The sequence below is a fragment of the Lampris incognitus genome, chromosome 8, assembly GCF_029633865.1.
Source record: "Lampris incognitus isolate fLamInc1 chromosome 8, fLamInc1.hap2, whole genome shotgun sequence".
Classification (NCBI taxonomy): Eukaryota; Metazoa; Chordata; class Actinopteri; order Lampriformes; family Lampridae; genus Lampris; species Lampris incognitus.
In genome coordinates this window covers 6,608,663-6,666,978 of record NC_079218.1, presented here as the reverse complement: position 1 = coordinate 6,666,978, position 58,316 = coordinate 6,608,663, and the positions used below count along the sequence as shown (strand labels likewise).

At 45.4% G+C, this 58,316-nt stretch overlaps 1 protein-coding gene across 1 annotated transcript; it reads left to right on the top strand.

Moving 5' to 3' along the window:
- The first annotated feature begins 4,513 nt into the window (after positions 1–4,513).
- On the top strand, positions 4,514–49,338 carry map6a (microtubule-associated protein 6a). The gene is made up of 5 exons (XM_056285517.1): positions 4,514–5,241; positions 34,290–34,506; positions 41,121–41,335; positions 44,691–44,801; positions 49,188–49,338. The coding sequence occupies exons 1-5, from the start codon at positions 4,514–4,516 to the stop codon at positions 49,336–49,338; spliced, it is 1,422 nt and encodes a 473-aa protein (XP_056141492.1).
- Positions 49,339–58,316: the final 8,978 nt, after the last annotated feature.

Sequence of the window (58,316 nt, the reverse complement as noted above, 5' to 3'; positions counted from 1 at the left end):
AACCCTAACCCTCACCCTAACCTAACCCTTACCCTAACCCTTACCCTAACCTTAACCTAACCTTAATTGTAACCTTAACCCTAAAACCAAGTCCGAACCCTAAAATAGACCATGTTACTTGTGGGGCCTCATATAATGGCCCCACAAGTTAGGTGGTTTCTGGTTTTTCTATCCTAATGGGGACATTTGGTCCCCATTAGGATAGTTAAACGTGGTACACACACACACACACACACACACACACACACACACACAATGCTCATAATGGCAAACAGAAATACTGAATCTAATAGAAGGATTAAAGATTGAAGATTTAGATTACCCAGTTTATCCAATTAAGACTCACCCAAGCTTCCCTCGGGGATTAATAAAGTATTTATGAATCTCATTCTGAAGTACTGATGTAATTATTATTGCATTAATAAAAGTAAGGAAATATAGTCAGTAGTTTTCAGTTTTTGTTTTTTTTATCATTTGCCGTAGTATTATCACTGGGTTTTTAAAGACATCTTGCAAACTGGGGGGCCCTGGCCAGAACTTAATGCTATTCGGGGGCCTCGGCATGGACAAGTTAGGGAGCCCCTGATGACGACACACCCGTGTACATGACATGCACTCTTGGCTAGGATATGATTATTACTACGTCGAGAATGAATTACTGCATATAGCGCCACTGTGTGATTAGTGTGTAGCAAATGTACTACTTCTATGACTTCATATAGTAGCCTAAATGTGCTGTGCAAATGTGCTACTACTAGTTACTATATTATCACTTTGTAGTAAATGTACCACTACTGCTACTTAATATAGTACCACTATGATATGACTGCTATATAGCAAAACTACTAGGCCCTCTGCTACTTGGTATAATACCACTATCACCATGTAGGAAATTACTTTATAACGTTCTCCTATACTGTGATTACTATGTAGCAAATGTGCTCTGAACACTGTTTCATAGAGTTCTACTATGTAGCTCTATGTTATATAGCAAAACTACTAGGCCTTCTGCTACTTTGTATAGCACCACTATCACCATATAGGAAATAATTACTTTATATATCTATTATACTGTGATTACTATGTAGCAAATGTGCTCTGAACACTGTTTCATAGAGTGCTACTATGTAGCTCTATGTTATATAGCAAAACTACTAGGCCTTCTGCTACTTTGTATAGTACCACTATCACCATATAAGAAATTATTATTTTATAACGTTCTCCTATACTGTGATTGCTATGTAGCAAATGCATTACTACCACTGCATATAGCACCACTGTGTGATTAGTGCGTAGCAAATGTACTACTTCTGTGACTTGATATAGTAGCCTAAAGGTGCTGCGCAAATGTGCTACTACTAGTTACTATATTATCACTTTGTAGTAAATGTAACACTACAGCTATGTAATATAGTACCACTATGATATGACTGCTATATAGCAAAACTACTAGGCCCTCTGCTACTTGGTATAGCACCACTATCACCATATAGGAAATTACTTTATAAAGTTCTACTATACTGTGATTACTATGTAGCAAATGTGCTCAAGACAGATACAAAAGATTTCAAAAGGGGAAGAAAAGCAGACATCATAAATCACATAAGTCACAGAGGAAAGCAAGTCTGAAGAGTTGAGTCCTGATTAATGACCTGAATGTGGGCAGATCGCAGCAGTGTCTGATGTGCTTGGAGAGGGAGTTTCAAGAGGAGGGGGCAGCAGGTCGAGTGCTCGGTCTTTAGTCTGCCTCAGATTAGGGGTGGATGAGAGGACGGGGGTGGGGGGGCATGAGAAGGCAATGGAGAAGAGGTGTGTTTTGAGACGGCGTTGGAAGAGTGGGAGGGATTCTGAGTCTCTAATGATTTGGGGGAGTGAGCTTCAGAGCCTGGGAGCTGCCCTGGAGGAGGCTCGGTCACCAAAGCGGCAGAGGTTGGACCTGGGGGTAGAGAGAAGGGAGGCTGAGGTGGATCTGAGGGACCGAGAGGGTTGGTAGGGGGAGAGGAGGTTGGTGAGGTACGGGGGAGTCAGTTTGTGAAGAGCTTTATATGTAAGAACCAGGATTTTGTAATTGATCCGGTGGGAGACAGGTAGCCAGTTGAGGCTAAAATTTACTACTTTGTAGTAAATGTACCACTACTGGTACGTAGTATAGTACCACTATGATATGACTGTTATATAGCAAAACTACTAGGCCTTCTACTACTTTGTATAGTACCACTATCACCATATAGGAAATGATTACTTTATAACGTTCTCCTATACTGTGATACTATGTAGCAAATGCATTACTACCACTGCATATAGCACCACTGTGTGATTACTGCATAGCAAATGTACTACTTCTATGACTTCATATAGTAGCCTAAAGGTGCTTCGCAAATATGGTCCTACTAGTTACTATATTATCACTTTGTAGTAAATGTACCACTACTGCTACTTAATATAGTACCACTATGATATGACTGCTATATAGCAAAACTACTAGGCATTCTGCTACTTTGTATAGTACCACTATCACCATATAGGAAATTATTACTTTATAACGTTCTCCTATACTGTGATTACTATGTAGCAAATGCATTACTACCACTGCATATAGCACCACTGTGTGATTAGTGTGTAGCAAATGTACTACTTCTGTGACTTCATATAGTAGCCTAAAGGTGCTGTGCAAATATGGTACTACTAGTTACTATATTATCACTTTGTAGTAAATGTAACACTACAGCTATGTAATATAGTACCACTATGATATGACTGCTATATAGCAAAACTACTAGGCCTTCTGCTACTTTGTACAGCACCACTATCACCATATAGGAAATGATTACTTTATATATCTATTATACTGTGGTTACTATGTAGCGAATATGCTCTGAACACTGTTTCATAGAGTGCTACTATGTAGCTCTATCTTATATAGCAAACCTACTAGGCCTGCTACTTTGTATAGCACCACTATCACCATCTAGGAAATGATTACTTTATAACGTTCTCCTATACTGTGGTTACTATGTAGCAAATATGCTCTGAACACTGTTTCAGAGTACTGCTGTGTAGCTCCATGATGCCGGCTGGTACCACTGGAATCCGCCTGTTAATGGCTCACTCCCTTCTAAGTGATTTCGGTTAAAAGCCCCTCCAAATGGGTAAATTTGAACGTCCATCCATCCGTTATCCGAACCGCCCATCCTGCTCTCAGGGTGGCGGGGATGCTGGAGCCTGTCCCCGCAGTCAGTTGGGCGGCAGGCGGGGAGACACCCTGGACAGGCCGCCATGCAGGCCGTCACACAGGGCAACATAAAGCTCATGTCTTAATGTAACACAATATAGTGTAACGTGCATGGATGAGAAGACACGCTGGCCGATGGCTCGCGGGTCTGACCCTTTAGTCTAGCGGTTAGCAGCGATGCCTTCTGCGGTGCGGGCGATACGGGTTCGCGTCCCGGCCGCGGCACTTCCTGTGGTTGCGTTGTCCCCCGAATTCGCTACAATAGTAACAGCTGTACGATATAATCCGCATGTCTCTATGTATTTACCCGTGGTTTTCTTGCTTGTGTCGGAGCTGCCTCAACACTCAGCCACTCCTGACGGGAGACCTGGCTGGAAGTCTCTCCGCCTGATGGTGGGAGAGGTTCCCAGGGCATTGCCCTGCCATCCAGGCAGCCAGCCCGGATCAGGGGCGGAGAAGGCATATGGAGGAGGGGCAGCTAGAGAGCGATAAGAGAGATGGATTCTTGACCATGAGGACATTTAGGTACCCGGGACACATACAAAACCCCAATACACACAACAAGAATAAAAACACAGCAGCCGTGACGTCACCGGAGCATATGCTAATGATGGCAGCGCAAACGTTAGGTGATTAAAAAGTGAACACGGCGCACAATTATCAATGCGGATAATATGAAGTGCTAATTAGAGATAAATATATGTGGGTTAATATAACGTAAATAAGCATCCCCCCCGCCCCGCCCCGCCCCGCCCCCCCACACACAGCGCACGTCACGTGCGTGAGGACTGCGTCCGTGCAGGTTCTGCGTGCTGGTCCTGTCCCGTGGTCCTGAGCGAGCGGGCGGGGCACTCTTCTCCCTGCAGCCTCCCTGCCGCGCGCTCAGACGAGGCTGCGTGACGGACGAGGAGGACGACGAGGAGGAGGAGGAGGAGGAGAGACAGCGGGCAAGCTCGGTGTTTGTTTACTGGATCGCACGCTTATTTTCTCCCATTTCACGCGCGTCGTCCCGTTTAGCGCGAGGAGCACGGGACGCGCATCGACGCAGCCGCGCGGCAACCTCCGCTCGCCTCTCGTGTTATCAGCGCAACCGAGGCCTTCCAGGAACTGCGGGGGGGGGGAGGAAGAGGGGGGGAGGGGAGGGCGGACGGGCAGATAAATAGGCCTATTCTTTCCGCCGGTCCGCTCCGAGGCAAAGCTAACCCGTAAGAAAAAACAAAAAAAAACCGAAGGAGGGGGCGGAGGAGGTGGTGGTGGTGGTGGGTGGACAACAGCGTTATCATGGCGTGGCCCTGCATCACCAGGGCGTGCTGCATGGCGCGCTTCTGGAACCAGCTGGACAAGGCGGACATCGCGGTGCCTTTGGTTTTCGTCAAGTATGCCGACGCCTCCGAGATGCAGCACATCCAGCCGCAGCATCCGCAGCATCCGCAGCATCCGCACGAGAAACAGCCGCAGCATCCGCAGGCCCGGGTCGCCATAGAAACGCAGCCGTCCCGGGCGCCGCGGAGGAGCGTCTCCGAGGAGCGCGTGTGCAGCTCCGTGATGCGCCAGGACTTCAAGCACTGGAGAGTCCGACCCGAACCCAGCTGTAAGCCCAAAAACGAGTACCACGGCCCCGAGACCCCGTTCAACACGGAGACCCAGTACCAGAAAGACTTCAAACCGTGGCCTCTCCCGAAGAGGTGCGACCACCCGTGGATCCCCAAACCCTGTCCCTCCGCCTCCGCCGGAGATGACCGCGCGACGGACAGACCCAGACAGCCCGAGCGCGCGCCGGCGGGGACGGAGAGCGGCGTGGAAAAGAGCGCCGTCGCCGACAAAGTGCAGGAGAAGGACACCCTGCACGGCGAGAGGAGACGGAGACCCACCCAGAAAGTAGAGGGGGAGAAGAAAGTTGTCGTCAAGGTGGAGGGAGGAGGGCCGGCGGCGGAGGGCAGAGGGAGGGCGGCGGTGGATGCCCTGAACAGGCAGATTAAGGAGGAGGTCACAGCTGGCAGCTCGTACAGGTAGGAGTCCTCGCAGTCACTGCACGTGATGCTGGGCGAATGAGAAAACACCGTCACCGCTGTGACGACAATCTGAGGAGGTTTTGTGCACGATATCGATTTCGACGTGCGTATCACAAATCCGGTTATGTGTGCAAAACTAGCATGCGGAAGAATCCAACTGAGGTTCATCACCTTGTTGCACTGTCTGGTCATATAAAGTGTAATATCGAACCAAAATTAGATTTCAAAATATTTCAGATTTCCTTCTGTGAGGATTTTTTTTAAGGTGGTCAGTTCTTGTTGTGCTAGAGTAGATAACAACATCATGTCTCGTAACACAATATCCGAATTTCATCCTGATATGATACCGTTGAAAGACGGTGTATAATAATATTGAACTATTGCCCAGTCCTACGTGTAGGCCTGTTGCCTACATCTTATCTTAGGTCCCATGTTTGCGTCACCATCCCCACACTGAGGACATGGAGGGTGAATCATTTACATGAATGAATGAATGAATGAATGAATGAATGAATGAATGAATGAATGAATGAATGAAATCCATGCAGCTGAGGGGGATGAGGCATCTAACAATGCACGTCAAATCAAATAGCGCGATCAACTTCTCCCTTTCCAGAGAATTTGGTTTATGTGACTAAGAGGAGAAAGTGAGGTGGAATTTCTGCTGAATGCTGTTATCAGGTCCCACGGATTAGCTTCTGGCCCGTTATGTAATGTCCATGAGTGATGGTGGGTGGAGGTCAGCCGTCCCGTGCTGGTCCCGTACCGTGCATTCACTAGGGGTACTCCTCTTGATGCGGGTGTGTCGTTACTATGTGATCGTGCCCTGCCAAGAGCAGCAACTTCTTGTGAAAGGAAACGAAGTGCTGGGTCGGTGTCAACATTTTGACTGATGAGCCAGCTCTTTATTGCAGCGTGGAGTTCGAGTTGGGGCTGAGTTGGGGCCGAGTTGGGGCGGAGATGGGGCTGAATTGGGGCTAAAATGTGGCCGAGTTGGGGCGGAGATAGGGCTGAAGTAAGGCTGAGTTGGATCTGAGTTGGGGCCAAGTTGGGGCTAAGATGGGGCCGAGTTGGGGCGGAGATGGGGCTGAATTGGGGCTGAGTTGGGTCTGAGTTGGGGCTGAGATAGGGCTGAGTTGCGGCTGAGATGGGGCTAAGATGGGGCCGAATTGGGGCTGAGTTGGGGCTAAGATGGGGCCGAGATAAGGCGGGGATAGGGCTGAGTTAGGGCTGAGTTGGGGCTGAGTTGGGTCTGAGTTGGGGCTGAGATAGGGCTGAGTTGCGGCTGAGATGGGGCTAAGATGGGGCCGAGTTGGGGCGGAGATGGGGCGGAGATGGGGCTGAGTTGGGGCTGAGATGGGGCTGAGTTGGGGCTGAGATGGGGCTGAGTTGGGGCTGAGTTGGGGCTGAGATGGGGCTGAGTTGGGGCGGAGATGGGGCTGAGTTGGGGCTGAGTTGCAGCTGTGCGGTATGACCAACATATCATACCCCCAATAACGATAAGTATGACGAAAAAGCACGTTTTCTGTAAATTAAACGAACAAATAGTTTCTGGTCCATGCCCCCCACCCATCCACCCCACCCCCCACACGTGCACACACTGCGCTTGCGTGTGGGGGACAGCCCGGCCTCGTGGAACGCAGAGGAGCAGAGAGTAGCGCGACCAGAAAAGAGGGGGGGGAAAGGGGGAACAGCGTGATCCTCCCGCGCGCTACGTCCCCCCGGTGAAACTCCTCACCGTCAGGTGAAAAGAAGCGGCTGGCGACTCCACATATATGGGAGGAGGCATGTGGTAGTCTGCAGCCCTCCCCGGCTCGGCAGAGAGGGTGGAGCAGCGACCGGGGCGGCTCGGAAGAGTGGGGTAACGGGGCAGCGTCCATGAGCTATTTTTAGCCCTTCCCGAGCGGAAGCGGAAGCTTCGCAGCAAACGGAAGTCAGACATCGGATGCACCGGACTACATTAGAAGCAAGCAGTCTGTTGTCATTTTCTGCGTAATTTAATATTATTGGATATGCGGCATGCTGTACTGTCTAACGCAGTGGTTCTCCACCTTTTTGGGGTCCTGGACCCCCTGCGTATTTTTGATCTACCCTGGGGACCCCTCCACCTGATCTTGGGGGAGGGGGGGTTGCAATTTGATAGAAACAGTAGAAACTGCATTTTAAATTGCATTATAGCATTTATTCACTCTTTGGGGCAAAAATAAGAGCTTTCAGTTGTAACTTAGATATAGTTAACAAAACAGAATTCTTATGCAGTAACTTTCAGATATATGTAACAAAACAGAATATGTATTCAGTAACTTTCAGATATATGTAACAAAACAGAATATGTATTCAGTAACTTTCAGATATATGTAACAAAACAGAATATGTATTCAGTAACTTTCAGATATATGTAACAAAACAGAATATGTATTCAGTAACTTTCAGATATATGTAACAAAACAGAATATGTATTCAGTAACTTTCAGATATATGTAACAAAACAGAATATGTATTCAGTAACTTTCAGATATATGTAACAAAACAGAATATGTATTCAGTAACTTTCAGATATATGTAACAAAACAGAATATGTATTCAGTAACTTTCAGATATATGTTACAACAGAATTTTTATGCAGTAACTTTTAACAATGCAAACGGGAGCGAGATCTCTTATTAAAATACAATAAATTACACTTGTGAAACAGATGTAATTAGAGAAAAAAGTCCCGTTACCCTTTATAGTTTAGGTAGATAAAGGTCTCAGTCACATTTGAGTAAAATAATCCTATTTCTATAAATGCCATAGGATCTTTTTTTTAAAAGATATTTTATTTTCACGGACCCCTTGCAATTACACCACGGACCACTAGGGGTCCGCGGACCCCCGGTTGAGAAACACTAGTCTAACGTGCTCCGCATGTCTGACTTCCTGTGACTCGTCCACGGCGACAGCGGTGCTGTGACATCACTCGGACGCTGCCCCATTGGCCGGGTACAACTGGGGAGAAAAGGGGGAGGGTTTCAACAACAACAACAACAACAAAACAAAGAAAAAGAAACGCATTCTTGGTTTTGGTTTGCACAGTTTCGGGGGGGAGAATAAAGGAATGCAGATTCGGGCTCAAACGGGCTAGCGCGTGGTTCGGATGCTGTGTCGGTGTTGGAGCGGGTCAGAGCTCCCCCCGTCTTGCCCGTGTCGCCGAACAGCCGGCTGGGAGGCAGCCCAGAGCGTTGACCCCTCACGTGGCATGACATGGCCGCGCTGTGACACACACAGGCTGCCAGTCAAGCCCGCCTGTCTTCCTGCCAATGAAGACTCACAGCAGGTCAGCTGTGGGTTAATAGCGGCAACTGCACACACACACACACACACACACACACACACACCCACACACACACACACACACACACACACCGTATCGATTGATAGAAAACCGTTGAAATTGCGCCATAAAAGTGTGAAATTTAGCTTTCCAGTTCGTGTCCTTAACAAAAATAAATGAATAAATGTAACCGGTTATTTTGTTGCCCGGTGCGGGATTCGATACGGGGTGTGCTGTACCACAAGTCGACGTCACTAACCGCTCGGCTAAAGGGTCAGATCCGGGTCTTATTAGTAGTTTACAATAGTCACCCTCCCCGGAAGCGCGCCCTCGCGCTTTGTTATTCCCGCGCTCCGAAGAGACTTCTGAGGATCTGCACACTTCCGGATCCCACCGCTGCCACCAATGTAACCGGTTATTTTGTTTCCCGGTGCGGGATTCGAGACGAGGTGCACTGCATCACAAGGCGACGTCACTAACTGCTCGGCTAAAGGGTCGCGTCCTTTAGCAAGGGACTAACGTGTCTCATAAGTAGTTTACATACATAAATGAATAAATAAATATTAGGACCCCAAACCACATGCGAGCAATAAACCAAGCTTGAGGCAGCCGGGTCACATCCTACGCCCTGCTTACTCCGCCTTACTCAGACCAGCAGAAAACACCACAGCCAAGCAGCAAATCCACCAGCACGCTGTGAATGAGACGCGCCTTTGTAAACAACCAGGAGGCGAGTTCTCGTCCGTACGGCCGTGTGGGGCGGTATAGCCTGGGTGGGCCGCCGGAAGTCGATTTTGCGCCGTCTATTCCCCTGAGAGTTTGTCCCTCACAGCAGTGTTTCTCAACCGGGGGTCCGCGGACCCCTAGTGGTCCGTGGTGTAATTGCAAGGGGTCCGTGAAAATAAAATATCTTTAAAAAAAAGATCCTATGACATTTATAGAAATAGGATTATTTTACTCAAATGTGACTGAGACCTTTATCTACCTAAACTATAAAGGGTAACAGGACTTGTTTCTCTAATTACATCTGTTTCACAAGTGTCATTTGTTGTATTTTAATAAGAGATCTCGCTCCCGTTTGCATTGTTAAAAGTTACTGCATAAAAATTCTGTGTTGTTACATATATCTGAAAGTTACTGAATACATATTCTGTTTTGTTACATATATCTGAAAGTTACTGAATACATATTCTGTGTTGTTACATATATCTGAAAGTTACTGAATACATATTCTGTTTTGTTACATATATCTGAAAGTTACTGAATACATATTCTGTTTTGTTACATATATCTGAAAGTTACTGAATACATATTCTGTTTTGTTACATATATCTGAAAGTTACTGCATAAGAATTCTGTTTTGTTAACTATATCTAAGTTACAACTGAAAGCTCTTATTTTTGCCCCAAAGAGTGAATACATGCTATAATGCAATTTAAAATGCAGTTTCTACTGTTTCTATCAAATTGCAACCCCCCTCCCCCAAGATCAGGTGGAGGGGTCCTCAGGGTAGATCAAAAATACGCAGGGGGTCCAGGACCCCAAAAAGGTGGAGAACCACTGCACTACAGGACACCGTATACTGATAGGTCGAGGCCAGTTCCCATCGACGCAGAGAACGGAAATGGAGCAGAGAACGGTCAACTGAGCATGCGCGAAATGCCTCCACACGCCCCGCGTAGCGCCCAGGCGCTAGGATTCTAGGAAAACCCGCCCCTACTCTGCGTCCGATTAGCTAACTTTAACCCTAACCCCGCCCTAACCCTACCCTTAACCTACCCAAACACCGGAGGCGACGAGTACTTGCGCATGCTCAGTTGACCGTTCTCTGCATCGACGGGAACTAGCCTCTACCCTATACTGATAGGCGTTGCGTGTGGGACGCCATCTTCCTTTGGTGCGTTTGACTACCTCGCAAGGTAAGCGTGGCGGCTCGCAGCAGCCCTAAAATATTTAAATTAAAAACACCCATCCGGTCCACCTGTTCAGCTGGTTTGTTAACTTAGATGTCGAACTACATTTTGGTGTGATTTTGAGAAGTGGGCGCCTGGGATTTCTGTGTAAATATTGGCCGTAATGTTTGCTAGCTTGAAGTGTACAATGTTTGCTAGCTTGCAGCGTACCGGTGTAGCGCCCGCTCGGTGGACATGGTGCAGGGTGACGCGTTAGCTCATCCGTTGTCTGTTATCTTGTCTTGCGTCATTTAATTTAATTTTTTCACTAGATCATATGAATGTCTTATTTAATTTAAACGTGCAGCCATTTGTTGTTTTCAATGGCGACAGGCACGGGCGCAAGTCCGTGAACACTGGGGTGGCATCCAGCGCTTTACCTGTGGGTAGAGGCCAGTTCCCATCGATGCAGAGGACGGAAATGGAGTAGAGAACGGTCAACTGAGCATGCGCGAAATGCCTCTACCACGCCCCGCGTAGCATCCAGGCGCTAGGATTCTAGGAAGACCCGCCCCTACTCTGCATCTGATTAGCTAACTTTAACCCTAACCCCGCCCTAACCTACCCAAACAACGGAGGCGACGAGTACTTGCGCATGCTCAGTTGACCGTTCTCTGCATCGATGGGAACTAGCCTCTACCTTTACCTGTGCCCCCCCCCCCGGCCGTGTAAGGGAGGGCGTCCGACGTAACATTTTGCCAGATCAGTGCGTACTGACAAAGACCACCGTCGGCGCTGTGCCCGCCCAGGGTACCGATGGAAACCATCAAATCCGGTGTGGCGACCCCTGGGGAACAGGGAACGAGCAGAAAGAAGAAGAAGAGTGATTTGTTGCTTTCAGCGTTAGATTATTTTGCACCATGTGCTTTTGCAATGGAGCGTGTTTTCTAAACCTTTCGTTTGACTGCCTCTGAAGCATCAGCAGCCCTTGTGAGCAAATCAAGCGCCACTCGGTCGCAACACCCCACTACGCACGACGCAGAGTCCCAGGGTGTGTAGCGAGGCTGCAGCACCAGTGGGTTATAGTTGCGTCAGGGTTTCTACCTCGGCGGTTTTAAAGACTCCCTGTGAAGGCGAGGGACAGGCTCCTGGTAGCCTCGCTCCTTCACACGGAGTCAGCCTCCCGTTTTTATATGTTTCTGTACAGAGACTGTGGCGAGAGACCGCTGCCATTAGGGAACCCCATTCACTGTCCAGTCGGGGCCAAGACGCCGCCTCCACCGTTGTGTTGGCTTGCGTTGGTCCAGCTGGAGATGAGCCACAATGTTCATCAGCTCCGTTTCTGTCGACAAGGCGGTTGGAAGTCGAACCACTTTGCCTTTTTAGATCGGCGCGACTCACGAACGTGGCTTCTGACTCACTTACGCACACGTGTATTTTTGAAAATGGAGCTTTTCCTTTGCGTTTTCGGCCTCTCGTCCACATGCAAACTGCGTTTTAGGTCGCTGAAAACGGACCTTTTGGAACGCTCCTTCCAGGATGAAGATTTTCAGAAACTCCGTTTTCAGCGTTGACCTGTAGACAGGGAAAACGGAGACCTTGGCTTTTTTTTCCCCCCGGCTTCTGATTGGCCAGCATGACTTTAGGTTTGTATCGCCCCCTGTTGGTTTGGCATGCTCTTGACAGCACAGTCATTGTGTTGTGTAGCATGTTTTTACGTGTTCATTTGGACGGACATTAAAAAAAACAGTTCGTGAGGAGACAAGCTTTTTTTAAGGAGGAAAAACCTCACCATGTGGACTAAGCGTTAGCCTCATCTGTGCAGATTCAGTGGTGGGGGGGGGGTTGCAACTCCTCCAGAAATATTTGTGGGGGAGTGCATCAGAAAATGTATGCGTTTGTAAGACATGAAAGATTTTGAATTTTAAAACGCTCATTGGTAAGAAAATTGGCAAAATATAGGTCTATTTTTTCTGTACCCTGACCACTATCCTCTCTTAGCCCCCCCCCCCATATTCTTTCACTTGGTATTGTCCATGTGGTTTCGTTCAGGTAGGATTTAACAGAAACGCCATCAGTGGAACACGTAAGATAGATGTTTCTATCACATTTAACCTGCTCAAACAAACCAATGGTAACCCTATAATTTCCAGGCCGTTAATTACGAAGTATAACTGTGAAGAAATAACAGTAAAGGGAAATCAGTAAAATCAATATAATGACAAGCTGTAGTAGTAGAATTGAAGTATTGAGTAATTATAGAGTAAAATTAAAGCAGAAAAAAGCGGTTTGGTCGGTAATTATATGGGAATTAATTGCTATAGCGAGTAGTATAGCCCATATAGAGACAGGGTAAGACAGGTGGGTCGTTTCTTCACATTACTCACTACACGATTTCTTAGCAATTTCTTCACAGTTTCTACACAATTAACAGTCTGTAAATTATAGGATTACCAAATAATAATTTTTTTTACCCCTTTTTCAATTTCAATTGTACCTGGCCAATTACCCTATTTTCCTGAGCCATCCCGGTCTTTGCTCCACCCCCTCTGGCGAGCTGGGGACGGCTGCAGACTACCACATGCTTCCTCCAATACATGTGGAGGATCACGCGCTACGTCCCCCTCGCGAAACTCCTCACTGTCAGGTGAAAAGAAGCGGGGGAGAGGGGGACACCCCCCCCCCCCGTTCCCCCTCTCCCCCGAACAGGTGCCCAGACTGGCCAGAGGAGGCGCTAGTGCAGCGACCAGGACACATACCCACATCCAGAGACATGGCCAACTGTGTCTGCAGGGACGCCCAGCCAAGCTGGAGGTAACACAGGGATTCGAACCAGCGATCCCCGTGTTTGTAGGCAGCGGAATAGACCACTATGCTACCCGGACGCCCTCATTTGCATTTTTTGGACCAGGGTATCATTTTCTTTTCTTTTCTTTTTTTAGACCTGAATGAACCCAACTGCTCTTTTTACTGAAGGGGCACGCGATTCATGAGGATTCTCACGCGACACTTGTGACCTGCTAACCCAGGCGGAGCAGCTGAGTGTTTTGGTGCCTTGCTCAAGGGCACTTTGGCAGTCGGTGTGCATGGAGAGGAATGGGAATGAGTAAAACTAGCATTTGTTATGTATTTCATCCTGATTTTCCAAGGCAGTGTAGGGAATTGAACTGACAAGTGGGATTAATAGGGACGGTTTACCTGTGCCCCCCCCCATCAGTCCCACTTGTCTATCTATCAGGCTGTAACTCCTACACAGCCAATTGTCGTACTTTTTTAAAATGTCATTTGCTACACTGCATACCTGTTGGTGCGCCAGTGAGCTCTTTTACCGCCACATGCCCCATCACGGCGGTGAGAAAAACACCCTTCATCTCGTCAGTTTGTCTGTTCCCTCATTTCATCGCTGAGATCTAATAAAGGGACATTCGGTGCAGGAAAGAACCAGTTGCGCAACACGCAGCACAGCAACAAGAGTGGTGAATGACGGGCGTGTGAGTGGCGTGTCCGTCTACCCGTTGCCTACCAACACGGGGATCGCTGGTTGGAATCCCCGTGTTACCTCTGGCTTAGTCGGGCGTCCCTACAGACACAATTGGCCGTGTCTGCGGGTGGGAGGCCGGCTGTGGGTATGTGTCCTGGTCGCTGCACTAGCGCCTCCTCTGGTTGGTGCCTGTTCAGGGGGCGGGAGGGGAATAGCGTGCTCCTCCCATGTGCTACGTCCCCCTGGCGAAACTCCTCACTGTCAGGTGAAAAGAAGCGGCTGGCGACTCCACATGTATGGGAGGAGACGTGTTAGTCTGCAGCCCTCCCTGGCTGGGCAGAGGGGGTGGAGCAGTGACTAGGATGGCTCGGAAGAGTGGGGTAGTTGGCCAAATACAATTGGGGAGAAAAAAGAGGGGGGGGGGGAAGAATGGTGAATGACAGTGCACTGAGTTGCAGGGATTAACGTGACCGTAAAGCAGCTAGTTTAGGTTCAGTGGAGTCAGGAACAGACAGAAGAGACATTCGTCTTTTATTATTCCAAATTTTACATGCCACAGATCAGCTTGTTCGACTGCAGCACGACCTCATCCCCCCCTTTCTATTTCCCTCTTCCTCGTGTGCTTCAAGGATGGGGAAATGTCGACGCGGCGTCGATTTGCCAAACAAGATTGTTCAAAATCCCACTCTACACATACCCGTCTTGCATTTTCACGTTCACCCTCACAAAAACTGTGCCTTGTACCACTGGAGTGCTTCTGGTGGTTCAAGACAGACTATACAGACTGCGCTACCAGAGTCCAGGAAAGAGGCCAACAGATTCTGGAGGATTTAGAAATGATCCTCTTAGAAAAGGTCCACAAAGCCCTGTGTTTCCACTGACAAGCAGTGCCTGCAGAAACACCCGTTCTGCACACACTCCCAGGTCTGTATGGACAGCCTACTTGCTGTACATTTTCTAAATATTGTCCAGTCACCTTTCAAACAGGGCTGAGACTGTATCGCTCCCTCTAGATGAAAATGGGGATTTACAGTTGTTCGGTATTCCCAGATGATGTTGCCAGTGTTTTATGTCCAGTTTTTAATCCTAAAACCAGGCAGATGTGCAGTTTTCAAATGTTGCATCGATGCGGAGCTCTGCCGGCTAAAGCTCCATTGTTACGCAATACAGTGTAATCTGATTTCATCATATCTGATTACAGATTACTGCTGATTTACAAGGAACCTTTTTCAGTGATGATTCTAACAATAAATGACCTATGTAGGATAACTCTAATACATATCATTGTGATTTATCAGCATTATAATATTTAATAATGCTGTAATTGATATATATATATATATATATATATATATATATATATATATATATGTATACACGATGATGATGATGTTGAATAGATATAGCATTTGAGAATCTGGGAGAGAAAAAAAAGCTTTCACGTTTAACCAGTAGGTCTGAGAATCGACATTACAATATTTCACTGCAGATTTGATACCTATCGGGATGTTTCAAATATCACAATATCATAAATATGATTCAGTATTGCGGTTTTTAAAGGCTCACCCCCTCCTGTCTTTGGCCAAATGCGAAAACTGCAATAAACCAAAGAAATGCAACAAGAGAATGCCTTTATTTTTAAGGCTCGTGCGTTACAAAAAGCCTCACACGAGTCTGCCTCCCTGAGTAACACATTAACACAATTCAAATTCAAACGGTCAGCGATGTAGAAATCGTTACATTAAATCTCCTCGCTGCCGTTCATTGTGCTTCAACATTTCAGTTCATTCAGGAGAAAAGCCGTGATATTACAATCATCACAATTTAGTGTCATGATTTTGAAAGGAATCGACCGCGCCCCCCCCCCACCACCACCACCACCTCTATTAACCAACTTTCTGGTTTCTTTACCTGGATTATTGAGCATGCATCAAGTCTTTCTGAGTCTCACCCAACATTCCCAAAGACGGGGCGTCCGAGTAGCGTGGTGGTCTGTTCCGTTGCCTACCAACATGGATCGGCGGGATGTTACCTCCGGCTTGGTCGGGCGTCCCTACAGACACAATTGACCGCGTCTGCGGGTGGGAAGCCAGATATGGGCAATGTATCCTGATCGCTGCACTAGCGCCTCCTCTGGTCGGTTCGGGGGGGGGGTAGTGTGATCCTCCCATGCGCTACGTCCCCCTGGCGAAACTCCTCACATGGATCGGAGGAGGCATGTGGTAGTCTGCAGCCCTCCCTGGATTGGTAGAGGGGGTGGAGTAGGGATCGGGAAGAGTGGGGTAATTGGCCAAGTACCATTGTACAATTGGGAGAAAAAGGGGGAAAAACACCGTTCACAAAGACGGTGAAATTCTATGGTAGCCATCAGATGTTGACGATGTGATGTTAACCAGGGGTTGCTAGGACTTGTAGGAAGTCCAGCCAATCTTAATCTTTTGATTACGTCTTTGACATTCAGGTTTTTTGCTGTAGCCGTTCCACGCAGCAGTCTGGGAGCCGGTCAGATAGAGATGATGCTTGCTGAGGCATTCAGTTAGAGGAGAAGATAATGACCAGAAACCACCGGGGATTCGATCAGCTCATTAAGAGGCTCCATCTGGAAGTGAAGGCTCATTAGGTATAAAGATCGTTTCCCTTTTACGCCGGGTGATGGCAGGTTTACTTGATTGTCTCCGGTAGAGCTGATATTACTTTTATGTAGGTAACCAAAAAACCTGCGACGTTGTTTTTAGATGTAACACGCCTCATGAACCTGGGCTCTTAACAGTCACCCACAAACTGACATTTTTAGCTCCATGTTGACATGTACCATCCGGGTAGATATTTGGGAGTGGGGGGAGGGCGTAATCGCAACCTCTCCTAAAATGTTTTGAGAGTGCATGCTAAAAATATATGCTGTCAGAAGACATTGAATATTTTATCCTGTAAGGCATTAAATATTAAATCTTGCCTCGGTTTCATTCACGGTAGGGTATTCTCACTAACTTTAGCTGTACAAAAATTTAGCTGCCTGCTACAAAAAACATCCATTTTACAATATTTTAAGCGTCCAGTCAGGATATGATGTAAATGCTATGTAACAATGGTATACAAAACCTCTCTAGGACAAGCTGGTTCACTTGGGCTTCATCTGCCAGGTGACAAGCAGAGACCATCAAGACTAGACCCCTATTTTACAAAGGGGAGTCGTCCATGTCTTTAGTTCTGAGACGCATATTAATTATTTGTACTTCGTTTTTAGGAACACTAGAAAATTGGGAACAACATGCAGTATTAAAGTTTGTCCCAAAGGATGCTGTTTTCACAGAAAAGGGACCTTTTTTCCACTTTACTGGTGCTTGTACGCATAGGCCATTCACTGCCTCAGTAAGTCAAGTTTATTTGTATAGCCCCGATTCACAAGGTAGTCCCGAAGAGCTTTACACTCAGTACAATAAACGACAGTATACGACATAGGACACCCTCTGGCCTCTATCTACACCCTGTATCTGCACCTGAATGAGGAAAAACTCCACAGGAAAAACCTTATCAGGAAAAAAAATATGAGCGAAACCTTAGGGAGAGCAACAGAGGAAGGAGGACAGACATGCAATAGGTGTGAAAAGCACAAAATTCACAAAACAGAATTATAATGTAACATCACAGATTACATAGAGCAAGGTCATGTAGAATGCGTACAATTAATGCATAACATTTTGCAAATTTAAATATGCAGATTGACAAACCATACCGGATCAGTCAAGGCCCGGGTTGACGACGGCCGCCATTGGTGCTGTGCCCTTACAGGATACTGATGAAAACTGTAAAATCCGCTCTGGTGACTCATGAGAAACAGGGAATAAGCTGATAGAAGAAGAAATGTGCTGGGTAATAAAATTGTAAAGCGAGTGCACGGCAAATTTAGTGAATTCATGACCATCCAAGACATCAGGAACGCCACAGATGCAGTCCAGAGCCGGCGGGACGCTGCGCCACAAACAAGCTCTGCTCAGTGGGGCCCTGCAGAGAGAATAGACTTCACATGCACACAAAAGGCAAGGCAAACTTCGACACAGCGTTCACACACAGAGAGAAAGCGGATGAGAGAAGTGGTGAGAGTGATGCAGAAGTTGTCATTGCTAAAACAAATAATATAAAAGTCATTTTAAACAAGAACAGCACAAATGATGGCATAAATCTCCCGGAGGGTGGGATTTTGTCCAAGGGAAAATAAGATGCATCACAGATAGGCTCCAAAGTCATTAGGCGGTTGAAAAAGAGAGATGATCCATGGTCATCAGACAAGTCCATAAAGCAAGAATTTTTCTCTTGGAAAGCAAGAAAGAGAGAGACAGATAGACACAGAGACAGAAAAAGAGAGCGGCGGACAGATGCACAACATGGGCACACATGCTTAGAGCTAAAAACAAAAGGTCAGAATGATGCGATGCATTCAGAGAGTTTAGGAACATTCTCGTTGGCATGACAAAATCAAGAGTTTACTGCTTAGACCTACAGTTATAAATACATTGAGACTGAAACACTCCCAAAAGAGGACAGTTGTGACAAAGCTCAGAAGGAAGTAAAACTACCAAGGAAGTAAAACTAGTTGAAAGCTAATGAGAGCAGATGCGTTTTCAGTTTAGATTTGAAAGAGTCTACTGAGTCAGATTCTGATGGTGGCTGGGAGACTTTTCCAAAGGAAGAGGGTGCGGTAAGAGAAGGCTCTGCAGCCTGCAGACTTGTTTTTAACTCTAGGGCCAGACATGAAGCTTGCACTTTGGGAACGGAGAGCACGATAAGGCAAATAAGGCTGTACATTATCTGACAAATATGAGGGGGCAAGCCCAGTAAATATTTTATAGATTAAAAGTAGCACTTAGTCAGATCTAGCATGAACGGGGGGCCAGTGAAGGGAGGCTAGAAATGGTGTGATATGGTCAAACTTGTTTTGTTTTAGTTAATATTCAAGCAGCAGCATTTTGAACCAGCTGAAGGTTTGTAGTGGTAACGCGTGGCAAGCCGGAAAAAAAAGAACACTGCAGTAATCTCACCTGGATGAAACAAAAACATGGATCAGGATCTCAGCATCAGCTTATGGACAGAAAAGACCAAATTTTGGCAATGTGTCATAAGTGGAAAAAGGAGGTCTTGGTGATTTCTCTAATGTGCCAAGTTTTTTGGCTGTGGAACTTTGGGAGCTCCCACAGTTGTCAAGAGATACCGTTTCTTGGTCATAGATGTGACTTTGTTTTGGAGGGCCGATAAACCAGCATCTTAGTTTTTAGGTTTTTTTTGCAGAATTACCGCATTTCGTGGACTACAAGTTGCACTGGAGTATAAGTCGCACTCAGCAAAAAAGGATTTTTCCAAGGAAAAACATATATTAGTCGGTTGTGTATAAGTCGCATTTATATATGGTGGTACAGTATTTTCAATTGAGTCACAAGATTAAACAGTGCCATCTAGCGGACTTCAGTTGAATTGCGGTGTATTCATCTGACATAATTACATTGTATAAATTGTTCGGAATATAAGTCACAGGACCAGCCAGAGGAGTAAAAAAAAAAAACAGCGACTTATACTCCGGGAAATACGATAAGTAGTGACAAGTTAGGTGACATCCAATTTTTCTCTGCAGGCAAGCATGCCTCTAGATTTCTCATATGAGAATGATGGTCTGACTTGATGGGTACATACAGCTGGGTATCATCAGCGTAAAAATGGAAATTTATTCCATAGCTCTGTATGATATTGCCAAGAGGAGAGATGTAATGGGAGAATAACAAAGGACTGAGAACTGAGCCCTGGGGTACATCATAGTTCACTGGAGAGAAATTAGATGTAACATTACCATAGAAAACACAGTGTTCTATCAGATAAATAAGACTTAAGCAAAGACAGAGCCAGACCTGATACACCTAGGTAATTCTCAAGGTGGTCCAAAAGTATGCCATGATCAATGGTGTCAAAAGCTACACTAAGATCAAGCAACAGTGGCACTGATGTTGTATTGGAATTCATAGCTGGCAAAAGGTAGTTCACCACTTTTGTGAGTGCAGTATCAGTAGAATAACAGGGTCTAATTGGTTCAAAGAAATTGTTGTTGGAAAGAAAAGCCGAAAGCTGATCAGTTACAACTCTTTCCAAAAATTTGGAAACGAAAGGTCAGTTGGAGATTAGTCTATAGTTATGGAGAACCACTGGATCAAGATTTGGTTTCTTTGAGAGTTTATGGCAGTTTTAAAGGTGCAATGTATGATTCAGCACCAGCATCTCGGATCAAAACAAAACAAAATTCCCATCTCCCTTCACAATCCTCCCCCATCCCTTCGCATTTTTGGCTATTATTTTATTCGGTTCAGTTCAGTTGGAAAATTGATTTTTACAGTAGAGTTATTTTCTTAACATTAGTAATGTATTCAGCTTGGTAAGGAGCTATTACTTCGATCTGCCGACTGACCCAAATCCATGTAACGTAATTGTTAGCTTGCTATCTATCCTGTTAACGCCAGCTACCTCATTTGCACTAACATGCATGCATGGCCGGACTGGCTTCCAAAACAAAGAACAGAGAAGCTCAGATTACCACACACTCAGAGAGACTGTGACTTCATTCTCTGCACAGGATGCAATCACCCCACCATCTCTTTACATAGCAAATAGTTGTTTGGTACTACTTTAATGTTTGAAATCTTGTATCTGGCACATTTAAAGTAGTAGGAACACTGCCAGAGAGGTAACCATTGAATTTGTAATATTTCGTATCAGGGGACCAAGGAACCGCTCAATTTCTTTAAAAACTTAGCAGGGAGGGGGTCGAGGTTGCCAAAGCCAGCTTGGACAATGTTTCCAGTGTGACAGTCTCAAAACATGAAAATACAGGGGCCGTCAGAGTTCTTATAAGAAAGTGGAATCACAGGGTCTGTAGGTAGATTACTTATTTTTTTCTAATATCACCGATTTTGCTGCCAGAAAAATCCAGAAAATCATGGGGCGTAAAAGGGGAGCAGTTAGTAGAAGGTTACTTTTGAGTTTAATTTTGGTCTTTAGAGGAAATTTGCTTGTGATCTGTTGTGACTAGGGCCTTGTATTGTGCAGTCAGGCCTACTTGCAATTACAAACTTAAAGTGGGGTAAGCGATCCTGGATGGAAATGGGCAAGAGCTAGCTACATTTTGAAAACATACTGCAAAAGAATCCATTCCCTCTCTTCTACCTAAAAGCCTCTGGAATATGCAAACTGACTGACAGCAAGCAGGGACCAATGGAGAGCCTGGCTTGCAAAGAATTATCCTGGTTGGCTGATAAGGAGCGGTTACCAAGAACATTTTCTGTCTCCATTTACAGTAGCTAGGGTGGCCACAGAGACTGGATCGTTTTTCTCCCTTAATGCATCTACTTACTTGATAGCTGTCAGGATGTAGGAGTTTGACCAAATATCATAAAACCTGTCCTCATTTCAAATCACTGATTCCCACTTTAAAGAGAATTTTCACCAATAGCTTTGTGTACGGGCAGTCAGTACTGATGTGAAGCAATAAATACACTGACAAAGAAATCGGTGTTCTACTGCTCACAGTCTTTCCCAAAGCACCTAAATGTACCAGAATGCATTGCATGTAAGCCTCTATATCATCATCTGTAAAATCCTATGCTGGTGTTGGGAATGTCATTTCATCACCATCGGAATTGTAGCTCAAGAGAGAATGAGGGTGTGTTTTTCTTGAGCAGCATTTTTAGAGAAGACGAGAGTATTAGAAACCCTGCTACGTTGTATGTCGTTTTTCCAGCCACCAAATGACATCATGATATGTCACTTGGTGGCTGGAGATGCAGTCGGGAACAACTGCGGGTGTTTTTCATGCGCTATCCCTGTTGCAGACATAGAGATAAGGTTGAAAATGTGACTTTTCCCTCTAAGACAATGATACGGTATCGTTCTGTTCACAATAGCCACACAACAGTTGTGCTTCACCTCTACAACACCATGTGTCCCTAATTAGCTACTATGTTGTTAATTGTTGTTTGAGGTAAACACCTTTTTCATCAGTTGGAGTGTGAATGTTTACATCCATAGTGCACACATTCGCAGGCATTTTATTTTCCTCCCCTTAGGGTTATCCCATATCCGCTTGAGCGGAGTTGACCAGATGCCACGTCAGGGTAGGATGGTATGTTGCTCAGCGGTGTTGTACCCTGGCAGTGTTTCAGCCCCGTCAGTGCCAGTTTATGGTCATAAAGACGCAGCCTTTCGCAGCAAATTTCCTCTGCCCCAGCGGGTTAACAGGGTCAGCCTTCCAAACCAGCTTTAGCCACACAGCAAGAATCATCCCGCTGTGTGAAAGCATAGCCGGGACCTCGGTGACTCACTCTGCAGTGACGTCCTCCCTGATCCTTCTCAACAGAACGCCAGGATGCAGACACCGAGAACTGAAATGGTAGAAATTTGAACAAACAGTCCGTGAGATATGGGTTTTCTCAAGATTGCTGTTGCATCTGTTGAGTAAGACTCGCTGAAATTCAGAGGTTCATTCTGCGTTTTTGTTAATGTTCAAGTCTAATTTCAATTTTTTTGTAGCAGTGTAGTAATTCTCTGCAACACTACTCATGTTTGATAGTTCAACATGAAACGCCAGCCAGTTTTACTGTAATAGCCCACTTGCTTGAAAGATGCTAATAAGCTCTTTAGAGCTAACCCAAGTTGTTAGGTTATTAGTTATTAGGTTCTTCATCACATTGCTGCAGTTTAACTTCGTAGGCGCAGTTTGGCTTGGGGAATTTTTAAGGCCTCCATGTAATAACTAAGTAATTAACAACTGAATATAAGGTCATTAACAGGTGTAGTTGGGATCGCTGTGTGTACGTGTCTCTAGCATGAAATCTTTATTTTGTTGGTGAAATGTTGTGGTTCATGATGTTATAATGCTTGAAATCAGTGACTGTGCTGCATCCCTGGAAGTCAAGTCCAAAGACTGTGGGACAATCAGTGGGACAGATGTGCCTAGTGGGCATTTCTCAACCATGAGAACCATATCTGGATCAACCCTGATCCGATGATGATGGTAACTTTAACGTCACTACGGCACCTTAATCCTGTTCTAAAAAAATTAAACAACGCAATTAAATTGGCATCCAACACACAATTTCTCGGTAATCTTGAAACAGTGAATGTGGAGACCATCGGGCCGTCAGCTGTCTGTTTTGCAGCAGCAGCCGATGTTTAAATTCCAGCAGCGCGGACGAGCGATGGTTTTCCACGCTGAAGAGTCCAGCTCCTATTTCTAACCATAATTCTCCCCGAAGGCCGCAAGGGTAGAGACCGTAGTCTCCTTAGCATAAAAGGATGGACGTAAATGAATGCCAAAAACTGTCCCCCGCACTCTCACATGAGGTGGGAACAGTGGTCGAAGCAGGAATGTTTTTTTGACCCACATTTTTAATTGTGTATTACGGCAAGTAGCAAGTACACACTGCCCTTCCGAGACACTGGCTGCCCTGTCAAGCAGTCATGTGTTGCTGGCCTGCAGCTGTGGTACAGTACAGACCCACGTTTGACACCCGCAGTACAGTCTACACGCACACACACACACTTTCTCTGCCTCCCTCTCTCTCACACACACACACACACACGCATACATATATACACAAATGCGCACACACAGGTGCACATACAGACAAACTCAAACACAATATCAGCATATACACAGACTAACAATTGAATGCAAGCCTCTCTCTCACACACACACACTTTCTTTTCTTATCACAAACACATACAGACGTACATATACACACAATAACAACACGAACACACACTAACAACTGAATGCAAGCATGTTCATGTGCACACACACATACATGCACACACACAAATACAAACAATAATGGCACATTCTAACAAACACAAGTACACACGCATTAATGCACACACACACATACACACACGCACTGTTTCTTTTCTTATCACAGACACATAAACATATGTACACATACACACAATGAACACAAACACACACTGACAACTGAATGCATGCACGTTCACGCACACACACACACACACACTGTTTCTTTTCTTATCACAGACACATACGTCATGTACACAAACAGACACTAACAACTGAATGCAAGCCTGTTAATGCGCACACACACACGCACATACTGTTGTGTCATATGGGTACCTACTGCCTCTGGCCTTGGACGGTGTTGTGTAACCTGTCTTTGAGTTGTGGCTTTCTGGCTCAGTCAGGCATCGAGCATGGACTTCAGTCCTGTTACATAACCCCTCTTCCTCTGTGTTGCAACTCTCTCTGCCACCACTGGAGGCATCTCTCCATTCACCACCTCTCTGCCACCACTGGAGGCATCTCTCCATTCACCACCTCTCTGGCACCACTGGAGGCATCTCTCCATTCACCACCTCTCAGGTACCACTGGAAGCATCTCTCCATTCACCACCTCTCTGGTACCACTGGAAGCATCTCTCCATTCACCACCTCTCTGGCACCACTAGGGGCATCTCTCCATTCACCACCTCTCAGGTACCACTGGAAGCATCTCTCCATTCACCACCTCTCTGGTACCACTGGAAGCATCTCTCCATTCACCACCTCTCTGCCACCACTGGAGGCATCTCTCCATTCACCACCTCTCTGCCACCACTGGAGGCATCTCTCCATTCACCACCTCTCTGCCACCACTAGAGGCATCTCTCCATTCACCACCTCTCTGCCACCACTGGAGGCATCTCTCCATTCACCACCTCTCTGCCACCACTGGAGGCATCTCTCCATTCACCACCTCTCTGGCACCACTAGAGGCATCTCTCCATTCACCACCTCTCTGCCACCACTGGAGGCATCTCTCCATTCACCACCTCTCTGGCACCACTGGAGGCATCTCTCCATTCAGCACCTCTCTAGCACCACTGGAGGCATCTCTCTGTTCAGCACCTCTCTAGCACCACTGGAGGCACCTCTCCATTCAGCACCTCTCTAGCACCACTGGAGGCATCTCTCTGTTCAGCACCTCTCTAGCACCACTGGAAGCACCTCTCCATTCAGCATCTCTCTGTTCAGTGCCTCTCTGGCACCACCGGAGGCATCTCTCTGTTCAGCACCTCTCTAGCACCACTGGAGGCACCTCTCCATTCAGCACCTCTCTAGCACCACTGGAGGCATCTCTCTGTTCAGCACCTCTCTAGCACCACTGGAAGCACCTCTCCATTCAGCATCTCTCTGTTCAGTGCCTCTCTGCCACCACTAGAGGCATCTCTCCATTCAGTGCCTCTCTGGCACCACCGGAGGCACCTCTCTGTTCAGTGCCTCTCTGGCACCACCGGAGGCATCTGTTGTTTGACAGCTCATTCAGTGAGTAGGCTACTGTACATGAATGAAAATTAATTATATAATACAAGTTTGTCTTAGGTGTAGAGAAATTTAGAAATTTAATCCAAAATAGCAATTTTGCAAATAACAGTTCTACCTATTAGTATTTTGGGGGAAAACTTATATGAAATCGTAAAGGTTTCATGAAATAACCACTTCAAAGTGTTTTCTGCAATGCCGGAAGTCAGCATGCCCCGGTCCTCACCTTTGCCTGCCGCCCGGCCTGCATTGCACCCTACCCCGATGCTCATCCCCACGGATGGTGGGTCCACGGGGTGGTGGGTCCATGTTGTTTCTTCGGTTTGGGCCCGACCGGGCCCCACGGGTCAAGACCCAGCCCACTAGACACTTGCTGGTGAGCTCTGTTTCGAGGTCTGGCTCCAGGAGGGGGCCCCAGTTTCCATTTCTCTGGCGAGGTGCTGTAGCTCTGCTGTTGTAACTTCATCGGGTTTCCTGGGAATCGCTCTTGCGCCACGTCTTTTAGTCCAGTTAGTCTTAGTCTGATCCAGGAGGACCAACTGGGAGGAGACCCCGGTAGACCCCGAATTCGATGGAGGGACATGTCCATTCTGGCCTGGGAACGTCTTGGGATCCCCCAGGAGGAGCTGGAGGGCGTTACTGGGGAGAGGGACGTCTGGAGTGCCCCGCTTAGCTTGCTACCACTGCGACCCGACCCCGGAGAAGCAGCTGAAGATGAGAGATAAGAAAATATTTTCTGAGAAAAGGCACTTACTTTATCACATCAATCAAACTAGTTATTTATTTAACTTGATGACACTGATGTTGATAACAGTCATGCCACAGTACGAGTAATGTAGTCAAACGCTGCTCTTAAGAATCGCTTACCTTACATCACTACCAAAACTGTTTTGCGTGTTGAATGGTGTGAGCTGTTCAAATCTCCATGTGCCTTCCCGTCCCGGTTGTGACTCATGCTGCTTCTGCAATACACGTAGATACCATCCCATGACAAGCAACCACAAGAACATCTTTGACGTCAGAAAGCCCAATTCTCCACGCTGGGATGCCGCCACACAACTGGTTTGAGATACTGTCTGTCTCTCTCTCACACACACACACACACAAACACACACTATAGCCACAGGCAACATGAGCACTTAAACCCAGTAGGCTAGCCCACTGCGTATCTCACATGAGCTTGCTAACGTAAATTGTTGTCATTGCTTGCAGATGTTTTGTGAAAATCTCACTTTCAAAAGCCAGAAGAAAAGTTGAACAGGAGCACCGACAGTTCCAGCCCAGATAACAGACATGTTCGGGCCTAATCTGGGGCACTTTTGGAATTTACGGCTCGGTTACGGCACTGGCAACTGTTGTGTGGGCCAGACGTGGCCCAAATGTCATAAGCGGGGGCCTGACTTGGGTTATGGCAAGTGTTGTGTGGGCCAGACATGGCTCAGATCAGATGTAATGAACCAGGCTTGACTTGGGTTACAGCACATACTATGTGGGCCAGATGTGGCCCAAGTGTGGCTGAGTTGAGGCAGCCACGCTCACTCTGAGTCAACGGCGTCATTCTAGGCCAAATGTGGGCCGTAAGATAACTGCAGATGTGGGCCACATTTGGGCCAAAGATTCTTTGCTATCTGGGGAGAGAAACTGACATGCGACTACTTCTTCGCTGAATTTAATGCATCCGCGTCGATCTGTCTGATTTGCAAGGAAAAGGTTGTCGGCGGGAGGTGTTACATACAAAGGTGCACCAATGAAACATGTGCCTGCATGCGTAAGCATCTGTGGTTAAGTGTGAAATGTGAAGGTTGTACAGCCTTACTTGATCTATTAATGCACACACACACACACACACACACACACACACATACACGTTTGAAAAGGAACCAAAATCGAAGCTTCTAGGGGGACTTTCTAAAAAGCTTAACATGAAAAATGCTTAACGTGGCTTAATGTGCTAAAACATAGATCGACCAAACAACCAAAATTCCCTCGTGCATCTCTTGTCATAAACACTCCCACGTGTCAAAAATTCAGGGCGTCTGGGTAGCGTAGCAGTCTATTCCGTTGCCTACCTCCCCATAGGAGCACATTGTAAGACTGCGTAATGCGGCTGGCCCACAGTTGGGCCAAAATTGGCCAAAATTGGGAACAGCTTTAAAGCAAATATTGTTTAACCTCTTACAACATCACTTCAGCTACAGCAGTGTGTACGGTGAATTTGAAATTGTTTGGTCACTGTTGCGATGAGGAACATTGACTTTTCTCGTGGGAAGCCATTAGTTTTGGTCCATATGCCACGTTAAGAGCTTTCCTTGTAATGGTCATCGATGGAGAGGAACATGCATATTGTAAGATAACGTCCATATTCAGGACTGCTATCCATCCATCCATTATCCAAACCGCTTATCCTGCTGTCAGGGTCGTGGGGATGCTGGAGGCTATCCCAGCAGTCATTGGGCAGCAGGCGTTTATGGGATGTATGAGAGAATTTTGGTGTTTGACCGAAGTTTTGGTACATTAAACCATGTTAAGCTTTTTTTCATGTTGAGCGTTTTGGAATGTCCCCTTCTAGACGGTACTTTTGCCTCTTCTTGACCTCAGTTTTCAATCGCCGATGGCTATAGAGATGTGATATGAACTGGACTAATTGTTTTAACGGGGACCTTGTACTAAACCCTTGGCTAGTGTCCTAACCTCTATCTGCCTTTAGGAATGGTGGTATCGAATGTCATCCTTCCTTTCACTGGCATGAAGCTTACACCAGGAACAGTGTATTCACAGGATGGGAGTATAAACAGTCAGCTCATTCTGAATTCGTACAGTTAGGGCTGAACAATGTATTATTATTGTACTCTGCACATGTGCAATAGTCACATTGCAAAGGATCAGTGTTGGGCAAGTTACTTTCAAAATGTAATGCATTACATATTACTAGTTACTTTCATTTGAAAGTAATGTTACTTTACAGTATTACTGTCTGTGTAGAGTAAGGCGTTACTGATTACACTACTTTTGAGTTAATTTCCCCAAAATAACCACAGAAGTATGACTAGGCATTATAAAATGGAAGAGGATAATGTTTCATAGCAGGCAAGCCCAGAAGCTCAAGTTTATTGAAGTTCATTACAAATCCAGTGGTATGCGATATTGTATAGCCTAATGAAGGCTGAGCTATGTTTTCCTTCTGTTTTTTTTTATGAATGAAAGTCAATCAGCAGAGCAGCCATTCCCTTCGCTTTTGTGCGTGGGGAATGACTGCGAGGGTCCACCCAGGAGGCTGCACATCCAAACTCTGACAGGCAAAATGTTGTAATTAAGTATAAGCTTGAGTGCTGCATATTAATTTTTTTTTTTTTTCATATTTCCCTTTCAACCAACTCAGGTGCTGTGCAAAAGTCTTGTAATGGCAGGAAAAATGGTTTTTCTGTCCGTGTATTTTGGCGAGAAAATGGGTGGTTTGTTGCCAAGTTCAAACACCGGAGAGGGGGAGATACGTACACCTGGCAGAGATTTGCACTCTACTGAGTTCACTCCTCTAGTTCAGTGTGTTTTAATGTCTTATTTCAGCCTCTAAATCATGATCATCTTTGCTTGTGAGATAAATTCTTTGTATATGCAGCTTTGGTAGTTAAAAGCTACATATATTTGGTGATAATTTGTCATTCTTTTTTGTTCTTTAATGTGGTGAAGAGGGAGCTGAGCCAGAAGGCAAAGCTCTCAGTTTACCAGTCAGTCTTCGTTCCAACCCTCACCTATGGTCATGAGCTTTGGGTAGTGACCGAAAGGGTGAGATCACGGATACAAGCGGCTGAGATGAGTTTCCTCCGTAGGGTGTCTGGGCTCAGCCTTAGAGATAGGGTGAGGAGCTCGGACATCCGGAGGGAGCTCGGGAGTAGAGCCACTGCTCCCTCACATCGAAAGGAGCCAGCTGAAGTGGTTCAGGCATCTGATTAAGATGCCTCCTGGGCGCCTTCCTTTGGAGGTTTACTGGGCAGGGCCCGGAGGCTCCAGGAGGGGGCCCCAGTTTCCCTTTTCCAGACGAGGTGCTGTAGCTCTGCTGTTGTAACTTCATTGGGTTTCTTGAGAATCACTCTTGGTCCAGGTCTCTTAGTCCAGTTAGTCTTAGTCTGGTCCAGAAGGACCAACTGGGAGGAGACCCTGGGGTAGACCCAGAACTCGATGGAGGGACTACATGTCGATTCTGACCTGGGGACATCTTGGCATCCCCCAGGAGGAGCTGCAGGGCGTTACTGGGGAGAGTAAGATGTCTGGAGTGCCTTACTTAGCTTGCTGCCATGTGACCCGACCCCGGAGAAGCGGCTGAAGATGAGAAAATGTTTGGGAAATGAATGAATGAATATTTCAAAACATATCGTGAAACACAAAACTATCGTAGCGTTGATTTTTTTTCTTCACTCTTGTTCAGCTCGATTTACAACTTGACTGTTTCTTTTGTGGCTGATCAGGAATCCTGTGTTTCCAGCCATGTTAGGGTTGACAGGAGTTATTTGTCACTGCACTCGAGGGTCATCTGTTTCCATTGAGTTATTCTATACATAGGTCCCACAATACAGACTAATGAAGAGAGTCTGCCATTTTGTTCTGTTTCTGGCTGTAAAAGTTAATTGTGAATGTTCATTAGCACAGGATGAGTTGAACCACGGTGAGCAACAAATTCAGAAATCGCTGAATTTAGGTGAACTTTTCTTTCTACAAGAACAGTCATAAGCAGCTGTTTATATTTCACTGTCTTTTAGTGTTGATGGATGGAGGACTTGTGGTGAGGAAGTTCACTGCGAAGATGAAGAAAATGTGGTTCTTTATTGTCCTACTAGAAAAGAAATCTGTATGTTAAGATATAAATTGACCTCCAAACATCAGAATAAAAATTCACCAATTGTATATTCTTATAGATAATCATTTATATAATCATATATATCTCCATGGAGTAAGACATTGTTACACAGGTACTACCACATACTACGTAAAAACATGCAAAACATTAAAAGGTGTATTGGGACACAGATGGACAAGGACTATCACCTAAATACTTTATTTAAAGCCATGGTGACAAAACTTCTGCAAAAGCAGTTTTCTTCCAAGCCATCGACCTGTATCTGTAACAGGATGGGAGTAGAGTGAAAAATGGGTTGGGGATGTCAAGAGATAAGATATTACGGCAGAGGTCTTCCGACGTTTTTCAGGCCAAGGACCCCTTGGCTGATAGAGACATGATGGAGCGACCCCCTATTACATGTCATGTAATAGGGGTTGCGTTGTGGGGGTTGTGTTGCTTATTAAACCATGCCAGCAATAATGTGTAGGGTGGCCTAGCCTAGAGTGCCATGTATAAAAGTACTTTGTAATGGTGTATACAATGCAAAGCCATTAAGATGATAATTATTGACAGATTCATATATTTATAGAACACGTTTTTTTGTAGTTCTTTTTGACACGTCCGTGGATTTGTCCAATTGTAATGCAAAATCCTCTGCCAACCTCAGTTTCTCTACTAGTTGCACCCTCACATCAGATGCCATGTCATCAATATGGCAAGCAATGTTTGTGTCCGACAACAGAATGCGGTTCAGTTTGTTAACCTACTCATCGTTCCCAAACCTTGTTTTGCATATACCACTGGCTGCAGGCAATATTAAATCCTCTGCAACTGTGTATGGCTTTTTGTTCCGCGCGATCCGAAGAGCAACTTGATAAGAGGCTTTCAAAGCTAGCTCGCCAACTTTAGCTGATTGTCTCGTTAATATCTGTTGGCCTTTTGAGAGATTTGCAACGGGCCTGAAAGTGTTCCACTGGTTTTTCCTTCGAGTGAGTGTGGGTTGTCTCCAAGTGGCACTGCAGCGTTGATGGCTTCATACTTTCGTTTGACAGCACAGCAGAGCAGATGACACACTGGTAATTCAACACCCTCAGTCTCTTTAAAGGTAACTCCAAACTTGAGATAATTCTCTGAATATTATCGGGTCTTCTCTCGTTTGTGCTTAGCAGCAGTTGTAGCATGGCTGTTGGCAAATGGGTTAGCCTCACCCTCTAAACTTTTGCCAGTGGTTTGTAGTGAAGGGCAGGGTCTGTCAGAGTTTCTTGGTCGAGAAGTTACAACGTGATCCATTGTAGATCACATTAATGTTAAGAATGGCCGTATACTTGGGCTAATAATAGGTACCTATTTGGCTAATATGGCATGCAGTTATTTCCAGTGTTTTATTGGCAGCGCACATAGAGTGGTTTAGCATAGGAGAGCTAGCAGGTGCTCGGCTATCAGGTTGATCACATTATTGCATGAGGATTCATTGGTATCTTCAATGTTGTAATTTTTTTTAACGAATAGGAAGATTCATCTTTGCTTATTATAGGTTGTATTTATGTTAATGTGTATTTTCAGACATATTTTTGGAAGAAAAAAACGTTTGGGATCAAATAATTTGGCGGACCGCCTGCAGTAACTCTGAGGACCCCCTAGGGGTCACGGACCCCCTGTTGAAGAGCTCTGTATTACAGCATATGCTGTAATATCTCATCTCATCTCATCTCATCTCATCTCATCTCATCTCAGTTAATGGCTCCAATATGCATCTAGGGTCAAACTGCTACATATCTTTCTCTCTATGATATAGTTTTTGATGGAGTTTAGATACGTGATTGTGATTAGAAATTGCGTTAGATTCATACGGAGCACATGGTATGTGAATGCGGTGTGTGTTGACCATGTTCAGAACAACTGAACAGAGGGACCGAGCTGGGAAGGATGTGCAGCAGGTTAGGGTGATGAAGGATAGAGATGGAAATGTGCTGACAAGCGAGGAGAGTGTGTTGAAAAAGTGGGAAGGAGTATTTTGAGGGGCTGATGAATGAAGAAATTGAGAGCGAGAAGGTTGGATGAAATGGGGACAGTGAATCAGGAAGTGCAGTTAATTAGCAAGGAGGAAGTGAGGGCAGCTATGAAGAGGATGAAGAGTGGAAAAGCGGTTGGTCCAGATGACATACCTGTGGAGGCATGGAGATGTTTAGGAGAGATGGCAGTGGAGTTTTTAACTAGATTGTTTAACACAATCTTGGAAAGTGAGAGGATACCTGAGGAGTGGAGAAGTATAATGGTACCGATTTTCAAGAATAAGGGCGATGTGCAGAGTTGTACTATCTACTGAGGTATAAAGTTGACCAGCCGTAGTCTGAAGTTATGGGAAAGAGTAGTGGAAGCTAGGTAAAGAGAGGTGATCATTAGTGAGCATCAGTATGGTTTCATGCCACAAAAGAACACTACAGCTGCGATGTTTGCTTTGAGAGTGTTGATGAAGAAGTATAGAGAAGGTCAGAAGGAGCTATGTTGTGTCGTTGTGGATTTAGAGAAAGCATATGTCAGGGTGCCAAGAAAGGAGGTGTGGTATTGTATGAGGAAGTTGGGACTGACAGAGAAGAATGTAAGAGTGGTGCACGATATGTATGAGGGCAGTGTGACAATGGTGAGGTGTGCTGAAGGAGTGTCGGATGGGTTCAAGTTGGAGGTGGGATCACATCAAGGATCGGCTCTGAGCCCTTTCTTGTTTGCAGTGGTGATGGACCAGTTGACGGACACTGAGCCCTGGGAGCTGGCGAGTATTGGGCCAGATGTCCTACTTGCCAAAAGGAATGCAAAGCGGTGCGATGGCCTCTTGCTTCCTGGTGTAGTGATCGCTGCGGGTCCATCAGGAACTTATGGCCACTCCTCCTTAGTCTGCAGCAGCACCTTCTCGTGGTACACCCTGTTTTTACAAAGTGTGCTGCGGGGGCGACCGTATTCCCGGCGGTATAACTGGGTCGGTCGATTGGACTCGTTAGCCTTGGTTGGCAGCCAATCTAGGAGAAGGACAGCTCTGATTTCAAACTCGGGTAGATGACGCTCGTTAGCCTTGTCAGGCAGTTAAAACTAGGAGAAGGAAAACTCAGATTTAAAACCTCCGCTGCCTTGTGGGTGTACTAGTCTACGGGAAAGGCATCGGGAAGAAACCCTGAGAAAAAATCTGCATCCGTCTCCGTTGCCAGTCATCTCGCTAGTCTTGCCACTGGTAGTAGGTGGTCTCAGACGAGAGAGTGGGTTGATAATGCGCAACTCTTCCTCACTTTAATCATCGCGCAAGTCATCTAGTCATCACAGGATGACTAGATAGTCCTCGTCGCTGCGACGGACGAATAATATAACACATATCTATCTCTCTCTCTATATATATATGTGTGTGTGTGTGTGTGTGTAGGGATAACACTCCATCGGCAGGCGTAATACAGAGCAGTCTTCCATTTGTATCTGAAACATCACTGAAATTGTGTGTAAAAATGTCCGCCAGTGATGTCACTAGTGGACAGTCCGTGAAAGTGGAAATGTACTTCTTGGTTTGTCAATAGGAAATGTGGACAACAACACTACGTATGGCTGTAAAAGAAAATGCAAATAGCAATACATTATACAGTTCTATGTGGTGCTTTCCACGTTTTCTTAAACAGTGCAGCCTATTGGCAGTCAGATGACTTCCTGGTTCACAGATTGTCTAGCATAGGGGTGGGCAATCTTATCCAGTAAGGGCCAGTGTGGGTGAAGGTTTTTGTTCCAGCCAAGCAGTTACACACCTGATCCCACTAATCAACCAGTAGAGTCTTTGCTGAGGAACTTGATAAGGAGACATAGGTGTATAATTGCTTGGCTGGAACAAAAACCTTCACCCACACTGGCCCTTTCTGGATAAGACTGCCCACTCCTGAAACTGGCAGACCCAATTACAACAGCATTTCAGAGACACACAGAAGACCGCTCACTATTGTTGTTGCAAATGGAGTGTATCTCAATAACGTAAGAGATAATGTTTAAATTGGTGATTATTTCTCTGTATAATGCAGTATATGTGCATTAATAAAAATGATCAGTGCTATTATGTGATGTCAGCATGCCTTTGTGTGATTGGTGTCACTTGGGGATCGAATTTGACCCAAAATATTTTTCTGATGCCTATTTTCTCATTTCTTTCAATGTAGGAATGAGTTCAAGGCTTACAGGGATGTTAAGCCAGCAAAGATGATTCGGGCCAAGTCCCAGTACCTTCCACCTGACGGGAAGACCAACTTGGAGACCAGCTACAGCGCCACCTATAGGGGAGAGCAGGCCCAGCAGCAGCCCACCAACAAAAATGCCATGGAGAGGAGGAGGATACGCAGCCTGTACAGCGAGCTTTACATAGACCCCACCAAGCAGGTGAGAAGTTATCAATGCAGTTTACAGTTTGTTTGCCCAAGACGAAAGATCCTACTTCCAATTTTTGGCCTATACCCGATTTTTTGGCAACCTGTTTACATCTGCTTTAAAAGTGACCCATAGCCGATTCCTGTGCTTATAGACCCTTTTACAGTCGGTAAACAGTGATCACGTGATTTTGCTGCCAAAATGCGTGTGCATACTATGCGTAACATAGGTCATAAAAGGGTCTATACTTGAACTCTTTGCTTTGCACTTGAAAGAACCCGAATGCAAAGGTCTACCCAAAAGTAACAACCGCACACGTACATAACGCCATTCAAAATGCAACAAGGGCTCGAGTGTGTCGCATTTGAAACTAGAGGTTTGCACTCAGTAGAGTGCAGATCGCCAGGCGTAGCCTACACATTTCCCCTTCTCCATACTCACACGGGCAGAATAACAAGTGTTTTTCCTGCCATTATAAGACTGATTTGCTGGCTTACGAAATACGGTCGACTTCTCGTTTACTTCCAAGACTCGTACCCCAATACATAACAGTTTGGTTTTGACACTGTCGCTGCCCGATCCAGCTCAACAATAGATGTGAGTCGCGCATGCACATGGTTAACCTAGCCCAGGCAGCGACGAGAGCAGTGGCGCCCCCAAGGGTGGCCATGGTCACCCTGATACTATCCCTAGCCCCCCCCCTCCCCGCTGGACCCCCCCAGCCGCGAGTTGCATATGCAGAATATGCTTCTGATTATGCACAATATGCTTCTTATCTGATATTTTACATTAGGTACTGTTCATTTAAATCAATAATGTGTATTTTTCATAATAATTCATGTCAAAGAAAATAACAAATGCGTAGCCAGGCAGCCAGCCGCTTTTGATCGTCCGTCACTGCGTCACACATACACAATATAACAATGAATCGTCTAACACGTTACAATATATACAGATATGTAACACATTAAAACAGAATTGTTGTGGAACTCAAAATGTTAACTGTACCGGTATTAGTCTATGCACATCAGATATTTAGTAACATTAACTGTAAAGAAAGAAGAAACTAAAGTATTTCAGTATGCGATTGACAGTTTTCAACTAGCCTATACAGTGTACCACAACAGCGTAATAGAATTCCTGAAATTCAGTACTGGCTTTTGGTTTTGATGTGCCACCCCAAGATTTTCAATGGCCCCATTTGGCCACCCCTAAGAAAAGCTTTTGGGGGTGCAAATAGACGAGAGCAGCGTTGGTCGAGCGAGCTTGAGAGTGAATGGAGAGAGGGAGCGGCGATAGCGAAAACAAAAATTTTTCAAAGGTTTTTAATCCCCACAACTGCAAAAGGTTCTTCATCATACAGTCATAATTGTGCACAAAAGATGTTAGGCTGATAAGTCTAGTAGTTTGCGAGATTAGCCGAACACACACACACACACACACACACACGTTATGCCCCTGAAAAGTGGGAAAATACAAATCCGAAAGCAAAGACAGGACACACTGCTCTCAGTTCAATGTTGTAATGAAACAGTCTTTGTTTACACAGAAACAACTTCAGGGATAAGTGGTACTGTATCAGAGGCGTCAGAGAAATTACTTAAGTTTACAGGATCTAAAGTATAAAAGCATTTCCTTCCCAGCTTATTCAAGATAACCAAAGTAGCTATACAAATTATAGGTAACACTTAAGTACGGGGAACGTAGTCACCATTAATTAGGTGCTTATTAGCATGCAAATTAGCAACATATTGGCTCTTAATTGGTCCTTATTACGTACTCATTAATGCCCTATTCTGCATGGCCTTATTATACAACCAGTAAGCCATTAACTATGAGTTTTCCCTCTATAACCTCAGAAGTATTGCTTATTAGTAGGACCATCTCAATATGCTTTGCTTAGTATGGCCTTTATAAGGTGGTAGTACCACAAGAAGAGATATTCTCCCTTACTAACACCTAATGAATATGGTCTGTTCTTACATAACAACACACAAAACTACAAGTGTTCATAGTGTTAAATTACTGTAAATTAAGTTTTTGTTACTTAGAATATGTTCCCCATACTAAAGTGACATCTTGATCATTACTAATTCACTAGTAATTAAGTTGTTGTTACTTAGAATATGTTCCCCATACTAAAGTGACATCTTGATCATTACTAATTCACTAGTAATTAAGTTTTTGTTACTTAGAATATGTTCCCCATACTAAAGTGACATCTTGATCATTACTAATTCACTAGTAATTAAGTTGTTGTTACTTAGAATATGTTCCCCATACTAAAGTGACATCTTGATCATTACTAATTCACTAGTAATTAAGTTTTTGTTACTTAGAATATGTTCCCCATACTAAAGTGACATCTTGATCATTACTAATTCACTAGTAATTAAGGTTTTTTATGTTCCCCATACTAAAGTGACATCTTGATCATTACTAATTCACTAGTAATTAAGGTTTTTTACTTTGAATATGTTCCCCATACTAAAGTGACATCTTGATCATTACTAATTCACTAGTAATTAAGTTTCTTTATGTTCCCCATACTAAAGTGTTAGCAAATTATATATTATATGTTTTCCACAAACCACAATGAGGTTTCCTTTGTTTACCCTTTAAACCTACGACATATGAACTGAATCATCCCTGTAGCTGAATTATCGAATATATGCGTGTAATCGTTTTACCCTGATCACTTTCTTAAACTCAGACATTTTACCTAAAACCTGCGTTTGCTCCGTATTCATTGTCTTGTTTTTAAGCGCGTATAACTTTTATTCATGTGAACCACATGTATAAACAAGTCACATCAATCGCATTTTTAACATGAACACATCAGCATTCCCGCATTTTCAGTAACACAAAAGAACACAGCTTGCGCACATTTCCTCCTGCGGCCTACTGGGCGCCAACGCCATTTTGCACGCTCTGCGTGGCGCTAGCTAGCCCAACAGTCCAGCGATTAACATGTTCGCACACGCATAAAACACGGTTTTTATCGTTGCTCTTACAAGTCGTTAGTATCGACAGGTGCCTCAAACCATACAAAACAGACTGGTGTTGACCAAAGTGCTTTTAACGTTAGTCTTACCTGAGAAGGGGGGAAACGCTGCTCTCAAGCGGCTTTGTGCAGTCCACCGACTTCCGGTTTCTACTGCAGCGGTCATACCGGTTTCCTGTTCATTGGCATGCGCTATTGATCAAACGTTTCACCCGGTTGCTGGGAGGTGTAGGTGAACGTTTGTCGACAGTTCTGTGCATCTTGTCGACATTTATCCATGATAAAATTTGCAGGCATCGCGAAAAAAATGTGTCATTGTCAACGGCACACGCCAACAAACAGGAAGCTGGTATAACCGCTGCAGTAGAAACCGGAAGTCGGTGGACTACAGTTACGCACAGGGTAATGAATGAGAAGCAGGTGATACGCTGCCCCTATAGGCGGACCATGAGAACAGTATAATCATCCACTGTAGTTAGACCAAAATAATAATGTAATAATCAATTATATGAAAATACGATATAACCAGATATTGATTGAATCATATAATTTTTGTGCCCCGTTTTCTTATGCCGTTACACACACCCACCCACACACACATATCCAATTCAAAATGGGTCTTTTCTGGTTACACAGTCACTTTACATATGTGATCTGTATCACAAGTGAGGAAAAACAAAACCAAACAAAGAATCGGAATTGGGTCAGTCGTACCAGGTGGTCTAAACGTAGCCAAACACAATTCATCATGTTGTCAAGTAGGGCTGATGGGTGTTAAGAAATATGTACTGTGATATTTTTGTGATATGTGTTACAATATTAAAGGGTAAAAAGGAGTTACATAACTTCACCCGATATAGGCAGCTTAGTTTATATCAAATGTGCGAGAATATTTTTCTTCAAGAGCAGTCATAAAAAACAGCCCCTGCTAGATTTTATTCATTCTATCAAGCCATAATAGTTTTAGCCCAGTATGACTGATGGGCCCAATTTGTCTTACATTGACTTGTCATGGCCACCACTCCAGAGAACAACACCATCCCAGTTACTACCATGTTACATGTCACTACCATGTTACCACCATGTTACCTTGTCACCACATCTGTACCATGTCACCACCATGTTACCATGTCTGTTCCATGTTACCACCATGTTACCATGTCACCACCATGTTACCATGTCACCACCATGTTATATGTCACTACCATGTTACCACCATGTTACATGTCACTACCATGTTACCACCATTTTACATATCACTACCATGTTACCACCATGTTACAATGTCTGTACCATGTCACTACCATGTTACCATGTCACCACCATGTCACCACATCTGTATCATGTCACCACCATGTTACCATGTCTGTTCCATGTCACCACCATGTTACCACCATGGTAATATGTCACCACCATGTTACCATGTCACCACCATGTTACCACATCTGTACCATGTCACCATCATGGTACCATGTCACCACCAGGTTACCATGCCTGTACTATGTCACCACCATGTTACCCTGTCTGTACCATGTCACCACCATGTTACCACGTCTGTACCATGTCACCACCATGTTACCCTGTCTGTACCATGTCACCACCATGTTACCATGTCACCACCATGTTACCCTGTCTGTACCATGTCACCCCCATGTTAACACATCTGTACCATGTCACCACGTTACCATGTCTGTACCATGTCACCACCATGTTACCATGTCTGTACCATGTCACCATCATGTTACCATGTCTGTACCATGTCACCACCATGTTACCATGTCAGTACCATGTCACCATCATGTTACCACCATGTTACCATATCACCACCATGTTACCATGTCTGTACCATGTCACCATCATGTTACCACCATGTTACCATGTCTGTACCATGTCACCGTCATGTTACCACCATGTTACCATATCACCACCATGTTACCATGTCTGTACCATGTCACCACCATGTTACCATGTCTGTACCATGTCACCATCATGTTACCATGTCACCACCATATCACCACTATGTCTGTACCATGTCACCACCATGTTACCATGTCTGTACCATGTCACCACCATGTTACCATGTCTGTACCATGTCACCACCATGTTACCATGTCAGTACCATGTCACCGTCATGTTACCACCATGTTACCATATCACCACCATGTTACCATGTCTGTACCATGTCACCACCATGTTACCATGTCTGTACCATGTCACCATCATGTTACCATGTCACCACCATATCACCACTATGTCTGTACCATGTCACCCCCATGTTACCATGTCTGTACCATGTCACCACCATGTTACCATGTCTGTACCATGTCACCACCATGTTACCATGTCAGTACCATGTCACCGTCATGTTACCACCATGTTACGATATCACCACCATGTTACCATGTCTGTACCATGTCACCATCATGTTACCGTGTCTGTACCATGTCACCATCATGTTACCATGTCACCACCATATCACCACTATGTCTGTACCATGTCACCACCATGTTACTATGTCTGTACCATGTCACCATCATATCACCATCATGTTACCATGTCTGTGCCATGTCACCATCATGTTACCATGTCTGTACCATGTCACCACCATGTTAACATGTCACCACCATGTTACCCTGTCTGTACCATGTCACCCCCATGTTACCACGTCTGTACCATATCACCACCATGTTACCATGTCTGTACCATGTCACCATCATGTTACCACCATGTTACCATATCACCACCATGTTACCATGTCTGTACCATGTCACCATCATGTTACCGTGTCTGTACCATGTCACCATCATGTTACCATGTCACCACCATATCACCACTATGTCTGTACCGTGTCACCACCATGTTACTATGTCTGTACCATGTCACCATCATATCACCATCATGTTACCATGTCTGTGCCATGTCACCATCATGTTACCATGTCTGTACCATGTCACCACCATGTTACCACATCTGCACCATGTCACTGTCATGTGTGTTCCTGATAACCTCATGTTTCCTACCAGTAAACCTTTTGTTTCACCTGTTACTGCGTCTGCATTAGGGTCCAAGAGTGGTTCAGAACATTCTGTCACATTCTGGAGTAGGAAATGAGAACCCAAATGGCAGATGCGGTAACAGGAGCAACAACAAGTTTACCGGGTGGAAACATGAGGGTGTCAGGAACACACGATTACATGACAGTGACATGGCACAGACGTGGAACACTCGACAATGACCAGACTAAACAGCCCAACTTCAACACACAGAAACTTGACTGAACAATCAGCAGCAGCTTTGGGTAAAATGGGTAACGGGGGAAAACTGGACAGGACTCGGGACTGGGGTGGTGTTGTCAGTGCAGGACAAGACACGAGACGTAGAAACCAGAACTGGGAGCGGCCATGACAGTGATTATTGCACATGTGAACATAGCAACATTAGTTCTTCCGGTAGGACGTATTGTTCAGCCCTGCTGGGAAGGATGATAAGAGCTCCACTTTATAAAGGGGCCGTCTGTTTGTTGTTGAACTCGGACATGAAGTAAATCACCTTATCTGAGCAAGACAAATCTCAAAAGTGTTTTCATTCAGGGAATCTCACATCCGCTCTTGGACGTTCCCAGGTTGACAGGCACAGCAGCCCCCGCTCCAAACCCAAAAAGGCGGGGGCGCCGGCAGCAGGCCAAGGAAAGCCAGCGAAGAAGGCCAAAGATAAGCAGAGTGGGGCGCCGAGGGGCGCCAAGAAGAAGACGTCAGAGAACCAGCCCGAAAACCGGCCGGTGGAGGGGGACAAGGAGAAAAGTAAAGAGATGAACAACAAACTGGCTGAGGCAAAAGAGTAAAAATCATTTAGCACTACTTCTCCTTTTTCTTCTTCTTCTTCTTCTTCTTCTTATTTTGGGGGTAAAGAATACAGAGGCTGCAAAATTATCTAGAGATTCTTATCTTTGTCTCTCTATCTGTCTCTCTCCTCCTCCTCCTCTCGCTTTCTCTCATCTCTCCTTTCTTTCTTGCTCTCTCTCTCTCTCTCTCACTTTACGTCCTTTCTATCTTCCACTGGTCTCAGTATTCTCTCTATAGAAGTTCCTCCTGTTTGCTACCTCTCGGCTAAGCTTATACGGTTGTAACACAGTGAAATGTCCCGGTTCAGACATGACGCGTCACCGCTCCTCCCGCCTCCTGCTAATATTACACTAGATCCTTATATATAGCGAGGAGTGGGCGTGAGCATCCTCTCCCTCTGCCACCCGCCAACCCCCCCCACCACCCTCACCCCCAGCTCTCGCCGTCTCCATCTCCCAAGTTGCCATGGTTACTTGCTGACTGGTTAGCCGATGGATGGCTCTTGTTGCATGGGCCTGCCGCTGACAAGCAATCCTGTAGAGTTGGACTCAGATCAGCTGACCAGGTTGCTTTGTTGACTTTATCAAGGATTTCTCTTTTCGAGAACCAAGGGAAGGAAAAATCTCAGATTGGCTCCTCCGAGGCTCTCTAAATTCAAACAGCAAAGCTTGACAATTCTGAAAATCTTTGATAAATGTGCTGCTTTGGTTGACCATTTGTGTATCGGTCCATGTTTTTATTTTTGTTTTGTACCTGCTCGCCTTTCTTTGGTACTGTTCTCTGATACCATATGGGAAATATTTCGATGCTTTGTTCAATGTGATGTTAAAACCCAGCTTTTTTTTGTTTTTTGTTTTTTTTTTGTTAATGAAAATGTGTTGTCAGCCATGCATGATGGTTTTGGACTGAATATAAAGGACTGTGTGACCGTCTCATTCCCCCGCCCGGCGTATTTTCTGTCATTCAGCCGTACCACAGCACTCATTCACAAGGCGGATCAGAGGATCTCCGCGGTTGCAAGCTGAAATAAATTCGACGTTGCAAATTTGATTTGTATGTTGGGAGAGGAAAGTGCCAGCGAGGCTGGAGGATGTGGCGGTTCATTGTGCCGAGCGCGCTGCAAGTGTAGCTGTAAATCTCACAGGCCGTAGTTCTATGTAATCTCTCCCGGCACGGTCCTCATTTACAAAGATCAATTCCTCTGTAACGCAGCGCGGCGGCGTTGCAGTGAATACTGGAAGCATGCAAACACACACACACACACACACACTTTGTGTCATACTCGCTGACATGGGTGACTGAAACCAATGTGATTAGGCCCGTTTACAGCTGGGTACAGCAGATAGCTCAATGTTGCTGCACAATATCACCATTCACTTCAGATGGTGGCTTAATCCAGTCCGGACTCACAATATTCTCTGTACAGTCCACTGCTGCTTGTGTGATGTGTGTGCCGTGGTGTGACCTGATCTCATTCTTCTGCTGAGAACAGCGAATGTTACACTCTTAATACCTCTTCTGCCCTGATGTATCCCAGTCACCATACACCGGCGTGATGGTAAGATTTGAATGCTTTCATCGTTTGGGTTTCACTGGTCATCTCTGTGTTTCTGACTTGCTTCCCCCCCCCCCCTTCTGTTTGTCTGACATGAGCCCAAAACCCCGGCCAAGCCACTCACCTGCTTCAAGTGTGTGTGTACAGAGGATGCTGGTTCGACTGGGCTCTGGGTTTATTTATTTATTTATTTATTGTGAGGCGTTGAGTTAATGCTGAACGGGTGTATTTTTGCCTCGTTTGGCAATGTAAACACGGCAGGCACGCTTTGTGGGTAAGAGGAATAAGGAATTTAGCTCTACTTTTGTTCCCTGTTTAATTTATTAGTTTCCCTCTGGGATATCGTGAGTAAAAAAGGGACCATGATGTCACGTTATAAACCTTCATCTGTTCACGTCCGAATCGCTAACGATAAATTCCCTTGTGTATAGATATATATTTAAATATGAATATATAAAATCAACATATATATATGTCGCTGTTGTCAGTGGGGCTCTATATTGACTAATCCCTGAGCACTAGTCTAGCATCTACATGGCCCAGTGCACTTGGCAGTTGTCTTCAAGTCTTAGACTAGGCCCGTCCACCTTTTGTTCTGCTTTAGGGCTACATAGAAGAGCATTGCACAGGGCCTGTATTGTCATTGGTCACCCATCGCCGTCCGTCGCCACCCCCACCCCCACCCCGGCACCCCCGCTCACTGTTCTCATCTGTTCTGCCGGTCAGCATCCCTCCCTCCATTTTGAAGGGAAGACTGTATTGTCTCCATTTTCTGTGGTGTTTCTGAGTCTTGTCACAACTACAGCCGCCACCGCCACTGTGCCGTGACGTGACGTATCCGAACTGAGCACGTGCCCGGTGGGGATGGGGACCAGCTCATTAGCATTTTGCAGCCTTTGGTTGGGTGTCGCTTTGTCATGCCAATCGAGGGAGGGGGGGAGGGGGGCTTGCAGGGGGCAGCAGCTCATGTAGTAAACAATGCTTGGCACACAACACTCCTGGTGCTATTGCCATTATTATTAGCATTATTATTATCATCATTATTATTATTATTATTATTATTTGGCAAATACGGATAGAAATTGTGGTAAAGAAAGTTATGTCTTGGGAAGAAATATTTTACTGTGACGTGCTTGTGTTTCTATCTGCTTGCTCATATTTAATGAAATATCACAAATAAATGCAAAAAAAAAGCAGAAAAAGCAGTGTCTTCTTGGTTCTTTCTGTTGAGAAACCCACAAGGGGTGAAAGGTTAGCGGTTGCAGGTATCTGTCGACATTCCCCCCCCCCCCTTTCCCCAGCCCTTGCGAGAAAGGTGACATTGATTATTGATCGAATCCACATGGAAGAGAAGCTTGCTCACCAATTTCTTTTTATGCTTATGAAAAATGCACCCCATTCTGGCACGAGTTCGACCCCCTCTCGAGGGCTTGCATGCCGCTGCCGCGTGAGAAGTGAAGAATATATTATTTTGGAGCTGTGTCTTAATATATTCCAAGAATTCACCCCAAATTAAATGGCGGTATGCATGTCGATGGCAGTCTCGAACTCTGTTCCAGAATGAGATGTCATGTCCCTGTTCTGGCTTTTTGCAAAATGTACATGTTATACAAATTATCTATGCAATGCTCCGTTATACACGTCACAGTCACACATGTGTGAAATGTTATACTTTAGACCATGTTGCATTTTGTCCTATTTAGCCTTGTGTCAGAGTTAGCTTATTTGAAGGTGTCAGATTTGGATGTGTTCGACTTCTGTTGCGCTAACAAGTGACATTTTTATTCATTTGAAGGGTTGTGCTAAAACAACACCACTACATACAACTCTGCCAGCCAATCCGAGATATTGGCTGGGTGCAGACTCTTAAGCAACACCTGTGGGGCTGTGCACTACCCAATCCCAGGTAATAACATGCAAAACAACAACAAGCAAAACAAAACTGACCACTTGCCACCAATGTCGCTGACTCCCATTCATACAATGCCTGTCAGTTTCTGATGTCCTCACACGTTTTCTTTCACAGTGGCGCCATTTTCTTTTTACGAGGAACGAGTCTAGTCCTGGGGGTCACAGCGCCTCTGTGTTTCTCTTCCATATGGACACTGAGGGGGAGAGAGAGAGAGAGAGAGAGAGAGAGAGAGAGAGAGAGAGAGAGAGAGAGAGAGAGAGAGAGAGAGAGAATGGGGCTGTCTGGATGCTTGCTGTCACATCCTACAACATGTCAGCCTCCTTAAGGCGCCTTTCTTAAGGAGGCCTTGGGTCTAATGACGTCATCACCACCCATCCTCGAATCAGATGCTCGATGCACCCTCATCTCACATTAGAACGACCAAGGCGGCCATTTTGACCGTTTGGGGTTTTCAAAGTTTAATAACGTTGTGCAAAACAAAGCTGCAGACCTGCCGCTCCCCGAATGCACCTAAAATTGCATATATTTGCATTGAAATTAGTTTTAGATCAGTTGCGCGAGAGATCTTCCTAAAACGACCATGAGCGGTCAAAATGACCGCGCGTAATTTGCGCGTGGTCGCGCGCGTCGGGTCAGTGTTTATGGCGCGCGTTGGTCGCGCCATTTCCCTCGTGGAGTTCGTTGCGCTGCCCTAGAAACGCACTAGCGCCCTCCAGTGGAGAGAACTGGTCTACACTTGATTTTTGATGATGTCCAACGTGTCTGGTTACAGACGCCGTGTTTACAGGTGTTGGACAGCCGCCATTTCAAATTGTTTGAAAAACAGTATTAAAGTTGTTAAAATGTTAATTTTGGTGTCAGCTAGTTTCTTAGCAGACATACTAACATGTTTAATGCGTTAATATCTCATTTGGGTATTTATCATGGCAGAATATAGAGTTTAAACACCGTGGTGGCCATTTTGACCGCCCACGGTCGTTCTAGTACAGTGTTTCTCAACCCAGTCCTCAAGGACCCCCTATCCTGCAGATTTTCATTGTTACCCTGCATAGGTAGCCCTGCTTGTACTTACTTGACCAATCATCTCGCAGCACTTAATTATGCAAGGTGTGCAACGTCTGACAAAATTCATTGCTGATTGGTTGAATAACTACAAACAGGTACCTATGCAGGGTTGCAAAGAAAATATGCAGGATAGGGGGTCCTTGAGGACAGGGTTGAGAAACACTGTTCAAGTAGTTTTTAAGTGGTTTGGAATCGTTTCAATATTTATTTTCAGTTCTTTTCTTTCTTTTTTTACATTTCACGTTTTATAGGCCTTGTTACGTTTGTTAGATTAGCAACATGTGTTTTCTGTTTTGTTTTTCAGGTAATATTTCCCCTTTTTCAATTTTGCTATTCAAGTTCGACCGTGTCTCTCTGAGGTTTAAATTGTTTAAAAGTAGTATTGCAGTTGTTAAAATGTTAATTTTGGTGTCAGTCTATCCCTAACAGACATACTAACATATGCACTGCGTTAATATCTCAATTAGGTGTTCACCTTGACAGAATATAGGGTTTAAAAACCGGCGGTCATTTCGACCGCCCGTGGTCGTTTTAGGTAGGAGTGAAACCCCCGGTTGTTCTGGTGTTAAAAGAAACAGGCCAAGGCTTGCCAAAGTGCTCAGCAGCAAAAATTAGACTTTTGAGTAACTCACCCAGAGATGACCTCCACTAATGTCTCTCTATCTGTAAGGCAGTGTATTTGTATTACTCTATGTGATATAACATACATCATCATGAGACGTGAAACTAAAACGTCAGGTCATATTTCAGCTTGTTATGCATGCGAGCAAAGGACATCACACAAGAAACCCCTCCATACTTTGTTTTCTTCTGAAAATGATCCATTTCTCATTCTAGAGCATCCTGTATATTTACTGTGGGACCTGCAATCTGAGCGTTAAAGTGTTGGTCTTAGACTTGGTGCTGTGTCGAGCTTATCAACTCAGTGTTAGTTTGGATATGGGATGAGTGATTGGGGTAAGTATGAATGAAATGAGAACGATGGCTCCGCTTTGGAAAGAGAAAAAAGGTTCAGGAGGATTTGCGAGAGCATGCTGGTAATCTCCACTCTGATCCGCGGAGCTAATTCATTAACATTTAAATGTCATTCAGACCAGATTGTAGAACTGGATTAGAGTGTCTTGCTTGTCTGTCTCGCAGAACACCCTGAGACCCTCATTGTTTTACTGTCTTCTTCCTCATCTCATTGCAATGATAGGATTTAAACCAACAACCTATATTGAATTGAACCTAGGGCTGACAGCCACATATGTCCACAACAATGCATCCAAAACTTACACCTTGACTTTCACTGTTGTCAGAAGACAGTATTTTATCTTCGTAAGCATCATTATTCCATTTAAAATGTTACAACACAAGATTTACTGTACTCATTTGTGGTTCCACACAACTGTGTTAAGTCAATGCTGATTCCTTGAGCCCATATTGAAGACCCAGTCCAGTGAGTCCAATTCAGTCAGACAAGTTTTGTTGTGGAGTACAAAGGTTAGAAGTGTCATTTGATTTATTTGGACCACAGGCAGTGTAAAAAAGATGGACGTAGTGCCTGTGACACCACCCACTGGTTTCTGAAGGCGTATTTTGAAGCCTTTGGTTTTACGCTCACCGCCATCTTGTCGGTTATCAGCGCCAGAAAATCCCAATTTGGACAACGGGGTGGAGTGTGGGTGGTGCTGGGTGGAACCTGGGTGGTAGACAGATTGACAGACCTGCCAATCAAGGCAGACACACCCCTAACCTGCTAGTTTCAGGCTGACACAGTTGTCATTTTCCTGCCCAGCGCCCACATTGTTTAAATAGCAAATGTACTTGTGCCCATCTGTGCGCCCATGGGCATGTTGGTCTTAAAATGAGGTCTGGTCAGGCGCATTATTGCCGCGTTGCTCTCTTGAGGCAGCGGAAAGTGATTATGCCACTGACCAACAAAAACATGGCCTAAAGTCAATGGCTCGTGTCATGTTACGCCCAAAACACACCTAACTAAGAACAACCCCTCTGAACCATGCGCCTTACTTTGCGCCCAGATGTGCCGTTTAACTTGCAAGAGTGGATTTGGACAGGCCCTAAATGCACTTGCGTCATGTGCTTTAGACCATCTAACAATTTAACAATATATATTGTTAAATTGGGTCCAAGATATTTTCTTAACAGAACAATAATTTTCAGAATAACCACCCTCACACTGTGTCAGATTTGGAATACCAACTGAGACCCCAATTTCTTGCAGAAAAATTGATTTCGACTGAACCAGAAGTTCAAGTATGGCCATGGCCATAGTGGAACTGCCAATTGAGGCACTTCCGCATCGACATCAAAGTTTGAGAAGGGTCTGCCTGCGGACCGCAGGACATGGGCAGAACGTGTAGGGGTGTAACTTGTAGCAGGACTCCCATCACTTGCCCTAATCTTAACCGCCAACTTTAACATTGGCGCAGGGGGGGGGTTCTTGATCTGGCAAGTGGGTGTTCCTTGAACTGGGGTGGCGTTTCTTGAACTGGCAAGAGCGTGTTCCTTGTTATTTTGGGGCATTTCTTGTCCTTTGGGGGGGTGTCTTGTATGTTGCACCCCTGTCTTGCAGTCCGCAGACATACTGTTGCAACATTTCAGCACCGGTGGTTGCCACTTGGTAACTGTTTCAGCCCCCCCCCCCCCGAACACAGCCAATCCTCAGGAGGTTGAGGGGAAGTGACCCTGACTTCATAAGACTCTTCATTGACAGCTAGTTTGCAAACCTGCGGGATGTTGGTAGGCAGCTATTCAAAAACAGACCAGCTGATAGTCTGGTCATTGATTTTCCAGTCAAATCAGAGTATTAGATGATGTCATTTATTGCCAGAAGCAGGTTGGTTTTCTGAGACGCTTTGATTGTATTGACAAAGCAGGAGGACAGTTGCTCAGATGGCTTCTGTCACAGCAGATCTAACATTTTGGGTAACTTGGAATGAACAGATCCTCTGTTAGAAATACTAGGGCACTTGAAAACACGGTTTTGGCCAGGCTGGCGCTGTAATAAATCAAACTGCAGAAGTTACTTAACCGAGTTGCGTGGAACCACTTGACATATAACGTTTTCCTGTGGCTCAAGCATGCGCCCCCTAGACACAGAAATCAGATGTTCTCCTCAGAAATGAGCGGCTACAGGGTTTCTCAGAACAACTCAGCCTTGTGACGTTTGCTTTTGAGAAATACCTCATCATGTGTGTCTCTCTTTCTTCCTCTTTCTCTCTCTCTCTCTCTCTCTCTCTCTCTCTCTCTCTCTCCCTGTCTCTGTCTCTTTTTTTCCCTCTGGTGTCTTAACTATGTGCTGCCTCCTAGAGATGCTAAGGACGAGGTTCTCCGACCCAGTAATCATCATTCCCCGGGTGCTGCTGGAGGAGAACGAGAACCTCTGGTGGACCGACCCGAACCTCGGAAGAGCGGCGGGGGAGTCGTGCGCTTTGCCGTAGACGTAAAGCCGACAGATTAGATCAGCCAGTGTGGGACCCCAGGTGCAGGGACTGATGCTCTGTGTTGTACAAAACTATCATTTGCAACCAAGTCATATTAGAGAAAAACAAAACAAAACGTCAAATCCCACTGAGAGCGCCATTTGCCCAGAACTCAAGAGGAAACACTCGCTCTGTTGGATGTAAGCATGTATGAGACAGCTTCCAGCCCAGAAGTCATAGCTGTTTTTTGAGCCAAGGCATTACTGCAAAGGTGCTATATTAATTTCGAGTTTCACGCTCTTGTTTTAAGAGAAAAAAAAACACTTTTCTGTCAATAAAGTTAGAAATGCCACACCATAAAGTGCTTATATATAGTGGTTAAGAGACTAGACTGTACATTGTCCAGTTCCAGTGTAAATAAATAGGAGTATAACTTACTTGCTGCCAAACTGTAGTGTCTTTTTCAGCGTATAGTTGTATTGTTATTTACCGCCTGATGTGAAAGTATGAACATGGTTCAGCACATAACCGATAGCGGATTTCCAAAGTATTTAAGATAAGAGAAGATAACCTTTATTCATCCCCGAAGGGAAATTCAGGTGTAGTTAGCAGCAAAGAGGGCAAAAAAAGACATCAACAGAGATAGATAGATAGATAGATAGATAGATAGATAGATAGATAGATAGATAGATAGATAGATAGATAGATAGATAGATAGATAGATAGATAGTAGAGGTCAGTCACCTCGGGATCAGAACAGTACTAAACCTAACATTAATACTAACAATACTAATACTAAACAACATCATAGATATGAGATCAGCATCTACACATATATTCTGCATACATACATACACACACATATATATATATATATATAGCATATACACATATGTGAACAGTAGCAACTTGTACACTGTAAAACAGTACACCATGTGCAATATGCAAGCTACGGTAGGGTCAGATGGGTCACTAGGTCAAGTCAGCCTAATCATAAGTCAGAATGCTCAGTGGCGGTCTACGGAGGTCAAAGAGTCAGTCCTAGTCAGTCCTTGTGCAGGGGTCAAGGAGTCAGTCCTTGTGCGGGAGGCGGAGGAGGGGGGGTAGGAAGGGGGGGGGCGAGGTTGGGGCAGGGGGTGGGCCTTGTTGTGGGGCCTGATGGCTGTTGCTACAAAAGACTGGCCGAGGCATTTCGTGGTTTGTCAGGGGGCAATGAGTCTGTGACTGAATGTGCTCCTCCTCCCCACTATCTCGCCATGGAGGGGATGAGAGGAATTCATCAAGATGGCGGCCATCTTCCTCCTCATCCTCCCCGCCGCAACCGCATCCAGGTCAACCCTCACTACTGAGCTAGCCTTCTTCACCAGCTTGTTCAATTTGTTGGCATCTCTCGCGTTGGTGCCCCCCCAACAAACCATGGCAAAGAATAGGACACTGGCAACTACAGACTGGAGAACTTACTGAAAATGTGTAGAGGAAAACAGCAATTGTGTTATATGACATTGGTCTTTGGATTTTAGATGTGAAATGTCACTGTGGATGTAAAGTTAGAGTCTAAACTGACTGTGAAATCTCCCTTCTGAATCTGGTGAGCACAGCTTCAGATAGGCCCTCATAGAAATCCACACAAGTGGTAAGAACTCTGTAGAACATGAAAACCAAGTATGAGGAACTGAAAATATCTGGGAAGCATACTACCTGACACCTGCACAATGGATGATGAGATTCAGCAGCGCCTCAAACAAACCTCAACATCTTTTGGTTGTCTAAGGAGAAAGGTTTTCCAGAACAGCGACCTCAGTGTCCACACCAAAGTGCTTGTTTACAGAGCAGTGTGCATCTCCACACTACTCTATGGATGTGAGGCGTGGACTATCGACAGCCGCCATCTCAGAAGCCTGGAGGTCTTTCATGTGAAATGTCTCCAGAGGATCCTCGGCAGTACTTGGGAGGACAGAGTCCCACAAACAGAGGTGTTGGAGTGGGCAGGCAGCTGCAGCGGGGAGTCTACCCTAAACCACCATCAACTCAGGTAGCTTGGCCATGTCATTTGCATGCCTCCCACGTGAAGTCCTCTACAGCCAACTACACCTTGGTCAATGCACTGCTGGTGGGCAGAAGAAGCGGTTCAAAGACCAAATGAAGACCACACACTGAAAAGATGCCAGATCAGCCCCTCTTCTTTGGAGGAACTTGCCTCCTGCCGCAACACCTGGCGCTCTCACATCTCAGAGGGAGTGAAGTATATGGAAAACCAGTGCACACAACACCGTGTAGCAAAGCGTGCGAAGAGGCATGCTCCCAAAGCTAGCCCCCACCCCAGCACCACTTTTGCATGCCCGGTCTGCAACTGCAACTGTGCATCCAGGATCGGACCATTCAGCCACCAAAGGACTCACAAATAGGAGAAGATGGTCATCGTCGGACACGATGGACAACCAGCAAGCAAGTGTGTGTGTGTTTGTCGGCCCTGTGTGATGGCCTGGCGGTCTGTCCAGGGTGTCTCCCCACCTACCACCCAATGACTGCTGGGATAGGCTCCAGCATCCCCACGACCCTGAGAGCAGGATAAGCAGTTCGGATAATGGATGGATGGATGTGTCATGTGAGAGAGAGGGAGAGGGGGAGAGAAATTGAAGAGGAAAGGGTATGAATTTTACCCTTGTTTTTAAGAAAAGCACTTTCCTCCTTGTCACATATATTAGCCATTGTCTTCCCTCTCTTATTTCTCTACCATATTCATAAGATCGGTAGGGTTCCAGAAAACCAGCACACACACACACACACACAGGGTACACTTGGGTTTAGTATTGGACCTTAAGAGGGAATGTAAACCGGTCTGTGAACACAAGAACAGTTCTGAACTTGTTTTCAAGTTCTGAAGAATTCATGAGATGTGGTACTGTGTTCTCGACCTTGTGTAATGCTGCATACACACGCACCCACGCGCTAGAGGATAGTCAGCATGCACCAAGGACTCTAAACCAGCCTTAGTACATGTGCAGGGGGCTCACACTGACCCTAAACCGGCCTCGACTTAGACTCGAGTGACAGTCATTTATCAGAGTGTGGACATCTATTCATGGACGTTCGTTTGTCTTTCCACACACCTACCCCCCCTCCCCCCGGTTCAGGGATGGTCGTTCCCTCGTCACATAGATTGCCTCTTCGACTCCTCGTTCAAACCAGCATTCCTCCCTGTCCAGGATGTGCACATCCATCCACCCATTATCCTCTCTGTTTATCCTGCTCTCAGGCTTGCGGGGATGCTGGAGCCTATCCCAGCAGTCATTGGGTGGCAGGGGGGAGACACCCTGGACAGGCCGCCAGGCCATCGCAGGTACCACATCTCATCACCAGATACAATAAAGTAATAAAAGCTGCACAAGGCGACATTGGACATACTAGACAGAAACCAGTGTTGCAAGTGTGTGAACTATACCATGGCTTTCAGAGGAGCTCACTTCTTTTGCCGGGTGGGGGGCACTTGTGCATGCCTCAAAGAAAGGACTGACTATGACTTGCAAAGGAACATTTAGTATAGCTGCAAGCATGTAGGCCTACTTGCTTTATGTCCTCATCCTTGGAAGAGTGGCCAGATGGTGTAGACTGCGGAGTCCTGGTCTGTCGATGGTGTAGACTGCGGAGTCCTGGTCTGTAGATGGTGTAGACTGCGGAGTCCTGGTCTGTAGATGGTGTAGACTGCGGAGTCCTGGTCTGTAGATGGTGTAGACTTAGGAGTCCTGGCCTGACGTGTTAGCGCTCCTGTGTTGTGCCATCCTCTTGGCCATCGTCTGTTTGGTTTCCCCGATGTACAAGTCACTGCAATCCTCCTGGCACTTAACAGCTACACTGCAATGCTCTGTTTGTGCCGGGGGACCCGATCCTTGGGGTGGCCCGACTTCTGGTGCAGCGTGTTTTGGGGTTTGAAAGCAACTGAGACGCGGTGTTTGGAAAATACGCTTCTCGGCTGTTCTTAGGCAGCTGTTGTCCTTCTCTCTTTGATCGGCTGGTGCACTGTTTGGGCGTCTTCCTGGATTTGACAAACGCCCAGTTAGGATAACCAAACTTAACCAGGGCCTGTTTAATGTGGGCTTTCTCCCCTTGCCCGGCCGCTGGGTCGGTGGGGACGTTGTCAGCTCGGTGGTCCAGTGTCCTGATGACTCCTAGTTTGTGCTCCAGTGGGTGATGAGAGTCAAACCTGTAGTACTGATCAGTATGTGTTGGTTTATGGTAAACATCAGCAATCAAATGTCCCCCATCACCAACTGCAGTGTCACAGTGTAAGGAGGCCAACCTGTCATGGTTCACATCCTCCCTGGTGAACTTGATGTGGTGTCCACAGAGTTAATGTGGTCGGTGAAATGTGCTACGTCCTGAGATTTAATTCTGACCCAGGTGTCGTCCACAAATCCGAACCAATGGCTAGGTGGTGTCCCCGGATAGGACGTCAGAGCCCTCTTTTCCACTTCTTCCATATACAAGTTGGCCACTACAGGTGAAACTGGGGAACCCATAGCATACCCATACCTCTGCCTATAGTGCTGCCCCCTGTATGTGAAGTACGTGGACTGAAGACACAGCTTCAGGAGCAGACACACCGGGTCAGTGTTAAGTGTGGTCCTGTTGCTAAGGGTGGGGTCGTCCTGCAATGTCATATGGACTACCTCCGCTGCTTCATCAACAGGAACCTGGATTATTGAGCATGCATAAAGACCTTTAAATACGTTTCCTTCGGTTGGGTGAGATTTCTGCAGAAGCTCTCATCCGTTTGTGGCTGCTACCCTCCTTTGCTGCGTATGAATAGAAGATGGTGTTAATTTCAGCCTCTGGACTCTTCAGGTGCACACTTTTGTTGATAAAAAAAGACATGCACAAGGATTGTGTGTGTGTGTGTGTGTGTGTGAGGGGAGGGGGTATCACCACGTCTGTCTTTTTTTACCCGTGAGTCGGCCATCTTAATCGAGAGCTCACAAATTATTAAAAGCTCAAAGAGCACTTTGCTCAAAACGTGAAAGCAGCATCGATTCTCTTGGGTTTTGGCAGCGAGGTAAATATTCGCAGTGCCCGAAGGGGCCGCATTGAGTTGAGCTGGGCCTAGAAGAAGAAGAAGCAACCCAGATAATATCGTGGGATATATATATACATATGTATGCGTTGCTAAATTTTAGACATTCAGACAATTTGGATATTTCTGGACTGAATCGGTGTGAAGTGATGGAGTAACTGGAATGGAATCAGAATCATGTTTAGTGGCCATGTAGGTCTGCACATATGTGGAATTTGACTCCGGTTTCGTGGATCTCTCAGTGTACTTAACATAGACTAACAACACTACAACACAACAATCTTCAGCTATGCACACAAGGATCGACTTCTACGGGTGAAATAAGAGGCAATAAAGTACAATGGTGCAGAGAATATATCAGAGATGCTGAAATAGATGTTAGCAGGTTACTTATGTACATGCCTGAGGTAGAGGGACATGACAGAGCATACCAGCATATGTACAATGTACAGTACAGTATATACAATGTGGTTGAATTTATATGATAGTGTTAAGTGTTCATATGAATGACAGCCTGTGGAAAGAAGCTGTTTTTATATCTGGTTGTTTTGGGGTACAGTGCTCTGTAGCGCCTACCAGAGGGGAGGAGTTGGAACAGGTTGTGACCAGGGTGTGATGGGTCTGCAGTGATGTTGCCTGGCCGTTTCCTGAGTCTGGAGGTGTATAAGTCCTGAATGGAGGGCAGGATGACACTCATGATTTTCTCTGCAGACCTAACTGTCCATTGTAGTCTGTCCTTGTCCTGTTTGGTGGCTGATCCAAACCAGACAGTGATGGATGTGCAGAGGACAGTAGAACTGAATCAGCAGTTCCTGAGGCAGGTTGAACTTCTTGAGCTGGCGGAGAAAGTACATCCTCTGCTGGGCCTTTTTGATGATTGTGTCTATGTTGGATGCCCGTCTTAGGTCCTGGGAGATTATTGAACCCAGAAACCTGTAGGTTTTCGCCACAGACACCGTGCTGTTGAGTATGGTGAGGGGGGGGACAGTGTTGGGGGACTCCTCCTGAAGTCCACTGTCATCTCCACAGTCCTGAACGTGTTCAGCCCCAGGTTATGGCCGCACCAGAGGGCCAGCTGATCAACTGCCCATCTGCATGCCGACTCATCACCTTCCCGGATAAGGCCAATGGTTGATGATGGTTGTGTTGTCTGCAAACTTCAGGATTTTAACAGACGGGTCACCTGAGGTGCAGTCATTTGTGTAGAGGGGAGAGCAAAAATCCCTGGGGGGCGCCAGTGCTGATTGTCTGGGTGCTGGATGTGATTTTCCCCAGCCTCACATGCTGCCTTCTGTCTGTCAGGAAGTTTTTAATCCACTGGCAGATGGGGGCCGGTACAGTGAGCCGGGTGAGTTTGGAGAGGAGGATATCTGGGACAATGAATGCTGAGCTGAAGTCCACATACAGGACCCTTGTGTGTGTACCTGGGGAGTCGTGGTGTTGGAATGAAAATAGAATGCATGATCATAGGGATCTTATCTTGTTTTGAGTCTCATAATGCTCATTAAAGTTCTCTTACCCCACTGGCAGGTATTATTGTTTGTTTCTTGCCTGTGTCAGACAGAACTGTCAACTCGGTACACTCCATTTCCACCTTCAGTCTGACATTGCCTCCACTCTAGCCGATTTCTGTGGGTGAGGGGGTTTCGATCTTCCCTAACCAGTCACTAGATACCAACGTTTCCGCCTCAATCTAAATTCTTCAAGTCGACACTGATGCGTAGCCATGCCACCATACTGGTTTTGTCAGGCTTTCAAGAGTGAAGTAAGAACAAACTACTTTGTCGGGTGTTCGAAGATATGTCGTCCAACTCTTGACAACAGCGTTAGTCCTGCCTGTGGTGCCGATCGGCTAATAGTTAGTCACCCCCCACGTGGTACTCATGTCATGTTGACCAGAACCAGACCAGACCAGAAGAATAAGTCAACTCAGTGGAGTGGGTGGATTCAAAGGTCTGGACCCAGAAATGCTTGTTTCATGATGGCAGAACTTCTTTCAATGTACTTGAAAAAATAAAGATGATCTCAAATCAAGTTTCTTGTTTAAAGATCTCTTTGCCTGTATAAAGAAAACTAAAGTGTGACACTGATAGGGTCAAGCCAAGTGTACCAATGTGTGTATTAAAAGCATAGGCGTGATAGCGGCTTGCATATTAACCCTCCTAAGAGTTGATCCCCGGGCACTGCAAGTGCCCACTGCTCCTATACAATAGGATGGGTTAAAGGCAGAGAACACATTTCATTGTAACCTACAGTGACAAAATCCAGTGGCTTTCTAATGCGCCCCAACACCATGTACCAGATAGCTGGAAAATCTTGTTTTCTTTCGAATGGACCCTTGAATAACAGACAGAACAATAGCGTAGCTGTTATTAGAGAGTTTTGACTCATCATGAGTAAGAGGAGTATTACGGAAGCAGATTCCTTTCACCCAAAATAAAATGTCTTCAATGCTATTTCATTAGCATGAGAAAAGATCTCAAAATAAGAAAATTAACTCATTATTTTGAGGGAAGATTGTTTATTACAAGATGAATATCTTATTTCAAGAATAGATTATTTTTAATAAAAAAAAACATGATCACCATGATTTACCATCATAAAGGTCTATCTTCTACTCTTATTATTGTTATTATTAGTAGTAGTAGCAATGATAATAATAAATACCATAATAACGGTATTTATGAACATCGTTATTAATTATATTATCATAAATAATATTAATAATGTTAATAGTCAAATAATAGCCGTAGTAATAATAATAACGGTATTTTGGAACATCGTTATTAATTATATTATTATAAATAATGTTAATAATGCTAATAGTCAAATAATAACGTTATGATCGGAAGAAGAAGAAGAAAGAAGACGAAGAAGAAGAAGGAGGAGAAGAAGAAGAAGGAGCAGAAGAAGAAGAAAGTTGACTTAGTTCGTCTGAGACGTTAAAATCTAACTCGTACTTTAAATAAAGTCGCTCTCGGTGACTGACCACATTTAAAACGGCATAAATCAGCTTCATTATCTGAGCCAAACGCACATCACTGACATTTTGCGGTGAGTTTTATTTTTCCGTGACCGTTGTAAAATCATTAAGTCGTCCTCCAAACCGCTTACCTTTACCCGGGGTCGCGGGGCAGCCGGAGGCGGGAGCCAATCCCAGAAGTCACCGGGCGGCAGGCGGGAGTTTTTTTCCCCCGAATGTCGTCATCGCAACTGAATTAGCTTGGTTTTTTGTTAGCTTGGTGTTAGCTTGGCGTTAAACGCGTCGAAAGCAAGACACGCAGACGGGAAACGGGGCGGAGCGGCTTTCTCGGGATCCGCGAAGAAACCTCTGCTCTGGACGGACACGGAGATATGGACCACGAAGGTAACGACACCTTGAAACGAGGGTACTTCCTTCCCCTTAGTGGAGGAACAAACCCCCCCACCCCCAAAAGTTGGAGGTACCCCTAACCCGGGGTACAACAAATGCTGGCCTTGTTTTTTCATAACTTTAAGGTGTCCCCTTCATGAAATGGATGGTCAGCAGGTTTACTTTTACTGCAAACATCGTGAAATTGATCCATGAAGTGATTCGCCACATTGGGAAAAGAGTACAAAAAAACCGCCTACCCTAAAAGAGGGACTTCCAAGTTAACCCTTTGTCATTTTCTACCTGATGCTTGTTTTTACATAGAACTTGCTCAGAAGGTCTACAGGTGGTGTCTCTACATCGCAAAGTAACCAAGATGCCAATACTTGTGTAAACCAGTGGCTCTCAACCTTTTTGGGGTCCTGGACCCCCTGCGTATTTTTGATCTACCCTGAGGACCCCTCCACCTGATCTTGGGGGAGGGGGGGTTGCAATTTGATAGAAACAGTAGAAACTGCATTTTAAATTGCATCATAGCATTTATTCACTCTTTGGGGCAAAAATAAGAGCTTTCAGTTGTAACTTAGATATAGTTA

Coding starts and splice junctions, on each gene's coding strand:
- map6a (XM_056285517.1), top strand. CDS start 4,514: ATGGCGTGGCCCTGCATCACCAGGGCGTGCTGCATGGCGCGCTTCTGG. Junction 34,507..41,120: donor ACATAGACCCCACCAAGCAG/GTGAGAAGTTAT, acceptor GGACGTTCCCAG/GTTGACAGGCACAGCAGCCC. Junction 44,802..49,187: donor TGTGCACTACCCAATCCCAG/GTAATAACATGC, acceptor GCTGCCTCCTAG/AGATGCTAAGGACGAGGTTC.